General features: G+C 37.9%; 1 protein-coding gene and 1 long non-coding RNA gene across 2 annotated transcripts; one reads left to right on the top strand and one right to left on the bottom strand.

The window, feature by feature from the left end:
• Positions 1–2,393: 2,393 nt before the first annotated feature.
• On the bottom strand, positions 2,394–48,756 carry LOC137766806 (uncharacterized). Its single transcript, XR_011074371.1, has 3 exons — positions 48,603–48,756; positions 44,779–44,833; positions 2,394–2,622 (listed from the first exon to the last, which is right to left on the bottom strand). It is a non-coding gene; the product is annotated as an uncharacterized lncRNA (long non-coding RNA).
• Positions 33,794–34,463, top strand: ARL14 (ARF like GTPase 14). Its single transcript, XM_068547386.1, has one exon. The coding sequence runs from the start codon at positions 33,794–33,796 to the stop codon at positions 34,370–34,372; it is 579 nt and encodes a 192-aa protein (XP_068403487.1). The 3' UTR covers positions 34,373–34,463.
• Positions 48,757–72,089: the final 23,333 nt, after the last annotated feature.

Genomic DNA, 72,089 nt, shown 5'->3' on the forward strand with positions numbered 1-72,089 from the left:
GAAGGCAAGAGAATTTTTTTTTTTTTTTTTTTTGGCTGCACCATGTGGCTTGCAGGATCTTACTTCTCCAACCAGGGATTGAACCTGGGCCCTTGGCAGTGAGAGCGTGCAGTCCTAACCACCGGACCACCAGGGAATTCCTGCCAAGAGAATTCTGCTGTGATATTAAACAATCATAAAACCACAGAACTGGAAAAGACTATGAGAGAGTATCTGACCTAGCTTTCTGCCTATAGAAAGTTAGTCTTTTTTTTTTTTTTAATTTTATTGAAGTATAGTTGATTTACAATATTCTGTTAATTTCTACTGCACAGCAAAGAGATTCAGTTATACATATATATATATTCTTTTTCATATTCTTTTCCATTATGGTTTATCACAGGATATTGAATATAATTCCCTGTGCTATACAGCAGGACCTTGTTGTTTATCCATCCTATGTATAATAGTTTGCATCTGCTAATCCCAAACTCCCAGTCCATCCCTTCTCCCCCACCCCCCCACCCTTGGCAACCACAAATCTGTTCTCTATGTCTGTGAGTTTCTGTTTTGTGGATAAGCTCATTTGTGTCATATTTTAGATTCCACATATAAGTGATATATAGTATTTGTCCTCTTTCTGACTTACTTCACATAGTGTGATAATCTCTAGGTCCATCCATGTTGCTGTAAATGGCATTATTTCATTCTTTTTCATGGTTGAGTAGTATTCCATTGTATATATGTACCACATCTTCTTTATCCATTCACCCGTCAATGGACATTTAGGTTGCTTCCATGTCTTGGCTATTGTAAATAGTACTGCTATGAACATTGGGGTGCATGTATCTTTTCGAATTATAGTTTTCTCTGGAATATGCCCAGGAGTGGGATTGTAGGATCATATGGCAACTCTATTTTTAGTTTTTTGAGGAGCCACCCTACTGTTTTCCATAGTGGCTGCACCAATTTACATTCCCACCAACAGTGTAAGAGTGTTCCCTTTCCTCCATGCCCTCTATTATTTGTAGACTATTATTAAAAGTCTATTATTTGTAGACTTTGTAATGATGGCCATTCTGACCGGTGTGAGGTGGCACCTCATGGTAGTTTTGATTTGCATTTCTCTAATAATTAGCAATGTTGAGCATATTTTCATGTGCCTGTTGGCCATCTGTATGTCTTCTTTGGAGAAATGTCTATTTAGGTCTTCTGCCCATTTTTCAAATGGGTTGTTGTTTTTTTGTTATTGAGTTAGTTGTATGAGCTGTTTTTATATTTTAGAAATTAAGCCCTTGTCGGTCGCATCATCTGCAAATATTTTCTCCCAGTCTGTAGGTTGTCTTTTCATTTTGTTTATGGTTTCCTTTGCTGTACAAAAGCTTGTAAGTTTGATTAGGTCCCATTTGTTTATTTTTCCTTTTATTAGAAAGTCAGTCTTTCTTAATCATGTGCCTGACAAAAGACCATGCATTCTCCCTCAATACTCCATTCCAGTATCTTTTTATTCTGGTAGTCTGGAAGTTCTTTATGTCCAATAGAAATCTCTCTTAACTTTAATCCTATTTTCTCTTATTTGATCTTCTGTACTATAGACAAAACAAAACAAAGCCAACTCTTTCAAAACCCCTTTAGTCTTTAAGAAGTAGTAAAGGATCATTTATTAGGGCCTTTGAACACTGGGAACATTCAAACAACAGAACTGTGATGATGACTTCTTCTGCCAGTGTTGGCCCAGTGGCCAGGATCACTCAGTGCAGACAGGGTGGTGCTGATTATAATAGACAGATAGAAAACAACCTTGTCAGTGGCTATTTCACGTGAAAGGATAGCATACCTTCTATGAAATAAAGGTCATTTACTACTGAGCAGAAAAAACTACTGTTGTACAGGCTGAAGCAAACACTTGAAAAGGAAAAGGGCTGCAAAAGCAAGCAGACACTGATGAATCTGTTCCAATGAGTGTTGCGTTCGTGTCTCTTTAATTTTGCCAGAAGCAATTTCAACAAATCCTGTTAGCAATTTTCTCACACTTCTCTCCTCAGAACATCAAAAATTTCACAATAAGTAAATATGATTTTCTTTTTTATTATTGCATACTGCTTTTGGGGGGGTTATTTTAATAAAATTAACATGCATCACAAATTCTATTTTTTTTATAATATGAGAATTGAAATGCATAACCTATTTGTTGTTTTTAAGACCATTAAATATTTAGGGGGTTTTACAGTGTGTGACATTTTTGTTGCTGTTGCTTTCAGGTAAACCCAGATATCTTTACTTGATGAAAAATGACAACAAATCCTTAATCCATGTTTTATTTGATTTACTTTCATTAGATAAAATGTTCTATAATCATACAAGGCTTTTAAAATTATGTATTTATTTATTTTGATCATTAAACACATCCCATTTTTGATACCACTGTGTATTAATCAGGTTTGGTTAGGCTAGGCTAAGCCATAGTAGCAAATTAACTCTCAAATCTCCATGGCTTCACCTAACAGAGATTTATTTCTTGCTCACATCAGCTGTGCTCTCTGGGCCAGTGGGAGGCTGTCTTCCACACAGTCTCTCAGGTACCTGGGCTGATGGGAGATCTGATATCTTGTAGCTGCATCATCAGAACATGAGGCCGCATGGCTGTTGGCAGAAGAGAGAGCCACAGGGTCTCACACCAGCTCTTAGATGCTTTGCCTGGAAATGACACTCATGACATTTACCTGCTAAAAAGGTATTTTATTTGATCACAATGTTCTTTTGAAGTTCAGAATGATCTTGTCTTTAATTATGTCAACCCTCCTTCTTCTTTTCTTAGGTGAATTTTACTTTTGTTAGCCTCCTCTATCTGTTAGCATTCTTAGGTATAGACAAAGAATCAAGTCTAGGTCATTTAAATGAGAAGGGATTTATGAAGGGAGATTAGAAAGCCCAGGGAATCATGGGAAAGGCTGGAGGAACAGGTTCTAGGCCAAGCTACCACCAGTCCCCAAACCCACCAGTCTTTGTTGCAATGGGGAAGATACTGTTCCCACTGCTGACCCCAGAACCATGACATTGAAGCCAACTGTGCCAGCAGAATGGATGTCTGGGCCCTGTCTGTGCTACAGGTAGTTTCTGACCGGTACAACTGAGAGGCAGAAACTAAGTTATAGGACCTCATCTAAGACTCAGAGGCTAGGGAGATTATGAAATGTTAAATTTTAGAATTTACTTCAGGAGGATAGAATTCACATGGGGAACTATAAGATGTGGGGTTTGAGCAGATTTGAGGCTGCCATGAAAAACAGATGCTTACTATATTTTCTTTTATAGAACTCATTTTCTTTGCACTTGTCAACTCGTTTTCTGTTACAGAAGTAATATAACTAGAGATAAGAAAGAAGCACTCAGACTGCCATTACCCTAACATAGCCACTATTATTATTTTGATATGTTTCCTTTTTGCTCTTTTTCTATGCAGAATTCTTTTCTATAAAATTATCTGACAATGAATACTGATTACTTAGTGAAATATTAGAACACAAACATTTCCCCCCATGTTGCCACATTATCTTCAAGATCATGAATTTTAGGGGCTGTGCAATATTGCAACAGTTGGAATGGCTTAACTATGTAAATTTACCAGGTAAATATAATATTGTGCAAGTCAATAGGTATAACTTCTCTGGTTACAACTGTATGCTTATTCTTTCATTTATGCTGTGATTATGTCAACATCTTGATGGTTACCTTATTTTCCAATTTTCATCAAGATGTGTGACCTCACAGAGACACAGTCCAAGACTCAATGCAGATAAGGAAAGAAATGTGATGAAATTTTCAGGCAATTGTTTCATTTAAGTACAAAAACACAACCTTCATTCTTTAGAAAAAGGGACTTTTAGTATGTATCATCCATGCCGGTAGCCAGTCTTTATATAATGCCAGGTAATTTTTTAAAATTCCAGGAACTGTTTCATTATTCATTTGCTTATGTCATCATAAATTTAATGTAGTTTCCAACCATTACATACAGCAAAATCCAATTTTGTTGACCTATCCCTCCCTTTTGAAAAAGAAAATGTCACACACACACTAATAGCCATAAGAAAAATCCATTAATTTTTGTATTGAGCACTCACTATTCCAAAGAACTCTACTAAGCCCTGTGTGAACACAAAGATGTATAACGCATACTGCCTGCCAAGGAGACACTTAAAATCTCTGATCAGGAACTTTAAAAAAAAAGCAGCAGTGTATTGTATTGCCTTTTAAGTTTTATTTAAAGGCATTAAGAAAAAAGGAAAACAATTTTTTTTCTATTTCTTTAATTTTGTATCTATATGAGATGATGGATGTTTACTAAACTTACTGTGATAATCATTTCATTTTTAAAAATATTTATTTATTTATTTGGTTGTGCCAGGTCTTAGTTGCGGCAGGTGAGCTCCTTAGTTGCGGTTCGCCAGCTCCTTATTGCAGCACATCAGCTCCTCAGTTATGGCATATGGGCTCTTTAGTTGTAGCATGCAACTCTTAGTTGCGGCATGCATGTGGAATCTAGTTCCCTGACCAGTTTTCGAACCCGGGCCCCCTGCATTGGGAGCTCAGAGTCTTAACCACTGCGCCACCAGGGAAGCCCCTAATCATTTCATGATGTATGTAAGTCAAATCATTATGTTGTACATCTTTAACTCACACAGTATGTATGCCAATTATAGCTCAATAAAACCGGAAAAAAAAAAAAAAACAGCAAGTGTTTATTTTGCCAACAGTTCTAGGTTTGGGAATATAAAGAATAATAAAATACTTGATGAAAAGAAGATTATAGAAAGTAGAGTAATTTAGGAAGTAAAAAGACAAAAGAAAGAAAAAAAATCATTAAATATTATTTTATAATTAGGCACAGTGTGCTCCCTTTGATGTATAAAATTTAAACCAAACTGAGCTTTGTTTTAGACAAAGAAAGGTAGGGAAAAATAAGTTTCCAGGCTATGGGAGCTTAGAAAAGACATAAATGAGAGAATCAGTGTTACTCTTTAGGAAACGATATATATTTAGTGCTAATAGAGCAAAATAGGTATGTATCTATGTGTGTATATATATGTATGCATATGTGTATATATGATAGATGATATAATCAAGTTTTTAATCAAAATATGTATAATACAGTATCATTTATCTTAAGAAGACGTGGGAATTCCCTGGCGGTCCAGTGCTTAGGACTCCATGTTTTCACTGCCAAGGGCACGGGTTCAGTCCCTGGTCAGGGAACTAAGATCCCACAAGCCACGTGGTATGGCCAAAAAAAAAAAAAAAAAAAGAAGACGTAAAGTATTTGTTTGAGGCTTTACAATAGTTTTTAAGAGCTACCTCTGGGGAACAGAACAGGGAGTGGAATAAGGTGTAGTTTTATTTTACCTACTCCTATTGATCTCGGGTGGCCTCGGCCTGCAGGGGCTTGAAGCACGGTTTCGGTTCCCGCCAGTGATTGAGGTCGGGTCACGGTGGTGAGAGCACCGAATCCTAGCCACTAGACCAGTGACAAGGCCCTGGCCCTACGGCTTTGCAGAAAAAGAATTCCCACAAAGGCAGAAAGTAGTGAAACAAGTAAAGTATTTATTAGGGAAAAAAGAAGTACAGTACGTGTGGATAGACACACAGGCGGGTTCAGACAGGGAGTCACACCCTCGTGGCAGTTTGAATCACTTTTATGGGGCATTTCTTCCAGGTTTCTTTTGGCCAATCATTTTGATTTGCCTGGTTCAAAGTCCGTATTGGGTATAGCTCAGGATTTTCCCATGTGTGCGCACACATCTTAGCCAAGATGGAGTCTACCAAAGAGGTCTATGGGTAGTGAGCATCAGTTGACATCAGTTAGCATCCCTCCCCTTTTGACCTCCAAGGAGACTTTCTGTGCATGTGTAGTCGGGAAGGTCTCCTGACTTCGAGAATGAGGAATATGTGGTTTCTTATCTTCTATCTGGGCAGGGCCCAGCCTCCTCTCTCAATTGTCCTGTTATTCCCGGCCCAGAGTATTGGTCCACAAGGAACAAACTCAAACCATTTGCCCTGGGGGCCCATCTATCTCCTGCCTCAGTATAACTTTAAATTGTAAAAAAAAAAAAAAAGATTTAATAATTATAAATATGCATACTTTAATTGCAAAATATTGAGTAGATACGACAAATAGTTTAAGAAACAGTGAATGGCATGTTTATGGTTATATTTATTGTGGTAGACATGTAGACTGCATTCATTTGTCAAAAGTCATCAATTTACATACTTAAAATTTGTGAATGATATGTAAATCATACTTCAATAAGCATAAAAAATAACGGCTCTAAAAGAATTGGATTGATAGTCAAGAGACGTGAGTTTTATTCATAATTCTAGCACTCTGTTATTTTTGACAAGTTATTCAAACTCTCTGGGCCTCAGTTTTCTCATCTGTAAAGAGTTAGACTGGGTGAGAGCTCAGATGTCTCATCCTTAACATCCTGAAAATACAGGAAATATCCCACAGGCTGTCAGTGGTTTTCTATCAAAAAAGAATAATAAACATACATATTTATTATATGTGTGTATATTTATATACACACATATACAGATACACATCCAAATGATACTTGCTTTGAGAAACTTATAAAATGGGTATCCTGTATAAAATTCATGAAGTACTAGTAGAACCTTAAAATTAATCATGAAATGAATAATTATCCCTTAAGAGTTTTCTATAGCACTTGTAGTTGTGGAAGTCTTGATATGCTTCCATTCTGTAAACATGCTAATGAACTGAGATTTTCTCAAATGGGATCATTTAGGCTCACGTTTAAGTATAGGATTCAGTTAAAAGAGAATAGTTATTGTTTACAAGTGCCTAGTGGACAGCCAGGCTCTGAATAAGGTACTTTTCAAATGTAATCTCATCTAAACCTTACAGCAGCCCTAAGAAGGAGATATTACTATTCATTTTACAGACAAGAAAACTGGGACTCAGGAGGTTAAGTAATTTGTCCAAAGCCAGCAAGCGGCAGAGCCAGTTTTCCAACTCAGGTCTGTCTGAATCCAAAGTCCATGCTCCTTCCATCCCAACCTATTCTGTAGACCTTTCTCACTGACTTAATTATTATTGATATTCCTCTTATGATAATAATCCTAACTTATCTGAACTAATTTCTCATATCCCAATGTGGTCAAAACCAGCAAAATCACTTAGAGAATGAAGGTGATTTTCCAAAAAAGTTTAAAATACAGTCTTACTTAAAATCGTCTTATTTTTTTTAAATATTATATTTTATATAAAAATATATAAATATATATGCATATGCACTGGCATTAGTAGGAAGCATCATTATTTAGGGTATAAATAATTTCCTTTATATTCTGTCTTCCCCATGTATTTTTCTAAAAAAAGTTGAAAAAGAGCTTCCTCCCCTGAACACAAGCTGCTGAAGAACATTTGAGTCAAAGTTTCTTTCTGAGTCTCAGTCATTCTCAGAGGAACCCCAAAGTAGTTTCTTTTCTTCCTTAAGTTTCTTTTGAAGGATACTTCATTTGTAATCAGTATTACTTAGCATGCAACTAGTATATCAGGATTGCAACGCCTTTTACAATTATTGTCTAATACATTCTTCCAGCAGCTTCTGGGGAGACCAACATTTTACAGAAAAGCAAAACGAGACGTAGATATGTTAATTTACTTGGCCAGAGTGACGCAGTGACTTTGCGCAGATACAGCCAAGGGAGAGTCCTGGGTCACTAGGACAGAAACTCTGCTGTTTGAATAATAACATTTCATAGTTACACTCATCCTATAATTGCAGAAAGCCCACTTCGCTCTACAAATGAATCAGTAATAGAGATGCCTTAAAAAAAAATCTAGAGTTCCCAATTTACTTCCCAGAACGGATTCACCTTCGTTCCAGTTACCTTTCAAGTGTTTGCCCTTGAATTAATGGATAAAAGACTTTAGCTCTTCATTCTTATCTTTAATTTTTGCACTGACTTCAAAATAAGAGACACAATGTTATTTTATGTCCGACAGACTTCCTTGCCACCGTTTTGGCTTGCTCTTATAAATTTCTGTATTAACATAAAGCTTGATGCTAAATAGGTGTGAGAGAGAAGTTGCAGCTCTCCCCATAAACAGAAGTCCTCCTGTATTTGACTTCTAGCCATATCCACCTGAACACTGGTCCCTGTTATTAAATCAATACTTTTTGATTCATTTTACTGTTCATTCTTGGCAAGAGGAGCTTCCGTCTTTTAACCTTTCTCATGACTAAGCTGAATGTTTCTTTGGTTTGGATGAAAAATTATACAGTTAAGAGAAGGTAGTTAATCTTTGTTATATGGCTAATGAATAAGACCGTGGTATTTTATATTTGATTTCATGATGCTTTGAATTTGTAGTTAATAAGTAGACTCTCCAGCATCATATTATAAATGAAATGCCAACTTTATTTAAAATTTAATGTTAGGTCATATAATAATGACAATTATTTTGATAGCTACAAAGGAAATGAAACACCAGCAGAATTTATTTAAGAAGGTATGTCATCATGTACATTTAGAATCAGAAAAATAAAACTCCAGTAATGGAAGCACTAGTATGTTTTATTAGGTAAAATCTGAACAATAATCTTTAGATGGATTTATTAATAATTTTACAGATATTTATTAATTTCTCTGAAGTATTATTTAGAAATTTCGGAAGACAATTTCATTACTTGACAAATATTGGCAGCCCCTTTTGTAATTGATTTTTTTCTGAACCACCCTTTAAGAATGTTTTCTTAAAATTAATTATGATTATATTTTGTTTAACTAGCTTTATTTAATCTTTTGAATTAAATTACCTCTTTAAAAATATTTATGTAAGTTCAGGTTTCTTGAGAAATCCAGAATGAGCGGAAATAAATTTATGTAGCTGAGAAACTTAACATATATATCTAAAATGTACATAAACATAAATTCAAACGTTTCTGTTGGACGAATCCAGTGTGATGTACTCTAGTCTTTAGAGAATTAATTGAGAAAAAATTGAATTAGTAAAATGATGTTTCTGCCATCAGATTAATTAACTGACTCATCTCTTGGCAGAGGAAGTGAGGCTGTCCACATGAAGTAGTCACTGGACTGGAGACCCAGAATGACTGGGTGCAAATCCTGGCTCTCTTGACGATGAGTCACTGATGTCTGTGTATTGGCTCCTCACCCATAAAATGTTATAATGATATTTTTAGACTTAGGTGAATGGTGAAGGATATTTCATCAAGTGCTTATAAAATGCTTTGAAGGTTAAAAGTTCTGAATGTTATTAGATAACAATATACAGAGTAGATATTAAAAAACTGCTCACTCATTACTGTCATGTTTGAATGGATTTCCTAGGATTGAGAAACTTAGCTAAATATAGAGCCCAGTTGCTGGTGTTTGGAGGGAAATGCTATGTTAGACTCACTTAGCAATGACAGTATGTCAGTCTCTGACGTAGTGTGGATATAGAATTACGTACTCTAGTTGACTTTACTTATTCTAGTTTCTTTGAAACTGTTCGTCTAGAGATTTCATAATTTTAGCTTAAAATTATTTATTTTAATATTGTCTTTGGTCCCATCCAATCCTTAAGGGCATATTTGCTTGAACCCAATCATTCCACTACATATTGGTCTAGCTATGACTCTCTTATTACCAATGCTCTGATTATCGTGTCACTGATTGCTGGAAGCTCCAGGTTTTGAGCTGACCTGGATTTTACTGTCTTCTCAATAGGTGACAGTCCTGGGAATGACTTTTCCTCTCTAAGCTACTTGTTACAGAAATACCTTCATTAATAGCCCTTTTGAGAATTTCCAAAGTAAAACAAGCAAATGAACAAACATAAAATCTCAAAATCCTGAACATTAGAACGCTCATAAAACTACGTGATCATTAAAGTCTCTTCTAGGTCCAAAATGCTGTAATTCTAAAACTGAGAAAAAAAAGATGTCCTCCCACCCAGTGGGTGATATACAAGGTTGACCTGCTGCTGCTTTGCGGCTTCTTCACTGTTCATGAGGATGTGTGTGTAGAGGAGAGACCTCGGACACAGAGGAGCAAACAGCAAGGATGCCCACAAAGGCAGACCACAGGAGGCACTGGGGCAGGAAACAGTTTTACTTCCTGGTGGGAGAAAGCCACAAGGCCTAGGCTGGGGGGAGGCAGTGAGGCACCTTGGGTGACAAATTTAACGAGACACCCGCTTTCTCAGGCAGCCTGAGAGTAAGGCTGAATTTGGTACCCCAGGAGTCCCGCCCTGGGAAAAGGGCTTAACAAGGTCTGTTCCAGGGAAAAAACAAGCAGCCACAAACCTGGGAATCTTGAAGCTGGCAGTGTGAGTTGGAGAAGCCAATCAAATCTATTGAAGAGCTAAACTGAGAAGTCCTTTGTTTTCTGTTGTGTACCGTCTCTGGCCTCAGGCACTAAATTCCGACAGTTTCACAACCCTAATTTCCTGCTCTCCCAGGAGCACCCACAAAGAGGAAGGGACAGTTAATTCTGGGGAATGATATGGGGACAGTAGGGAAGAAATAAGGTGTGAAAAAAAAAAACAAAACAAGAAAGGTCAGAATAAATTATGTACACAAAGTGTCCTGGGCTCCTCCTGGGTCCACGTTCCCTCTGCTGGGCTAGGTGTGGGGCCTTGAAGGAGGCCTCCCTGCCAGATGGCTTTAAAGCCCTGGCTGCACTTTGAGGGACCCTTTCACCCTCTTGGTAGTTACTGCTCCCTTTGCGCAGTCTGGAGTACCCAGAGCTATGTTTTCATTTCACAAAACTGAACTTAAAAAGCTATCACTGGGGCTTCCCTGGTGGTGCAGAGGTTAAGAATCCGCCTGCCAATGCAGGGGACACGGGTTCGAGCCCTGGTCAGGGAAGATCCCACATGCCGCGGAGCAACCAAGCCCGTGCGCCACAACTACTGAGGCTGCGCTCTAGAGCCTGTGAGCCACAACTACTGAGCCCATGTGCCACAACTACTGAAGCCCGTGCGCCTAGAGCCCGTGCTCTGCGACAAGAGAAGCCACCGCAATGAGAAGCCCGTGCACTGCAGTGAAGAGTAGCCCCTGCTCGCTGCAACTACAGAAAGCCTGCGTGCAAAGACTCAACGCAGCCAAAAATAAATTAATTAAAAAAAAAAAAACTATCACTGAACTTGTTATTTCAAGCTTCTTTTCTGCCTGATAGTGGAAATATAGTTCAGTAGATTGCAGATAAGCTTACATCTGAGTTTTTTTCATCACTTCTGGTAAATTCCATGAATTCAGAACTCCCCTCCCCCACCCCATCTCCCCAGAGTGGCATCTAAGTTCTAGGGGACACAAGGTGAAGCGTCAGGTTCACCAGTGCCCCTTTAGGTTGACATTCACTGCTCATGTCCACGTTCCCATGGTCCCCAGTCATCAGTCCTGCTATAGCAGCTCCTTAATCTTGACTCCGGTGATCCTCCCTGAGCCACGTCTTCACCTCTCTTAGGGACAGGGAAACTTGGATGTCCTCCAGTGTCACTCTGGAGACTTGGGGGGCTGTCTTAGACACATCTGGTTGCTACTTCTACCTGTTCCTGTTTACCTGGGTCCCATCTGAGAAGTGAACACAGGTCCTTCTGCTCTCAGATCCCCAAACCTCTTTGAGGATTCTATCAGTCATCGTGACTCCTCCCCACCCCCCTGCTCCTGGGACCTCAGCCATATCTTGAGCCACTCTCCCTTGCTCTCTTATTTGACCCTTCTCTCTCTTCAGCTTGGAGATTATCTAACACTACAGTATCTACTAGTCATATGTGGTTACTCTTACAATGTAGCCAGTCCAAAATGAGATGTACCCAAAGTGAAAATGCACACGAATTTCAAAGACTTAGTTTGAAGGAAATATTGTAAAATATCTCATTAATATTTTTAGTATAGCTTACATACATGTTGAAATTATAATGTTTTGGATATGTTGAATTAAATATAAGATAGTGTTACAATTAATTTCACTTTTTCTTTTTACTTTAAAAAATGTAGCTACTAGAAAATTTAAATTGCATTATATTTCTTTTGGACAGAGCACATCTAACAAATTTAAGGAAGTGTTATGGACGGAATTGTGTCTCACCCCACCATGCAAATTCATATAGCCTTAATCCCCAAGGTAACTGTATTTGTAGATAAGACCTTTAAGACCTATAAATGTTTAATGAGGTCATAAGGGTGGGGCTCTAATCCAAAAGGATTGGTGTCCATATAAGAAAGGAAGAAACATCAGGAAGGCACAGACAGAAGAAAGACCAGGTAAGGACATAGTGAGCAGGCATCAGTTTACAAGCCAGGAATAGAGGCCTCACCAGAAACTAACCCTGTCGTCACATCGATCTGGGACTTCCAGCCTCCAGAACTGTGGGAAAATCAGTTTCTGTCTATGGTATTCTGTTATATGGTACCTAGTCTATGGTATTCTGTTATGGCAGACCTAGCAGACTAATACAGGAAGGACAACTCATTCTGATATCATGTCTTCTTTAAAAATCAAATGTTTATGGCATTAGTTTTATCTTTTGATCCTTAAAAACCCTTTCTCTTAATCTACTGTCTGTGCCAGGAATTTTTAAAATCTAGTTTGAAACTCAAGAGCTGAGTGAAAATGGACTCTTTAGTTCTCTGTTCTCTGTTGTGCCTTCCTTCCCCAAGGCCATAGAAGGAGCTACCCTCTGCTGCCTGAAGTTGAGGAAGAGGTCACAGAACAAATGGGAAGTATGGAAAATGAAAAATATATGGTTGATACCATAATATCAATCTGCTATAGCAGTTATTCAGTACTTTTCCCCCTTTCCCCATTTTATCAAATTTTGTAAGGATCTGATTTCGTTTATTTGGTCATTCATTAATTTGTTCCGTATTTGTTGCCTACAAATTGATTATGTATATTTCAGTGTGAATAGCTTTCAGATAGCATTTGCATTAAAAATTTCAGATCTTTAATTTAATAACAAAAGATATTATATATTGTTAAATAAATTGAAAGTATCACAGAAAGGGCACAGTAATGGTGGAGAGAAATGGCTAAAGGTACTAAAACCCTGTTGTCCATGTCATTATAGCTCAGAAAGTTTTGTTAGTTATGGAGGAGACCTTGTTGTCCACCCTCAGCACAGATCCTACTTTGCTAGAATTCCTATAATTCCTGATGTAACGCACATGGCACACACAGGGTCAGTCTTGGCTTCCAACCATGGCAGTATACATAGTGGTCACTGGGGGACAGTGGAAGGCCAGAAAGCCAACTCTTGTACTTGGATGGACACAGGTGGCTTCTCCCATCCTTTGTATTTTTCTGATTCACCAGGCATAACTGGGTCTTACTGCTCATCTCACTGCATTATGAATATGTGTTTACTTCTCTGTGAACCTCTGGAGAGCAGGGCATTATAACTTTCATTTCTGAATATTCCTTTGCTCAATACCTTGTATATAATATAGTAGATGCACAACAAAAGTTTTTGGAATGAAACAAAATGAATGCACGACTCCAACAAGTTCTGCCCTCAAATCCTCACTTCAGACTTTCTCTTACCTCTTATCTCTGCTGGCCTGGACACAGATCAAGCATCCCCCTCCAGCTCCTTTAATCTTAAACAACCTCTCCTCTTCTTCATAAAAACAAATTATTTTAAAAACTGTTGAATTACCTAAGTACTACATGAAAATATTATCAATATAACATGATAAAATAACACAAAGCGACTGTAAAAGCCCATTACCACTCCATGGTAGTCTCCTCCATTGCATAGCAGTGTGGGAATAGCTTCCACCCCCTTTCCCATGTATTTCTGTATATATATTATATATCTACTAAAATAGATATATATATGTGTATACTAATATATATTAATATACATATTTAAACTAAATAACTTTATGCTGTTGTGTACTGCTCGGCAACTTGCTTTTTTTTTTCCCACTGAATTGCTTGATACCCTTTTATGTCACTATGCATACATCTTCCGTGTTCTTTTAGCTGCTGCAAGCATTCTGTAGCACAGAGGAACCAAAATACATTTAAAATATATTTAACTTCTCTATTGATGATCATATAGTCCATTTGCAATTTTTCACTGTTATAAACAATGAAACAATGAACATCCATTTATTTACACGCTTCTTTGGATACATGTGCAAGTGTTTTTTAATGATAGATCCTTAGAGATTGACTTGCTAGGTTAAAGGGTACACGTAGGTTCTGGGGAATATCCTGAGGAAGAGGCTATCTTGGCCATTTGCCATACAATGTTTCCTTGCTTGTAAACCAAATAGACTTGCTAAAATGTACTAGAGCAGAATGACATAGCAAGACTCAGACTGTTCCTGTCCAAGGAGATAATTTATGTAAGTTGTATGACCATAGATAGAAACCATATGATGTCCTTTAACATCCCTTTGACATCCTGTGGCTATCTTCTTCCACAGCATAGCAATATGGAAAATATCCTTCCGAGCCCTTTCCCATGCATTTGCATTGTGTCTTGAAGATTTTTGCATCCCTGCTACTTTGTGATACCTCTGTCAATGAACAGGGGAAGCTGCCTTCAGTACTTCCAATGAGAAAGGAAATGTTGTTATAAGTCATTACTGTCTATCATCTTGCTCAAGAAGGGGAAGGTGGGTCATATCAAGAGAATCAGTTATCGGGTCATAGCCAAGGTAATAGATCTCAAGACTTGTATCTGTTCCATGGACACGGTTCAACAGTTAATGTGGAAAACCTTACTATCTGAGTGGTGAGAAACCAGAGTGAGTACTATCTGAACACTTAATATTATCTTGAGAAGGAAATAAAGTGATTTCTCTGAAAAACTTTTCTGATATCTGTCTCTTGGAGTTCAGAACTTTTTCACTCACTGACTTATATAAAGAAAATATTAATTACTGAGGATTTATCAGGAGTGGGTATATCCTCTAACCATTAGTTCAAAATCCCCCAAAATAATATATTTAAAATTTTAATAGATATATTGCCAAACTACCCTCCAAAAGGCAGGTATCAATTTGTACTCCCCCAATAGTGATTCAGTCTAACATACTATCAATTGTCATCTGATGGGTGAAAAATGGTATCTTACTATTTTAAGATACTATTTTAAGGTCTCTGGTGACCAGTGACATCCAGCATAATTTTACATAATATTTGACCATTTGTATATACTCTTATGAATTGTCTGTTCATGTCCTTTGCTCATTTTCTAATTCATCTGTGTGTCTTTTTTATTGACTTGTATGAATTCATTATGTATTATGTATATGAAACTTTCATTATACATTGTTAATATTTTCTATAGCTCTTTTGGTCTTTTGATTTTGTTTAAGGTGTTTGCATACAAAAATGTTAAATGCTTATTCAGTTAAATATATTAATCAATATTAATTCTTTATAGGCTTTATAATTTTGGGAATTTTAGCTTAAGAAGGCCGTATATCACCAATGTTATTAACATGTTCTTCAACATTTTCTTCTAATATTTTAATATATCTTAAATATGTCTTTAACTAAAATTCTAAAATATGAGTACATTCTCACTAAAAATTTAAAGAATTTCTAGAAATATGATGAACTAGGTCTTAAGTAAAATCCTTCCCAGTATAGCACATGTAAAAATGCCATATAAAATATCAAAACAAACAAACACTTTTTTTTTTTTTTTTTTAATTTATGGCTGTGTTGGGTCTTCGTTTCTGTGCGAGGGCTTTCTCTAGTTGTGGCAAGCAGGGGCCACTCTTCATCGCGGTGCGCGGGCCTCTCACTATCGTGGCCTCTCCTGTTGCGGAGCACAGGCTCCAGACGCGCAGGCTCAGTAATTGTGGCTCACGGGCCCAGCCGCTCCGTGGCATGTGGGATCCTCCCAGACCAGGGCTCGAACCCGTGTCCCCTGCACTGGCAGGCAGACTCTCAACCACTGCGCCACCAGGGAAGCCCAACAAACACTTTTTATGTATGTTTGTCTGAGGCTGAGCTGGTGAGAAATTAAGGGAATTTTTCAGAGGTTGGGGAAAAAGAAAGCAAAATCTGTAGGGTTAGGCAAAGCCCTGAGTGTTTATGTGATCCTTAGTGGTCAATGGCCCAAGTTTTAATGGGCTCAATGTAACAGGGCTGAAGAGAAAACTGGGGTCCAAAGCAAGGTGGGAGCTAGAATAGGGTACCTTCAAGGATGACTCTTTAAGTGGCTGAATTAGAAAAATCCCACCCAACAGAGTGTTAGTGGTGATATTTGCCAATCTCACTTGGACTCTCGGCAGAGCTGAACAAAGAAGAAAAAGGCCTGAGAATTCTTAATCATAAACCTACTTTCACATGTGTTTAGAACCGGAATTCATACTATCTGTACATTCCAAAAAAGCCCCAAGCCAAAAATGTAGTTGGGAGTATCCCTAATATGTAGAGGAAGCAAATCCAAACCCTCCTCAAAAGAATACTTGTTAAATTCAAATCTACATATACATTTTCAAGGAATATGACTTTAGATGCATGAGGAAATAGCAGAACTAACACACTGCAGAGTCAGGCATTAAAATCTTCAAATAATGGAATGGTCTGGTATGGAATAAAATATAAGTATTTTAATGTATTTAAAGAAAAAATTTTAAAGATTATTAGAAGAATGCCAAACTATAAGCTATCAGAATTGGCCAGATTTGAAAAAGAACCAAATAGAATTTCTACATATTAAAAATGTAATAATTAAAATTAGAAATTTAATGGATAGCTTAAAGAGTAGATTAGGCACATTTGAAGAGACAATACATGACAGATTGGAGGAAATTACGACAAATGCAGAAGAAGACAAAGAATGAAACTACAAAAGAAATATTAAGAGACATAGAGGACACAGAGAGAGAAGTTCCAACACACTGCAGTTCCATGAGGAGATAACAAAGATGAAGGGAGAAATTATACTATTCAAAGAGATAATGGCTGAGAAATCCTGAAATTTGAGGAGAGAATTTCTTGTTTTCCTCTAGTGATGAGAAATACCAATACACAGATTCAGAAAACAGAAAGAATTGCAAACAATAAATAAAACAAAATCCACACTTAGCCATATTATAGTGAAAATTTAAAATACCAAAAGCAAGGAGACTATATTAGAAGCATCTAGAGAAAAAGACAGTGTTATCTATAAAGGAACTGTATTAAACTGATAGATTTTCCCACTGCAACAAAGGAAGCCAGAAGACAGTGAAATGGTACATTTAATGTGCTGAGAGAAGATAAATGTCAAAATATACTATTATATACAGCAAATTATCTTTCAAACTGAGGTTAAAATAAAGTTAATTTCTGATGGAAAAAATTGAGAGCTTTTATTACAGCAAACCCTTATTCTAAGATCTTCTAGAGAACGTACTTCAGGATGAGGGATAATAAGCACAGGAGAAAGTCTGAGTGTAAGAAGAAATGGTGAGCAAAGAATATGATAAGCATGTAGATAAACCTAAGCAAACATTTATTGAATAAACCAATGATAGTGTTTACTTTGATGGTTAAAAAAGTTAAGCTAGACACACCTAGACAACAATAGAATGTATAATGAAAGAGTGGTAAAGGGAGTTAAAACATTCTAAGGTTCTTTTTTTTCCTAAATGTGGATAACCACATTGATTATTCTTCAGACATTAAGTTAAATATAAATGTTGAAATTTCTAAGGTAACTATATTCATTCATATGAATTGCTTTATAGCAAATTCCCACAAATTTAGCAGCTTAGGATAATATATATTTCTGTTTCTCAGCTTCTGTGGGTCAGGATATCAGGCACGGCATAGTGGAATCCTTTGCTCAGGGTCTCACAAGGCTGCAGTCAAAGTGTTGGCCAGGCTGGGATTCTCATCTGGAGCTCAGAGTCCTTTCCCAGCTCATTCAGGTTACTGACAGAATTCAGTTTCTTGTGATTGTAGGCCAGAGGCCTCAGCTACCAGTGGCTGCGCACTAGGCAAGTCACAATATGACTGCTTGTGTTCTTCCAGGCCAGCAAGATAAATCTGCTGCTTCAAATTTCCCTTTTCTGGAAGGGCCCAGTCCCTCTTAAGGGTTCTCCTGATTAGGTCAAGCTCACCCAGGGTAAATTCCCTTTAGATCAAATCAAAATCAGCTAAAGTGGAACCTTAGCTATACTTTCAAAATTCCTTCACCTTTGCCATATGACTTAATCAAGACAGTAATATCCATTATATTCACAGTCCCATCCACACTCATGGAAAGGGAATTATAAATGACAGGATGGGAGTTTGGGGGGCTATCTCAGAATTCTGCCTACCTCAGTAACCATTAAAAAGTACAATTAGATTCCATACTTTCCAAACCAATAAAGGTGAAAAAAGAATAAGGGAAAGAAAAAGTGTAGTCAACTAAAACAAAGAAAAGAGTGAAAACATTGAAAAGTGGGGCAAACAGAAAATATAAAAATAAAATGATAAATAAATCACAATCAGTATCAAGAAACTACATTCTTCTAATGTAGTCAAAAAGTGTCAATTGAATTTTTTAAAGTTCAACTCTTTGCTATTAAGAAGAGACACATCTCACCATAAGAACACAGAAAGGTTGAAAGGAAGGCAAGTAAACACTAACCAAAAGGAAACTGAGATGGCTATATTAGAAACAGACAAATTCAACTTCAAGAAAAAAATATTACTAGAGATCAAATAGGTCACTACCTATTGAAAAAAAATCCAGTCCAATCACGAGATACAAAAATTTTACACCTGTCAGCACTAAAGATAGCTTCAACATATGGGATGCAAAAATCATCAAAAGTTCAAGAAGAAATGATCATGTCACTGTTGAAGATTTTAACATTCTTCCTTCTTTGATCAATAGTTCAAGCAGACAAGATCTGAATAAACAATTATAAAACTTGGCCTAATAGATACAGAATATTGTACTCAATTATTAAAGAATACACATTCTTTCCAAATGTATGTGGAACTTTGACAAAAAATGACCATGTACTAGGACATAAAGTATCTCAATAATTGTCCAAGAACCAGTATTTTTGACCACAATAAAATTAAGTTAGAAATAAATAACAAAATAATAACTTAAAACTTCTATATATTTGCAAATTTAGGAAAATACTTCTAAATAACTGATGGATCAAAGAAAAAAATTATAATGGTAATTAGAAAATGAGTAAAAAAATGTGTGGCATGCAATTAAAGTGATACTTTGGGGGAATTTACAGACTTAAATGCTTATATGGAAAAGAAAAAATGCTAATAACTGAGACTGAGAATAAATGAGAATTCACCTTCAGATATTATAAAAAAACAAACAACAACAAAAACAACAGGAGACAAAGCAGAAAAAGCGGAATGTGGGAAATAATAAAGATAGAAGCAGAAATTGATAAAGTAGAAAATAAAGTTAATGATGTATTACTTAGAAATATATATATTACTTTTTATACATTCATAATATGTTACTTAAGTCTTACTACTTAGTAAACAATATATTACTTAATAACATATTATTACTTACAGTAATAAGTATTATTTTTATATATTACTTATATAAGACTGTATATTTTTTTTCCACAGAAAAAAACTTAAACCAAAAACAAGGAGTGAGTGACACTAGCCTCAGGTTAATGGTTATTTCTCTGGGGGAGGTGGGGGAAGCAATCATTTAGGGGTCCCCAGAGGTCTTCACTGGTATAGGTGATGTTCTATTTTCTCAGCTGGGTGGGAGAGACACTGATAACCATTTACACTTTTACTTCTCTTCTTTAAGATGTGCATATACAGTATATAATTTCTTTCATATTGTGATGTTTCACATTTTTTAAAGTTAAAAAAATTTTAATAATAGATAAAGCAAAAATCTCCTTCTAACTAAGCCTCCCCCTAGAGGAGGATAAACTCTTATCGGTTTCAGGCGTATTTTTCTAGATTTTTTTCTATGCATTAACATACATATATCTGAGAAATATATAGTTTGCTATTTTGTGGGGTGGGGTTGATATTATATCACGTAAGTGATGTTATACCGACTGTACTATTTTAGAATTTGTTTCTTTCCCTTAATAATACCTCTTAGCAAACTTTCCCTGTAAGTACATGGGGATACCTATCTCATTATTTTGTGTGTGTGCTTTCACAGTATATCAACCAGAATAAGCTAGGTTGTGCAAAAGTAACAAACTTAGAATCTTGGTAGCTTATAACAAGAACCGTTTATTTTCATGCTTATGCTACCCATCCATTGTGAGTTGACTTACATTGTGTGTGTGTCTGTGTGTATATAAACTTGTTTCTGTACCTCCTTCTCTGTAGTTTTTTAAAAATTGCTTATTATTCATGATTATTTGTGGGGGGGGTTTGCCCATTTTCTCTTCCATGCCAAATTTCAATCAGCTTGCAAGTTTTATTAAAGAACTTACATTTTAACTATGGTTTTTCTTCTTAAAGCCCTGTTTTCCTTCTTCTCAGTAAATGCATCATTCTCCTCCTAGTTTAGTCAAAAAACCTAGGAGTTATCTTGGGTGCTGTCTCTCACCCCTACCTAAGCCATTAGTAAGTCCTGTGGCTACTGCCTCCAAAATATATCTTGAATCTGCTCACACACACAAATATATTTACTGGTAATGGTAATATGTCCTTATTCTTTTTTTTTTTTTCCACTGTAACAGCTCCTTTACTTTACAGTGAAAATTGATTTGTATATTCTTTGCCTCTGAGTCCTCGTGGGATTTTTTTTTTTTTAATTCAGACAGAAAGTCACAAAAATTATACTCATCCTCATCAGTTCACTCAGTCCCATGTTATTAATTTTTTTTTCATCTTGATCTTTTGTTAGCACTTTTATGAGTTCATCAGTTTTTCATTAGAGTTCTGAAAATGCTTATTCATTCAGTTCAGCAGTACAGTCAGTTACCAGAAACCTGTACTTGTCAGAGTCTTTTCCATGAATTTCTTGAAGATGAAACCCTTTTATAGGAACATATTTGCAAAAGCATCAGAGTACACCCAGAACTGTCTGTAAATGACAAAAGACTTAAAAATGACCACAGTTAAAGATTTGATGAAAGTTCATAATAATGCAGTTGACAAGAAAATTAGTTATTTCTGAGATATACATTTTAAAGTAATAACTAGGATTATGACTTATAACATTATACCAGAACATATAAGATTTTAAGAAATTTCATGTAATGGTAATATGTCCTTATTCTTAAAAAAAAAAAATCCCTATATATCCTACTCTCCTTTGTAGGTAGAAGTGGCCAGCAAAAGGCTGGGTGTCTGATGACATTAGAGGCACCATCTCTAGACTGCTTTGTTCCCTCTAGATTCTTCATGTGTGAGCAAAATAAAACCACTAATTTGTTAACTCACTAGGGTTTTTTTGGTGTCTATTGCTTGAAACCAAACACAAGTATTAATAAATAAGGGTCTTTTAAATCAATAGTATTAAAAAGATTTACTGTACATTTGGAAACCAGATATACTGTTCATAAAGAAATTCCAGACATGAAAAATCTAAATCTAAAAAGCAGAATAATAAAAATATCAGACCATTGATAGGGTGAGGTAATTATTCATACTATTTGCCAGATAGATCTGGTTTGCTCCCTTTCTGGGTGCACAGTGGGACAGCACTTCCTGCCTCCTTGTGGTCACATGGGGCCATGAAACTCATTCTGGCCAATGAGTTGTGAGTAGAAGTTGTAGGTGCACCTCTGGCCCAGAACATTTAATTGACTATGTAAGATCCTTCACAGCTCTTTCTCCTATACCACAGTGATCAGCAATGTTCATGGTAGGGGCTGCTCCATTAGCCTGGGTCCCAGAATGAGGAAAGAAACTCTGCATCTTGTTTATTTGATTATACATTTATCTCCCCCCTCCCACCTTGCATTGGAATGTAAACTTGAGGGCAGAGACTCTGTCTGTGTCACTCATCACTGTACCTCCACTGCTTAAAATAGTAACTGACTCAATTAAATGTTCTACAGATATTTGTTACTGATTTTGACTGGGGCTGAATTTAACTTACAGAGAGTGAACTGGCATTTTTACAATGTTATATCTCCTTCTTTATTTGGCATTTTTTTAAAAGACCAGCAGCAAAGATTTAATATTTTCTTCATACAGACCTTGTACATATATTACTGAGTTTATTCCTAGATATTTTACAGTTTTTATTGCTTCTGAGAATGGGATTTTTCTCAGTTATTGCTGGCTAAGAGGAATGCTACTTATTTTTGTATGTTGATCTTGCGTCTTGGCCAGTTTGTCATCCAGTTCTCTGAGTTTTCTAGGTACACAGTCATGTCGTCTACAAATTTCCTTGCCTTTCCCTCTGACTTGGGATTCTTGGATGACTGTCTTATATTTTTGGGCTCCCTGGATGTTATTTAAATTAATATTTTATAACATTTCTATACTACAAATGTACTTATTTGGTATTCAGCTGAGAGGATAAGTCCCTCCTCTTTCCTTAGTGAAACTGATGTCTGTTATTTGTAGGCTATGTCAGACATTGGGTTATTGTGAGCCTGTAATGGTAGGATTCTAGAGACCACTTATATGTGGGTGGGAGGGAAAATCATCAGTAAACATTTGGGGAAAAGCAAGAAGCTAATAACCCAATCTGGGGACAAGCTTGGTCAGGTCATCAAACTGGCTGATGTTGGCCAGCTAGCTCCAAAACGTGATCCAAGGAATGGAGGCACTCCTCCAACCTGAAATAGGAACTCTGGAGGGTAGCTGACATAGAGACGGTATCAAGATTCTGTTCAGGGCCCTCTTTGCCCAAATCCCCAGGGAAGCAGCACTCCATGGGAGGAATATTTTGATGGAAAAGAAAGCTGTGGCTTCCATGAAGGGAAGTCCCCCACGATCTGAACTCTCCAAATCTTGGAGGATGATGGGTTACCTTTTGCCTCTAACCAGCATGACTCATTGGGCCTTAGACTCAGCACCACACAGCAGCCCTGGGAGGGCTCCCTTGACCTAAGACAGAATCACAGATTCTTCCACTAGGCTTCTTAGTAGCCTCTGTGCCCACTCCCTCCCACTACCTGGAACAGTGCTTAGCACATGGCAATTCAGAAATATTTGTCTAATTCCTCACATAAAGATATGTATTTTTTGAATGAATACATTTGATTTCTGTCAACCTGCGAAGTTAAAAAAAATCAAAAATGTCCATATTATTCAAGAGAAAGCCAAATATCCTATAATCTCTCTGTGAACTTTAGGTCTTACTTACTTCTGGGCATTTACATTTCATGCTGAGATTTCTGTAAGTATTTTTATGCAAACTTATGTGTATATTTTTGACTTGACAAGTATTTAGTAAAGGTTGGTGGAGCAAGATGTCCCAACACATAGTTAGATAGAAAATTGATGGAGAATACAGAAGTTTTCAATGGGTAAAAAGGGCTTAACCCTGAAAGTTAGATTTCAAGGGTTAGGGATGCTAATTTTGGAAAGAGTATGGCAAATGTGAGTCAGGATACCTATTTTAGAAAGAGACCGGAGTGCAAGAAACTTAGTTACCAGACCTGGGTTTAACAATCTGGACTGGGACTTATTTTGAAAGGCAAAAAATAAAAATAAAATGAGATAAAATTAAATTTAAAAAGACATTTGTCTAGTTGAAATTATGACTAGGTTACTGTTTAGGGTGACTCTGTGCTGGGTCTTACAAAGGAAGATTGGAGCTACTTAAGTACCTGATGTCTCAGATCAGGATTGAGACTACAATTAGCTTCTAAAAGAGGATCAAGTGGCCTCAACCATGGTAGGGGGAGGGATTAAAGGCTTGGGAACCATGTTTTGTCTGATACCAGCAATTAAGAATGGCAAATATGGAAATATGCCCCTGCTATCCTCATAACAGACTGTAATTGTCAGGGTTTTCTAGAGAAATAGAACAGTTATAGATATAAATATATAGAAAGAGATTTATTATGAGGGGCTGACTCCTGCAATCATGGAGACTGAGAAGTCCCATGATCTGCTGTCTGCAGGCAATTCCATTCCAAACCCAAAGGGCTGAGAACCAAGGAAGTCAATGGTGTAAGTCCCCATCTGATGTCCGAGGTCAGGAGAAGATGGGCATCCCTGCTGAAGCAGAGGGGAAAGGAACCCTTCTTCTGCCTTTTTGTTCTACCAGGCCCTCTACCAGACCCTCAATGATTGGACAATGCCCACCTGCATTGGCGAGGACAAACTTCTTTACTCAGTTTACTGATTGAAATGCTAATCTCTTCCAGGAAAACTCTCACAAACACACCCTGAAGTAATGTTTTGCCAGCTATCTGGGTGGGCATCCCTTAGCCCACTCAAGTTGACACATAAAATTAACCATCACACAGACATTGGTAATGGAGCATAGCACTCTTTCCCAAGGGGCCAAGATACAACTTTATATTCCCTCTCAAAAAAGTTGCTAACAATAATTCTCACTTGGCCAAGCAAATATAAACCTATTTGCTATCTCCATGACCAATAATAAAATAATAACAACTACTATGCATTTGCTGAGAAAAGAAAGAAAGGAAGAAATAGGAAAGAAATAAATTGAAAGAGGAAAGGAAAAGCAGAGAAGCAAGGAGGTAGGAGGGTAGGAGGGTGGAAAGAGAGATGACCTTTACCCTAACCACCCCTCCCCATGGCTGCTCATTCTCCTGGGAGGCAGCACGAAGTCATAACAACTATATCAGGTAGATGTTATTATCCCATCCTGTCCTCTTACAACTTTGATTTCTTTTTTTTAAAATTGCAATGAAATATAATGTGCACTGCCAAATTGTTCATGAAATAACTTTAATAATTTACATTTACCTCAAATAGCTTATGAGTGTGACATTAATATAATTTGATAAGCAAAACACTTTTGGAATTATGATATATTTTGATTTAGGAGAGAAAATGTCTTTTTCAAAATACTAGAAGAGGAAAGTTTGACAAAATTGGGTTTGGTTGGGGTAAGCAGAAGAAAGCAGTGATTTACAGTAGGTGTCATAAAGATCCCCCAGGGTAGGTATCTGTGAGTATTTACTTGTTTATCAATAAGAGCCATGGGTTCTACAAGGTTAAGACCCATTTCTCTATACTTGCTTCCTGAGAAATCTCATCCATTAATCTGGCCTCAAATACACTTGGTTCAAATCTTTTCCCTTGGTTTCAGTGTGTTGGAATGACTTCCCATTGCTTATGCATCATATGGTAGAGTAAAAACCAAATTCTTAGCTCAGTATTCAAGAATCCTCCAATGAGGTGCTCTTCCCACATGACAAGACTCAATCTCCATCCCACACCCACATGTCATCTTTACTCAGCTGCACCAAACTTTGGCTATTCTCAGAACACACTGCACACTTTCTCTCCTCTGGTTTTGATCTCATTGTCCATCTGGGTATGTCTTTCCCTTTCCCCCTCTTTCATTATGCAAATGAAGTCTCAGTCAAACACCATTCATCCTGTAAAGGACCCCTGGTTAGAATGAACAGTCCTCCTTCTGCATTCCTGTGGCATTTCCAAGTGGACCTCTAGTGTGGTACTTGTTTTGTGACACCTCACATTCCATTTATCATTGCTATTTTTTGCCCATCTCAAAAGAAGCAGTCAAAATGTTTGAGCACCAAAGTAGGCAACCAAAATCACCAAAGGAGGCAACGAAAAGCATCTATAGAAAGATATTAACCAAGATGCATCTTCATATTTATAAGTATCTTAAGCTAAAATTCTACATCATTCATATAAGAGATTGCTGGTTATCTACTTACAGTTTGTTATCCCCAGACCCCTCATTCTATCCTCTGTTCAGTAATGCTGTGACTAGGGGCCCAAAATACAATATTTCCCAGACTTTTTTTGCCAACTGGCTTCCAGTTAGATTCTGCTAATAGGACACACCATTAGGAACTCACATGGCAGGGAGATGGGAGAAGCCAGTGTTTGTTCTCTCTACACCACTCTCCTTCCTTTGTAGAGAAGCATTCCTGGGGCTGTGTCCATTCCAAGTAAGGTTGCCAGATTTAGCAAATAAAAATAAAAGACACCCACCTAATTTGAATTTAAGATAAGCAGTGCGGAATTCCCTGGTGGTCCAGTGGTTAAGACTCTGCACTTTCACTGCCGAGTGCCCTGGTCAGGGAACTAAAATCCCACAAGTTGTGAGGCGCAACCAAAAATAATAATAAGAAGAAGAAGAAGAAAAAGAAGAAGAAAAGCAATGAATGCTTTTTTATTATAGGTGTATCCTGTACAATATTTGGAACATACTCATACTAAAAAGTTATTCATTGTTCACTTGAAATTCACAATTATCTAGGTGTCCTGTATTTTACCTGTCAACTCTAATGACAAGGTTTCAGCTTTTTAATTATCTTCCTTTACCTTAGTTTCTGGCTTGATACTGTCTATTTCTGAGTCTTTGAGGACTGATTCTGCTGCATGAAGTAGGTTTCCCATTTTGGTTTCCCTCATTGACAGCCTATGATTCAGCTTTCTCCAGTGTACAACTTTGATTTCTTAGTTTATTCTCTAGAAAAACTGGAAAGGAGAATGTCAGCGAGTGACAGTGGAAGTATCTGAGAAGTAGCTATGCGGACCTGGCACTCTGATCCTTCATCCTGAAACTGGCTCAAGTGTCCTCGCATGAAGCCGGGCAAGTCTCATGGGACCTATATTAGGGTGACCATATAGCCTAGTTATTCCAGGACTGTCCTGTTTACACGTATTTTCTGGTATACTCATTATTGGCACCCCCTCCACTTTCAAAACGGTCCAGGATGATAAATGATGTGGGCACCCCAGGCATGAGCCATGCTTGCTGGACACTGACCTGCAGCCTCCCCTCCTCTTACTCTGCTGTCCTCACACTTCTCAACTCCACTTATGGAACTGCTTCCAGTTCCCTGGATACAATGTGCTATTTCACCCTTCTTTTTGATGACTTCTGTGCTTCCTTAAGGTTCTGTTACCTTATTTATAACAATATGCATGCCATGTATCTGTCTCCCTCGTTAGACTACTAGTTCCTTGAAAATGGAGACTGTTTTGATTGCATCCATATCACCAGTGTCTTGCATTAAATCCAGATATAGTATGTGCTCAATACAAGCTTGATGAATAAAGCGTATCAAAATTATATATGTACATAAACGAAGACAGAAAGAAAATAGACAAAAGTAAATTCCTAGTCACATTAGATTTTTAAATGTTTCAGATGATTTTAAATTTTTTAATATTGTTTTTATAATAAAATACTTTTTTAAATAGCAAGATTGTAATGTAGAGTATTTTTTAAATATATATTTTTTAAATGGTTCAACCCTCAGTTACTTCTTAAAGGGTGAATCTCAGTTATTCTGTTCACAGCAAATAGTGCTTGCCATTTCATGTGTACCCAATAAATATTGAATGAATAATCACAAATTTATTGTGAGTTAGAAGAGAAATGAGAGGCTGTAAAGAATGGAGACCTTAAAATAATTTTAAAAAGAATTTGCATACCTATGCAAACCTATGATTTGGATCACTGTCATGAAAAGGAGCCAGTTCGGTTCATGGTGGTCAGGTTGCATGGCCCAGTTCTTTGGGGTCCCCTTGCCACTGGCTGGGCAGACAGAGGATACTGAGAGCTTCACATGTAGCTGGGGCCAAAGATATCTGCGTCATCTGTCCTTATATAAATGCCTGTTTTCACCAAGGCAAATGAGTGAATGCCCCTTCCAAGTTCCAGACATAGCCCTCAGACGGTCCCTCTGTTCATTTTAATTGTATTGTATTGTATCCTTGTTCATTTTAATCTTATTTGGGAGAAGGGGGATAACAACGTTGGGGTGCTGGAGAAGGGGTTCAGCACACAGTGCTTTATTCTGCCAAGGGAATACAGTACTCTGATGGTAATCACCTAATTGTTCCTTGTCTGGAAAAGGTTAAGAGTTGCAGGGGTTTTTTTTCTTAACATCTTTATTGGAGTATAATTGCTTTACAATGGTGTGTTAGTTTCTGCTTTATAACGAAGTGAATCAGTTATACATATACATATATCCCCATATTCCCTCCCTCTTGTGTCTCCCTCCCACCCTCCCTACCCCACCCCTCTAGGTGATCACAAAGCACCGAGCTGATCTCCCTGTGCTATGCGGCTGCTTCCCACTAGCTATCTATTTTACATTTGGTAGTGTATATATGTCCATGCCACTCTCTCACTTCGTCCCAGCTTACCCTTCCCCCTCCCTGTGTCCTCAAGTCCATTCTCATCTGCGTCTTTATTCCTGTCCTGCCCCTAGGTTCTCCAGAACGAAGAGTTGCAGGTAATTTTTTTCTCCCAGTTTTATTGATATATAACTGACATACAGTACTGTACAAGTTTAAGGTGTGCAGCATAATGGTTTGACTTACATATGTCATGAAATGATTATCATGATAAGTAAGAATTGCAGGTATTTTTAAATGTTAGCTAATATACAAAACTTGTGAGAGGAGAGGAAGAAAATTCACATCAGTCATGTGCCAGGTTCTGTGCTATGTGTTTTCACATTTATTATATGTAATATAATAAGCTATCACAACATCCCTGTTTTTGTCACCATTCAGCACTTAGTAAGTGCCAGAGGCTAGATTTGAACTCAGATCCAGTGGTCTACCCATATGCTCCACATTTGGTGATGTGCATGAAAGTGCTGGTTCTGTCCTGGGAAAAAAACGGCACTTGGAAAAGCTTCGTGGATTGGAATACCATTTTTCACAGCACCAAAGAATCTCCATTAGGTTAATGAGCACCTGTTGTTCTCATTACATGTTCGAGAACAGAGTATATTTCTGACAACTGAGGGTAGAGATGCTTGAGGTCTAGAATTTTTACTTGCAACAAAAATGGAAAATTAAAAATTAAGCCTGGGGGCTTCCCTGGTGGCGCAGTGGTTGAGAATCTGCCTGCCAATGCAGGGGACACGGGTTCGAGCCCTAGTCTGGGAAGATCCCACATGCCGCGGAGCAACTAGGCCCGTGAGCCACAACTACTGAGCCTGTGCGTCTGGAGCCTGTGCTCCGCAACAAAAGAGGCCACGACAGTGAGAGGCCCGCGCACCGCGATGAAGAGTGGCCCCCCGCTCGCCACAACTAGAGAAAGCCCTCACACAGAAACGAAGACCCAACACACCCAAAAATAAATAAATTAATTAAAAAAAAAAATTAAGCCTGGTTTTACTGGTATATACATGGATGTTTTCAATTTGTGACTCAGTGAGCTGTATACATTTATGATTTTTGCATTTTTCTCTATGTATGTTATACTTCCATTTTCCAAAAGTTCATTTTTAAAAAGACCAAACAAAAAGTTATTATAGGAAAAACAGGGATGTTCCAAGTCTGCATAAACTAAGCAAGTCACACAACGACCTCCCCATTCTTTCTTCTTTAGTTATAAAAAATAAAGTTAATTGAATAAGTTGCCACTTTCTTCCAAGAGATGAGTTTCTATATCTTTACTTGGTCAGTACATGGTTGAGTTTCTAAGTAAGGGCTTTTTGCCTCCCATCTCCAAGGTAAGAAGTTTTAAAAAAATGTTTCTTTCATTCCTGCATTTTAAAACAAATTTCCTATGATACCACAGAGCTTGCCAGTAACTCTCTCACAATCCTGCCTTTATTTGCATAATCTCGGAATGATTCACAGAAAACAAACACCTTGCCTTCCCTCAGGTTTGGCCAGGACAAATGAATCCACAAATGTTGTAAGACACTAGAAAAGGATGTTGAAACATTTGTAGAATTTTTCAGGAAAATTAACATTGAGAAAGAAATTACTCCCTTTTACAGAAGAGTCATATTTTCATTTGGATATAATATTCATCCAGAATTTAACCCCTCATCTGGTTGACTATCCTGAAAACAAGGTATAACTGGTCAAATGGGAAACAGAGTGAAGGCATATATATGTATGATTATCCTCATTATAGGCAAAACAAATTAAAGTATTACCCCAGTATAGACAGTGGATCTCATAAATACTGTATCAAGTTTAAAATGAAATAAGTGTCAAACCTTTTCTTTTAAAATTCAATTTATTGAAAGTCCAGAGATGGATGGAGAAGAGCCCACATGGTAGTGCACAGTCCCTAAATTCATCTTGGGAAATATGGTCTTACCACATGTGTAAGCTGAATTATTCTCTACATTACTGCAGACTGCAGCCTAGTTTGATTAGCTTATTTCAATTATATTCTTTTTTTCTACGTGTTATTTTGAACATTTTCAAACCTACAGGAGAGTTTAAAAATAGTACAGTGAACACCCAAAACCCCTCACATAAACTACCAATTGCTGACTTTTGCCATATTTCTGGTGTGTGTGTGTGTGTGTGTGCACTGAACCAATTGAAATTAACTTGCTGGTATCACCCCTAAGTACTTTAACATATATCTCTTTAGAGCAAGGACATCCTCTTACGTAACTACAATATCATCACTGCACTCAAGAAATTTAGCACTGGACTTCCCTGGTGGCGCAGTGGTTAAGAATCCGCCTTCCAATGCAGGGGACATGGGTTCGATCCCTGGTCTGGGAAGCTCCCACATGCCGTGGAGCAACTAAGCCTGTGTGCCTCAACTACTGAGCCCGAGCGCCACAACTACTGAAGCCCGCGTGTTCTAGGGCCGGCATGCCGCAACTACTGAGCCCATATGCTGCAACTACTGAAGCCCGTGCGCCTAGAGCCTGTGCTCCACAACAAGAGAAGCCACTGCAATGAGAAGCCCGCGCACCGCAAAGAAGAGTAGCCCCCGCTCGCCGCAACTAGAGAAAGCCTGCACGCAGCAACGAAGACCCAATGCAGCCAAAATAAATTTTTAAAAATTTAAAAAAAGAAGAAATTTAGCATTGATAAATAACATCATCTAATATACAGTTCATATACATAATAATATATGAATAATCATCATCATCAAATGTCCCCAATTATAGTAATAACCAATTTTTTTGAACAAAGGATCTAATCACGTATCTTAAATGTATCTTAATTTAGATCATTCTTCTTCTGTTCTTTTTTTTTCTTCTGCCTTTCATGGCATGGACATATTTTAGAGTTCAGGTCTGTTGTCTTGTAGCATGTCCTACAATCAAGATTTGTCTAATGGTTTTCTCACGATAGTTAAACGTGTTTATAGGAAAAAAACCCCATTACATGTGCATACTTGTATCCTGTTGTTTTTCCATATACATCCTATGTTTTCCCATTTCTGAGACTCTGCTTACACAGACCATCTCTTTAATAAATACCCTTCCCCTACCCTATCTCTAGAAGGCCTGGTTTGAGGTTGAAACTTCTCTAGGGTGATCTCCCTGATGCCCTCCATCCTGAAGTAATCTTTGAATTTCTAGAATATGTTAGCTTTTTTTTCTTATAGCATTTACATTTTTTAAAACTTTGTATTATTATTTTTGTTCACATATCTTTAAACTTCTCCCCAATGAAAGCCACCTAAGGGAAGGTCTAATTTATCTTTGTGTCCTCCCTGGAATCTAGCACATGGTAGTTCACACAGTAGGCAATCAATATATACATTTGCTGAATAAATGGATGGATGAATAAATGAATGAGAACGCTATCTCTGGTTTCTGAGATATAGGAAGTTGGTTAAGAATTTAATAGTTTTTTAAAGGTTTACATAATTTCTTCATAAGTGTACTTTCTACACCCAGAATAGTCTACTTAATTTAAAAAATAAAATTTTAGTTTTAATAAAAATAAAACATGTATATTTTATGCCTTAGCATATATAGCTCTTTTAAAACTCAACTTGCTGGGACTTCCCTGGTGGTCCAGTGGCTGGGACTCTGTGCTCCCAATGCAGGGGGCCGGGGTTCAATCCCTGGTCAGGGAACTAGATCCCACATGCTGCAACTAAGAGTTCGCAAACCGCAACTAAAGATCCTGCATGTCCCAACGAGGATCCCGTGTGCCACGGCTAAGACCCGGAGCAGCCAAATAAATAAATAAATAAATAAATAAATAAATAAAAATATATATATATATATATATTTTTTTTAAGTTTAAAAAAAATTAAAATCAACTTGCTAAGCATTGAGGGAAGCCTTTCAGTCTGGAGAGTTTATTCTTTAGCTTTGAATATAGTCTTATATTGTTTCTTTGATAATTTCCTCTTTGCATATTTTCTGTTCTTTCTGGAATAAAGTCCTATAAGTCAGACTTTGAAACTTCTGGATTTTCTTCTAACCTATTATTGATCTTTTTACATTTTGGAAACCATGTTTTTAATTTTTAAGAGTTCTGTTTTTGTTTTTTGAGTGGCTTTTTAAATAGCATCCATTTCTTGTTTTACGGATGCAATATCTTTGCAAATCTCTATGGAATATTAATTAGAACTTACTGAACATTTTCTTCTGTTCCCTGCATTACCTCTGTTAAAGCTTTCTTAAAACCTTCTTATTTTTATCTTGGTCTTTCATTATATTAGAGGCATGTTATGTATTAAATACGAAAACCTCTGTGCACTGAAAGCTGACTGGGAACTCCATTTACATGAGTGAGGTTTGCCAACTGCCAGGCTGGCTATAGGTTAATTAAATGTTGAGTTAGGCATTATGAGGTGGAAACTCCCAACTGTCAAAACATGAAGGTCTCTTCTCTGACATCATACAATTTCTTTAGAAAAGATTTTTTCTTTTTGGCCCAGGGTGTAACATCTCACTCTGAATTGTCACCCAGCAGAGGTGTGTGTGTGTGTGTGTGTGTGTGTGTGTGTGTGTGTGTGTTTTCTGTTCCTTATTCAGACTTTCAGTTAACCCTCTGTTTTTAGTTGCTCATTTTGCCCCTTCCCTCTGTATCCTGTGTATCAGTACTCCAAGCCTCAGCTTTATCCTGCTGCATTAGTTACCATTCATCTTCTATCTATATTCCACGTTCCAGAATTTTGTTGAAATCTCTCACCCTCTGATGGACTCTCCTGCTCTAGATATGAGTTTATATGTTCTTTTTATTCCTTTACCATCATTTTGGTGGAGTCTTGATAAGGAGAGGAGATAAATATATGTATTCATTTGCCACCTTTAATTAGACTGCTTAATTTTAAAAGTGTTTGTGTTACAAACTTCCCCCTCCTGTAAATTTGGTCTTGTGAATGGTGTAAATTTTCTATCTAGAAGATTAAAGAAGTGATTCTCTATATGATTATGGGAGAGGTTCAGATAACTTTGGATGGTTTAAAGTTTCCTATTGAGTAATCTGGAAAGTACTAAAGATACTGCTCAGGGCAGTGTGAGGTAAACTCTCTCTTCATGGCTTCAGAAGTCTGGTTACTTATTTACAACTGGGATAAGATAAATAGTCAAATAACTAGAGAATTTCTACAAACCATTCATAAAGTTAAGTTTTTATCCCACTACCAAACCATGTTCCCGTGCATATCCAAACCTTTGATTACCCTAGACTTCCAACATCTGGAAGAGAACAAGCTGCAGTATCACACAGGCAGGCCCCTCCTAAGTCCTACTCACTCACAAAGAATTTCCCCTTTGAGCTTCTATGACACTGGCTGGTTACTCACATCGCAGATTCCTCAGGATTGGTTGGGACTGCAAATGAAACACTGTTTGCCCATAATCAAGTTGATAAGCTACAACATAAATGCACGCAAGTTCCTATTCTTAGATTATAACATGAAGCATTTGCTCTCTTCTTTCCTCTTAACATTTTCATGCAAGACCTGGAGAGGAAACACTGGCTCCAGCCAAAAGAAAAGGTCTTCAAAGAAAAAAAAAAAAAAAAGCCTAAAATGGGCCTATTGAATTCTAAAAACCCCAAAGCCAAGCAAGCCCGAATTCTTCTTCTGGGACTTGATGCTGCTGGGAAGTCTACTCTCCTTTACAAATTAAAGCTTGCTAAGGATATTGTGACCAACCCAACAGTAGGTTTCAACGTGGAGATGATTGAGCTGGAAAAGGGTGTTCCACTTACGGTCTGGGATGTTGGAGGACAGGAAAAAATGAGAACTGTGTGGGGCCTCTACTGTGAGAACACCGATGGGCTGGTATATGTTGTGGACAGTACAGATACACAGCGACTGGAAGACTCCAGGCGAGAGTTTGAGCAGATTTTGAAGAATGAGCACATTAAAAATGTGCCTGTTATCCTGTTAGCCAACAAACAAGACGTGCCTGGTGCTCTGAGTGCCGAGGACATCACCAGAATGTTCAAAGTGAAGCAACTCTGCAGTGACCGGAACTGGTACGTGCAGCCCTGCTGTGCTGTCACCGGGGATGGGCTGATGGAGGAGTTCCGGAAGTTAACTGGATTTGTGGAAAGCCACATGAAATCAAGAGGAGACATATTAGCATTCTTCAAGCAGAACTGAGGGCCGAGTGGGGAAAGAGATGCTGATGAAGTTGAAAGGGTAATTTTTTCTCCAGGCCAAGTGAGAAAAGCAAGTTGCCGAGTTGGCAAACTTTTCCTGAAATGTTATTTCACCTAAATTCCATTAAACAACTCAGAATAATATCTAGAAAATATTATTTGGGGTCAGGCACTTTAGCAAACTATGTAGTAATGATAATTGAGAATGAAAATTTTACAATTTTGTGCATGTTGGATGATTCAGAATAATCATATTTGAGACCGAATAAATTCTTGCCTTATTATTTTTATATGACTACTAGAACAAAGTTTAAGTAATAGAGTCAGAATTCTTCTGCTAATAGAGTCAGAATTCTTTCAGACTGTTTCCAGCTGTTACAGGTATTGAATTTCCACCATGCTCCTCTGTAATAGCTGGGTGGTGTAAAAAAACGAACTTTAAATTATGAAGAGGAAAATGTTTGATGTTAATATTTTGTAAATCCCTATCACCTAAATTAAGGGTTTTTGTTTTTGTTTTTGTTTTTTTCTGCATTCCTGCTAGCTTTTTGAAATCTATTGCTAGGAACTTCTTACAATGAGTCAAATAATGAACTCTATGCTGTTAATTGCCCAGAGGCTGTGTTCTCCTATAGGGAGCAGAAGTTTGTATCTTAAAGCTCTGGGATCAGGGTAGCACCCTAGATATTAGGGCAAGGTCTGGGCTTATCGCTCAGCTGGACGCTGCAATCCCAAGACCGGCTTCAGTAAAATTCAATATAACAGTTATTACTTGGGAACATATGTACAGCTCACTGTACTGATCAAACAGGAACCAGAGCCAGACTTTGCTCTCAGACACCTGGCAATTCACAGGGGAAACAACACAAAGCCAGTAGCTAGAACAGGGGAATAAGTACTAAGTGCTATAACAGGAGAAACTCTTTCTGACCTGGAGAAATAAGAAGTGCTTCGTGCAGGAGGTGGTGTTTAAGAGAGTCCCCAACTCCTGGGGACCCCACTGAAGATGCAGGTTAGTCAGTGGAAGTTCCCATCACCAGGAGACTCTCCAGAGACACTGTGGGGGGAGGCGAGGAGGGGAGAAGGAACTGGAGATTGAATTGCAATTCCCCTGAGAGGCTCAGAATGCCCAGGGGGGCCCTGGTACTAACAGAAGACACTCTTTCCTCCTAGCCCACCTCCAACAAGGCTCATCTGGGCTAGAAGCAGGCCCCAAAACCCCACTACACACCCTGGGACTCCAAATCTTAAGGTCACAGAGAAAAATAAAGGTATAGTAAAGCATGGTTGCCAGCCCCTGGATTCCTCCACAGTTTTCTTCTCTCACCTTAGCCATGATTTGTTGTTCAGCAATAAATCCTTCTGTGCTACATGCTAGGGATTCAAATAATAAAGTAGGCATATAGTTAATTATAGTTTCCATTGGTTGAATACCGTGTGTGCCAGGAATTGTGTTAAATGCTTTCATACATCTTTTCATTTAATGTTCACAACTGCCCTGAGATAAATAGGCATAATTATCTCAATTTTACAGATGAGAGTACTGAGACTAAACAAAGTTAAACAACAGTAACAACCGCAGAAAACTATTTGGTATTTTAAGTGAGGAGTGGCAGAGCCAAGATTCAAACTCAGGTGTCTGACTTCAAGTCCTGTGCTGTTAATTGCCATGATATTGTTTTATAAATAAGGTATGGCCTCTGTCTTCAATGAGCTCAATTAAGAATAAATTCAAGCTAAATATTACTCAGCCATAAAAAAGAATAAAATAATGCCATTTGCAGCAACATGGATGGACCTGGAGGTGATCATACTAAGTGAAGTAAGTCAGACATAGTCAAATATCATATGATATCACTTATATGTGGAATCTAAAAGAAAAAAAATGACACAAATGAACTTATATACAAAACAGAAATAGACCCACAGACATAGAAAACACACTTACGGTTACCAAAAGGGAAAGGGGGTGGGGGAGGGATAAATTAGGAGTTTGGGATTAACATACATACACTATTATATAGAAAACAGATAACCAACAGGGACCTACTGTATAGCACAGGGAACTATACTCAGTATTTTGTAATAACCTAAAAGGGAAAAGAATCTGAAAAAAAAAAGATATGGGTGGTGATGGTGGGATGAATTGGGAGATTGGGATTGACATATATACACTAACATGTATAAAATAGATAATTAATAAGAACCTGCTGTATTAAAAAACCATCAAAATAAAACAAAAAATATATATATAACTGAATCACTTTGCTGTACACCTGAAACTAACACAACATTGTAAAACAGCTATACTTCAATAAAAATAAATTTTAAAAAATTAAAAAAAAATAAATCCAAGCTAAATTAAAAATAGAACTACCATATGGTCCTGCAATCCCACTTCTGGGTGTAGCTCCAAAGGAAATGAAATCACTACCTTGAAGAGATATCTGCACTCCCATGTTCATTACAACGTTATTCACAATAGCCAAGACATGGAAACAATGTAAGTGTCCACTGATGAATGAATGGATAGAGAAAATGTGGTATATATATATACAGTGGAATATTATTCAGCCACGAAAAGAAAGAAATCCTGACATTTGTGATAACATGGATGAACCTGGAGTTTGGCATTATGCTAAGTGAAACAAGTCAGACAGAGAAAGACAAGTACTGTATGATCTTACTTATATGTGGAATCTAAAAAAGCTAAACTCATAGAAACAGAAAGTAGATTGGTGGTTGCCAAGGCGGGGTGGTGGTGGTGGTGTGATGGGGGAGGTTGGTAAAAGGGTACAAACTTTCAATTATAAGATGAATAAGTTCTGAGAATCTAATGTACATCATGGTGACTATAGTTAATAATAATGTATTATATACTTGAAATTTGCCAAGAGAGTAAACCTTAAACGTTCTACCACCACCAAAAAAAAAAAAAAAAAAGTAACTATGTGAGGTGATGGAGAATGTGTTAATTAACTTGATTGTGGGAACACTTTCACAGTGTATATGATATCAAATCATCACGCTGTGTACTTTAATATATTATTATATACATATTAGAAAATATATTACAATTTTATTTGTTAATTATACTTCAATAAAGCTGGGGGGAAAAGAATAAATTTAGGCCAACATATACTGCTTTTATAGTAAGAAATTTCTTTGAAAAACAAGCTAGGCAGAATGAATTAAGTGCAGTAACAGATATAATAAGAAACATGCTGAAAGACTGTGGCAAAAAGAGTTTCTGATTTCAGGAAGATCTCAGGGGAGTGGCAATGTTAAATGCTTCATAGTAGAGTTTTTCCTAAATTTCATGAGATTATTAAAACTGCAAATATGCATCTTTTTTAAAAAATGCATCGTCCCTTAACATTTTCCCTATTTGATTTTTAAAAAACCTTCCTAGGACCTTGAAGGCATTATGTTAAGTGAAGTAAATCAGACAGAGAAAGATAAATACTGTATGATCTCATATGTGAAACTTAGAAAAGCAAAAAACAAAAGCTAAACGCATAAAAAAGAGATCAGACTTGTGGTTACCAAAGGCAGAGAATGAGGCGAGGGGGCATTGCGGAAAGGTAGTCAAGAGGTACAAATGTTAAGAGGGTCCTAAAAGTTTGCATCACAAGAATTTGTTTCTTTTTCCTTTTCTTCTTCCTTTTCTGTCTATTGTATCTATATGAGATGATAGATGTTAGCTGAGCCATTGTGGTAATCATTCACACAATATATGTAAATCAAACTATCATGCTGTGTGCCTTAAATTTACACAGTGATGTATGCCAATTATTTCTCAGTAAAACTGGCGGGGGAGTAAAAAAACAACCTTCTTAATAATCTTAAAATTAGGGGTCACTAGCTTATGTCTGTAGAAAATGTCAGAATAGAAAATGTATCCTGGTGTTCCTGACTATTTTGGTAGTCTGAATTAAGTCAAGCCCTTTGTGGCCCAGTCTTAGCATAATGTAAAATTCAGAGAAAACAGTCGCAAAAAATAATGAAAAGCAATTAAAATCTTCACTTCAGAAAACTGGGTGTGTGTGGTGGGTGTGGTGAGCAGATATATCCTTAATGTAGAGCAAAACTTACAAAGTAGCTTTTTCCTATCTGTCATTTCAACATCTCTCCCCCATAAGCAGCTGTTCCTCAAAATCTCTACTAATATTCTCCAACAAACTTAAACACTCTCATGCTTTATCCCATTTCTTCCCTGGGATCCAATCTATCTTTCCTCAGTCATTTGCTTTCTTTTCAATGTAAATTTTACCAATCTTTCCTTTCTTAGGCATTTCCTTTCTGCTCTCCCAACATGCTCCTCTACACCCTCTGACACACACACACACACACAGACACACACACACATACACAGAGTACACTCTTCATTCTGCTCTACCTAATTAAGGCCAGATTTAAAGGAAGGGAAAAAGGTTAGATGGACAACACCAAAATATTCCTTAGCAGGTGAGAGGAAAGAGGCTGTGAATATGCATGCCTTGATATTTATTATTGTCATACATTTTATTCTCTGTTATCTATGTGTAGCACGGCAAAACATTTATCAATGTAGCATGCTGCCATGGATCTGTAGCAACCAAAATCACACTTCTGAAATGTTCCTTGGTTAAAGATGTAGAGACTGAAAGGTAAATACCAGTTAAATATTTCTATCTGATTTTCTAAGTATTCCCAGGTGAAAAAAAATGCCTGCAGGGCCTAAGAATAAAGAATGGCAAATAAACAAAGCGGCAGGCAGCAGTGACTGATACATGTTAAAATTAATTTGTCATTTTAAAAAGCTGAACATTGTTATGTTCTGATGATGAACAAATTGGGTTCTGCCAAACCAAGGAAGACTGGGAATTTCAGATGGAGTGTCCTGAAGTGCTTGTCCCTCGTAGGTGGCACCAAGGGACAATCTGCAGAGGCATCAGTGTGTTGAGTATGTGGAGGAACAACCCAGGAAACATCACCTGTCAGGCTTCTGTAAGCCCTGCTTACAGGCTGGCCTGCTCTTATTTGCAGGAGCTCTCTCTCCAGAGAGAGAGACAGACAGACAGACAGAGACTAAGCAGCAGAAAGACAGAAGCCAGAGAGACCTCTCCTTTGGCAGGACTAATAGTATTTTAACGTATTATGGGATATAGTGTCCACCAGATTTTTAGCATAGTGTTAACTAGCAGTAGATTAGATTAGCACATTTTACCTCGAAAATACCACACAAATATAAAAGTTTGGATGATAACCATATGGGTAGTATTTTCACAAACATCATCTCATTCTGTTCTCATGAAATCTTATGGGGAAGCATAACAAATATTATCAACACTATTTTAAAGAAATGAGGAACTGATTAAGCACTTACTGAACCTAGTCCTCCAATTTCCAAGATCTTTTTTAAAAACCTCATGTATTATCATACAATGAATTTAACAATTTAAAAAGTTTTTACCGTTAAATTTCTCTGACCTATTGCATCTGGTCCTCACTTTCAATTTAGTATATTTCCATTGTCTCTTCCTATTTTGCCACGACCTAGAGATTTTTGAAGCGTCCAGTCCAGATAGTTTAAAGACTGTCCCACAATCTGGATTTGTCTGATTGTTTCTTCCTGATTAAATTCGAGTTAAACATTTTCGGCAAGTCTATTCCTTAGGTGTTGTTACAGTTCCCACTAAACCCATTAGGAGGCACATAGGGTCACACTGTCCCAATATTGATGACACTCCATTTGATCACTTCCTTTACGATCGTGCCCACTAGATTTCCCCGTGGTAAAAATATAACTTTCCCCTCTGTTCTAAGTAAGTAATTTGATATGGTGAGTAAGATATTTTGAGATCATATGAACATTCTGGTCCCCCAAAGCCTTTCTCTTAATGGTTTTTTATCATACATTGATGATCCTTTCCTGAGTTATTACACTGGGAACTGCAAAATGGTGATTTGCTAAACCTGTTTTTCCTTGTACATTTATGAGCCGGCATTCACTTGTAAAAAAGAGCTTACTGTTTTTTTTTAATCCCTCTTCTCCACAAGCAAGCAATCAATCTCCCCCTCCCCTTTCGCTCTCATTATAGACTCATAGATACTTTTTAAACAGTAGATTGCATTTTGCATTTTAATCCACACAGATACTTTTTTCTTTATAAATTTATTTATTTAATTTATTTACTTTTGGCTGCATTGGGTCTTCATTACTGTGCGCAGGCTTTTCTCTAGTTGGGGCGAGCGGGTGCTACTCTTAGTTGTGGCGCGCGGGCTTCTCATTGTGGTGGCTTCTCTTGTTGTGGAGCAACAAGGCTCTAGGCACGCAGGCTCAGTAGTTGTGGCACGCGGGCTCAGTAGTTGTAGCTCGTGGGCTCTAGAGCGCAGGCTCAGCAGTTGTGGCGCACAGGCTTAGTTGCTCCGCGGCATGTGGGATCTTCCTGGACCAGGGCTCGAACCCGTGTCCCCTACACTGGGTGGGGGATTCTTAACCACTGTGCCACCAGGGAAGCCCTAGACTCATAGATACTTTTTGAATTCAAACTTTTATAATCCAGTGCTACTTAAACCGAGGTCCACAGATCAGCAGCAGCAACATCACCTGCAAGCTGCTTAGAAATGTAAATTCTCAAACCCAACCCCAGACCTATTTGTCAGAATATTTGGGGTGGGTGGGGTGGAGGTGTATGAAGTTAAGTTCCTGGAATTTGTGTTGTCACTGACACTGTTATGATCCATTTCTGTCCCAATTCTTTCTAATGCTCAAATTGTCCCAAATTTGCCCAGGAGAAGCTCTTTTAAGCCAGCTTCTGTATTCTGTTGACATGTCCTTATTTGTCTTTGAGTAATTCCTTGTTTGGGAGGACACTGAGTCATCCTGTACTTTCCCTACACAGCTGCCTCAGACCTGGAATTCACCATTTCTCCCAGGAGTCCTGGTGCCTTTCACTGGGGAATGGTATTTAGAAACTGAATAACGGTGTTAGCTGTGCTCACTGTTACTGGGGTGTCACTGCTTATAGGCCCATTCAATAGAAAAAGCAAGGGAATATATATATATATACACACATACAACATACTACATATATCTTTAAAAGCAAGGAAATACCTATATATTTTTATATATATATTTAAAAATAATATTGATACCTCCAGATTGAATCAACACCATAGGATTTTTCCTTATCTTCCCCATTTTTATTTGTATCCCTCTTCTCCTACAAAGAACTCTGGTTCTAAAAAGCATCAGTATAGTTACTCATTTGCCTTATGCTACAACACAACAAAATACTTCCAGAATCACTATACCAAACTGCCATCTCTGAGAAACCCACTCAGGAAAGTTCAAGACTTCTTTTTAGTTCTTTCTGTTTTTATTCAGCACTGTGTTCAAAAGTTACTTTAATTAATTTTTTCTGTGCCTATGTTATAAATATGATATTGATTTTGGTTGATTTTTGCTATTTGTACTCAATTTTAAGGTTTGACTCTTCTTTATCTTTTGAGTTAATACTAATTTTAATTTTCAAATTCATAGAATATTTACATGCCTCAGAAGGGAAAACTGTATGAAAAGGTATATTCAGAGAAGTCTGGCTCACATCCTAGCCTTTCCCACCTGTGCCTAACCTGTAACTATTTTCATTAGTTTCCGATTTATCCTTCTTTTGTTTTCTCATTGCAAAACTAATCAAATACATATAATTACATTCTCATTTTCTCCTATTTCTTATACAAAATGCCACATTTTATATACAGAGAAGAAATAATTTTAAAATAGAGATTTTCTACCAACTCGTTATTACATTAAAGAAGAGGAGGGACTTCCCTGGTAGTCCAGCGGTTAAGACTCCACACTTCCAATGCAGAGAATGCAGGTTTGATCCCTGGTCAGGGAACTAAGATCCCATCTGCCACACAGTGCAGCCAAAAAATAAATAAATAAATAATAAATTTTTGAAAAAAAGAAGAGGAAAGCCTCCTTAGTACAACAAACTGATTCTCATAATTCCCTCCTCAAGTTATACATAAGTGGCATTGTACTTCTAAATCAGGTTGGATTTTCTTTCACTTTAAAGCATTTTTTAAGGCATCTGTCCACTCTAGTTCAATGTACCTACTATTAATGGGAAACATGAGAGACTGGTGACAGCGAGATGCAATCCTCTGTTTACCATGGGATAACCTCCATTATATACATAGTTACATTTCTGTTATTGTTTTAAAGTAAAATATACATTTTACATTTATGCTAAAATTTATTCCTGTGTAAAAAAATACACTACCCTGAATTTGTAAAAATAAAGCATATATATATATATATATATATATATATATATATATATATATATACACACACACACATAAATATATATGTATATATATTTACATAGAAAATATAAAAACACACCAAAATGTTTGGGTGGTTACATTATAGATGGCTATAATTCCTTATAGTTCTTAGTACTTTCCGAATTTTATATAGTGAGCGTGTGTTACTTTTATATCCAGGGGATAAAACATTATTTTCAAAAGAGCTGTTTAATCTTCAGAGTCTATATAAAACATGAGTGGACAATGCATGGCCCTAGAACTGTCATTTCAAATGCATTGATCTAAAGTAATAAGAAATCCTTTTAATGACCAGAAATATTGCAATGTACAGACACATGGGGGCATTGTAACCAAGTTTTTATAATTTAAGAAAAAAACCCAGAAACCAAAAACCAAAACAGCTAACATTAGTGCGCACTCACTGTCGGCCAGGTTCTGTTCTAAGCATTTATATGTATTATCTCATTTCATCCTTATATTAACTCTACGGGATAGTACCATTATTATCCTCACTTAAGAGATCTGAGACTCAAAGCCACACAGCCACCTAACATTGTGAACGCATTTACAGTGGTCTTTTGTATATAATCAAGCTCCTACTGCCAGTTGTTTGGAGAGAATTCTATAGTGTACCTCTGTGTAATTCTCTTCTAAGGCCCACTTCACATTCTCAAATGATCTCTCCATTGCTGCACTCAGAGTCTAAGAACAGCTAGAGAGCAGACAATGAATATTTAAACATTTTTAGTTTTTCATCAGAAATAAAAAGTTTGGAAAATAGGAAAATACAACTCTCTGTTAGCATTTTGCTACATTTTCTTCCAGTCTTTATTTTTCTTCAGTGTGTATATATTCAATAGATCTTTTTTGATAATTTGGTAATTTGTTTTGTCATCTATCATCACATCCATATATTATATAGCTTTACCATATTATTATATATCTTTCAGAACCACCATTTCAGTGTTATATCATTTTCAATGAAGTAGGTAAACCATAGCTTATTTAATCATTTCTCTACTATTGGTTTTTTAGGTTGCAGCCAATTTTTCATGTAAATAATTCAGCAACAAACATCTTCATGCGTATATTTCCCCTCCCTCATATTTATTCCCCTATTCTGCAACTATTGCCTGAATACTTAATAAATACCAGGCACTGTATTAGGTTCTGGGTTTAGGATTTTTTTCCCCTAGGATAGTATTTCAAGGTTGCAAAGTCTTATGCCTCAATACATACTGTCAAATTGCTTTCTAAAAGGTCAAAATCAGGTTATTCTAAATGGATTCTTTAAAAATAAGGAATAAAAGAGATGTAAAAACTTTTAGCTATTAGATGACTGATGACTACAGCCTTATGTGTTGAAGAATCAACATGAGTAGTTTGAGTAGTTAAATTTATAAATTTCAAATCACTTATGACAGGAAAAAATTAATGCCAAAATTTGTAGTAGTTTTTGCTAACTATGACTCAAAATCCAGACATAATAAAAGAGAATATTGATAAATTCGACTACATAAAAATGAATGTTGTAGCAAACATCATAAACAAAGTCAAAATACAATTATCACACTGTGTGTTAATATTTGCAATATATATCATACAAAAATATCTTATGTCCCTAAAAGAATACTCATCAAGAGAAAAAGAACCAAAACTCTGTAGAAAAATGTACAAAAGACACACACACTGTTAACAATAAATAATATTCAAATCATCCTTAAACAAATGAAAAAAAATCTCCAGCTTCACTATTAGAGAAATGCAAATTAACAGTACATTTAGATACCACTTGTCACCTATCATGTTTGCAAAAATCTAAAAGTTTGATATCATATTCTGTAATTCTGTTGGTTGAAACTGTGGAAAAATGAATAATCTCTTCCAGTGCTGTTGGAAAAAGAAATATGACTTCTGTAGAGAATCTTGCATTATCCAACAAAGCTACATTTGCACTTACCTTCTTTTGAAACTTTTTATTAAACTTCTCCTTATGTTACATCTTTCAAATTAGACATTTCCTTTTAAATATGGCAGACAGTTGATCAAAACAGTTAATCTCATCCAGTTGGGTGCACTTACCTTTTACTCTAGCAATCTCACTTGTAGAAATCTTTCCCTGAAGACAATCACAGATCTGAAACAACATATGTAGAAGGTTATTGATTGTGGCACTATTTGTAATAACAAAATACTGGAAATAACCTGAACGTTCTTCCATTGGAGACTGGTTAAAAAAGAAAAAGGTATACTCCCAGAGTGAAATACTACTCAGCCAAACAAAAGAATGAAAAAGGGGGCATGCCAAAGGGAAACTAAAAGGGCTAAGAGGCAATGACACTCCAGTAGCAACTAGTGCACCTAGAGCCCAGATCTTGGTTTCTAAACATGATACCTCACTGAAAGGAACCAGAGCTCCTCGGAGAAATGGCAGTTCAGATCTGGGGCATGTAAAGTACAAGTGAGCCTGAAATATCTTATGCCAGGAAGTAAGAAAGAACTCAAAGGCTGATGGAGATAGGTCAAAAGTAGTGGCTTAAAGGGACTCCCACTGGCCAAATCTAAGACAATCTGGGCATCAAAAAAGAATACAGATGACAACACATCGAATAAATAAAAATAAAAACTCTAAGTCCAAGGTGGTATATAAAAAAAATTTAAGAAGTTGAAAAGAAAAGAAAAGGTGTGGGGTCAGGGGGAGGCTCTCTTACAGAGAAAAATATCAAGGACATGATTGAATTGGAAAGCCACTATTTTACAACTGCAAAGTAATAACTAACCTTGAGTACAACACTCAATTTATTTGTATAATAAGATCACAAGATGATTTCCCAAAATATCTTCTGGCTTTATCTATGATCTAGGATTAAGAGACTCTGAAATGGAAAACCTTGATCAGATAAAGGCTTAGGAAAAGCTATGGGATCCCTACGTTAGCATGTTTTTTTCCTTTCTCCCCAAAGCTGAAAATCACCGTTTACAAGTACAATCCTCAGCTTCCTGACCTTGAATTCTTTTCATCTTTTGTCATGTGGCTACAAGGTGTATTGGAACTACCCATTAAAAGAGGCTTCATCAGTAACAAAATCGAAAGACAAATGTCAAATTGTGAGTTTGATATATACTTGCATATACATTTGATGTACATATATGCAATATACATCATAAAGTCTCATGTCCCTAATATAAATATTATGTTGTTTATATATTGTTATTTATGTATTGTTAAAACTGTAAAGGAAAAAGATTCTGTTTAGCCTGCTGAGCCAGATAAAGCGTCCCATCTCCAGTCAAAAGCATAAATCTTCCGAGGAAAGTAAAACCTCCCAACATCTACTTGATTTTTAAGAGACCAGGTTGGAGGGTAGAAGTCTACAATGATGTTGCTGCAATTCGGGGTAGGGCCTCTGCAGGTCACACATCCATTTCTTTCTGCCATATCTGGTCAGACCAGTGTACACCTGTTGACCTGTTTATGGTACTCCCTTTCACTCTTAAAAGTGTCTAAGTTTGGCACGTATTTGGTTACCCTACTTCAAGGAGACTCCTGATGCTCCTCAGGGAAGAGTTCATTTGGCTGATGTTGAAGGGTAAATGTCAAGTTAGAGAGAGAAGCAAGGAAAGGCTCCGCAATGTGATAGGCAGAATAATGGCCCCCCCACAGACACCCTTGTGCTAGTCCCCGGAACTGTGAATGTGCTACTTTACATGTCAAGAAGGAAAACATGATTAAAGTAAGTATGCTGAGATGGGGAGATCATCCAGGATTATCCAGGTGAGCCTAAACTAATTACAAGGATCCTTACAATCAGAGGAACTTTCCCCGCTGAGTTCACAGTTAGAGGATGTGACTATGGAAGAATGCTCATAGATGCAACATTGCTGGCTTTGAAGATGAAATAAGGGGACCACAACGCAAGGAATGTGGGCAGCCTCTAGTGCCTAGAAAAAGCAAGGAAACAGATTCTCCTTTAGAGCCTCTGCAAAGGAATACAGACCTGCCTACAGAACTGTAAGGTAATAAATTTATGTTTTTTCAGCCATTAATTATGTGGTAATTTGTTACAGCAGAAATAGGAAACTAATACATGGAATTGACAGCATTTCTAGTGAACCTTGAGGGATCCAACAAGCCATTCATTCACTTAACAAATGTGTAGTCCTTATATCTGCCTGACCCAACGCTGAATAAGATGGACTTCTCAAGGGGTTTACAGCTCTGGAGGAAGACAATCACTGAAACATGTAATTAAGATTGTTATGAGGGTTCTAAAAGGGTTAGTAGGGGGTGGCATGAGGTATTTAGTGAGCACAGGGGAGTAAACCAGGATATGCAAACATGGGCGGAGAGCATCCCAGTTTGAAGGTATGGCATGGGTGAAGATTCAGGCAGGGGTTTGAAAGCATATGGATTAAGGCAGTAAATAGCCAGTAGTATAGTTTGGCTGGACCATAAAATAGATGGAAAAGTGTAATGGAAGTGCAATTTGGGGCCTAGTGGTAAAGGGCCTAGAATGCCAGGCTAAGAGTTTGGACTTTATCCTTCAAGCAATGGGAAGATATTTTTAAATAAAAGTTTTAAAGCAGGGAAGGGGGTCAGATTTATATTTTATAGAGATATCTCTGGTATAAGCTCCACTAGAACAGAGACCAAATTTGGTTTTGCTCACTGCCACAGGCACTTGTATCAATCAGAACAGGCTAAGTTATGCTGTGGTAACCAACAGCACCAGAAGTTTCAGTGCCTTAAAAGAAGTTTATCTCTTTCCCATGCTACATGTTCATTACGGTCAACGTGGGCCTCCGCTCATCTTAACCATTCAGGGATGCAGGCTGATGAAGCTACCACCATTTCAAACGTTGCCTGCTTCTGGGCAAGAGGGAAAAGAGTTCTGGAGCGCCTCGAAACAGCAATTAAATGCTGTGTCTGATAGCTAGTGGGAAGCAGCTGCATAGCACAGGGAGATCAGCTCGGTGCTTTGTGACCACCTAGAGGGGTGGGATAGGGAGGGTGGGAGGGAGGGAGACGCAAGAGGGAAGAGATATGGGAACATATGTATATGTATAACTGATTCACTTTGTTATAAAGCAGAAACTAACACACCATTGTAAAGCAATTATACTCCAATAAAGATGTTATAAAAAAAAAAAAATGCTGTGTCTGAGAGTGACAGGGGTCACATCCACTCACACCTCATGGATCAGGACCAGGAAGTATAATCCCACTATGAGCTGAGGAGGGGTAAAATTGGCAGTGTTTGGTGATGATTAATTTTTATTCATGATTAATATTTACTAATTGAACAAATGAACCAATTCGAGAGAGTAAGAGATCATCTGATGAAGTCTTACCTAGTAGAAATAGAGAGCAGCGAAGGAACAGGAGACGGGAGTCAGTGAGTAATCAGATGTGCAGGGTGTGAAAGAGCAGTATGACTAGAGATTTTCAGTCTGGATCAGCGTAGGAAGGGTAATGCCAATTAAAAAAGAGAGAGAGAGAGATGAGAAGGTGCGCATTTGGATTTGTGCCTACGTGTGTAATTGGTAGAGTGCAGCTGAGACGCCTACATTTTGACCTCACCCTCTGCTGGGTAAGATCAGCAATCGGGGCTTTAGGCCCTTCGCTCAGGATACTCTGTCCTTTGTATCGAGGCGGTGGGGCGCCAGCTAGAAAGCAAAATCGGTCCCTGCTCTGGAGTGGATGGATAGACCCACCATAGGTAAAGAGCATGTAAGGAGCTTTGCACGCAACCTCTCAAAACATTCCATGAGTAAGCGACGATTATGTTCCTTTTACAGTGAAGAGAATTATTAGACTATCTATAATCCAAATCTGCTGTGTTATCCTGTACAAGTTACTTCACCTCTCCGTGCCTTTAGCCCTTCAATTTTAAAATACTACTTACACCGAGAGTGGTGAGGGCTCGAGGCTGGCGGAAGGACCAGAGAGTAGGAAGAAGGCCAAAGCAACCAAAAACACCGCGCGCACACAACGAACACAGCGCCCGGCCGCCCCCCTCACACCCGGAGGGAACCACGACCCAAACGCGTGGCGGGGACTAAGCCCGGCCCTTGGCCCGCGCAGTGAGATGGCGTCACGGCACTTTTCCGCCCCCCAGCTGGAGCCGCCCGGGAGCCGAGGAAAAGCTAGACCCCGCCCCTGGCCGGCGCGACGCACTGACGTCACACTATTCTCCGCCTCCGCTGCCGCTGGTGGTTCCCCGCGGGGGTTCTTGCCTACGAAGACTTCCAAAGGCAGTTTGCAAGAGGAGCAGGCGGTGGTGTTCGTTTGGAGTCAGTGTGACAGCAGTTTGTAGTAATCGATGGCTTTGGCCTCCTGGAAGGGACATATCTGGACCAAGGGGCATCTTGTCTGACGATTGCACTGAGTCGGCACGCAGTAGTGATTGGGTAGTTCCTCAGAGCAACGTAGGTGCTGCCTCTCTGGAGAGAAGAACGAGACCTTTAATCCAAACTTCTTTAAGTAGTTATATACAAGTGTTTCCTCTTCTCATTTCCCATTCACTCTTCAACTCATTTCATCTGTTAAAGATTAGTTATTTTTTAAAAGGTGAAAGCCCACAAATATATTTGCATGCAAATATACAAATATAAAATGAAAACGTGTCAAAAGAGTTTAACTCCTTACTGAGGAACATGCAAGAGGTTGCAAAGAATCCTAAGGAACATAAATAGTCTATATTCTGAAGTGAATGTACAGCTCTCCCTCCTCTACTTCTCCATCCAATGGATCAGCAAGTTCTTTTGACTCAATTTACAAAATTGCATTCACCTCTCCATTTTCACAAACACCATTTTACTCTGAGCCGAAATCATCTGTGGATCGCACTGCTGCCTTCCAGTGGGCCTCACCCCCTCTGCAATCCATTTTCCACACTTCTAAAGGGATCGTTTAAAAAACCAAACCAAAAAAAAAAAAATGACAAAAAGTATAATCTAGATTATATTGCTCCCCTTCTTACAATCTACCAATGGCTCCTCCTTTGCTTGGAGATTTAAATCCACACTCCCTATGCTTGCTTGCAAAGAACTGCATGATCTACACGTGCCTCTTCACCTACCTCATCTACCACTTTCCGTCTCCCTGCTGTGCTGCAGGGCCCTCTGGTTGGAACGCTCTTTCCCCTAAATTTTGCATTGTTGCCTTTTTAAAAATCTTCAGATCTCAGTTTGAGAATTGCCTGCACAGAGAAGCCTTCCCAGACCCTCCGTTCTAAAGTGGCCACTCAGTCATCTGTTTAAGCACTTTGATACATGACACCCTCATTTGTTTATTGTCCATCTCCCCACCCCCAATTAAAATGAAAGTATGTAAATTCAGTGAGAAGAGCCCTTACCTATACTGTTTACTGCTGTATTCTCAGCTAGTAGAACACTTAATGGGTTGAGCATGTTATTCATCCCCTAGTTGGGGCTTTATCATTCAAGTAGTTAATTGTAACAAATCTCATTATTTAAAACAAGTGTTTCATCAGATCGTTATAAAATATATCTGGTTATGTTAGGTGAAAAATACTTTGGATTAAAGAAAAATGGCATAAAAAAATACTTTCTGTGCTTGATGTCCAAAGGATTATTATCAAAGGTGTTTTTTTCAAGGATGCTAGCGGTTTTTTTTTAAAATGCCTAGATCAGTTGCAATCTAGTAAAGGAACTTCAGTTTAATAATTCAACCTAAGATACTTGGAATGAAACTTTAAAAAAACTCACTTATTTAGCAGACATTTTTTTGCACTTATCTTTGGGCAGGCTCTATGTAGGATGCTGGAGGATTCCAAATAAAACCTGATAGAGGTGACATTTGAGTTTTGACTTTCAATATGAGTGGACTGAGAATATGAGTAGGTGAAAAGGAGAGAAACTGGCACTTTAGGCGGAGGTGTACGTTTGTAACCGAGCAGGACCCTAAAGGGCCTTCCTGGGACAGACCCCTTCCCCATATCCTCTGCTTTGGCTCCTCTCTGAAGTACCTAGATAATAGTATCTGCTGCACATTTCCTGAGTTGTTTTACAGATATGAAAACCCCCACCAAATGGGAGAAATTAACTACTTGATGATAATGAGCATGTGGCCCCCAGGCCTACCGGCGCCTAAGGATTATAACATTAACCCCTGTGACACCGCCCTGTTACCTCACTACCAATCAATCAGAGAATTGTGCACGAGCTGATCACATACACTGGGATGCCCCGCCCTCACCTGGCCTTTAAAAATGCTTTGCTGAAACCCATGGGGAGTTCGGACTTTTTGAGCACTAGCTGTCCTGGACTCCTTGTACAGCACCCTACAATAAATGCTGCGCTTTCCTTCATCACAACCGAGGGTCAGTAGATTGGGAGGTGGATCCACGTTTGGTTGGGTAACAAATTCTGTTTGGAAACAATACAAATGAGATTAGCTGGAAGGATAGGCAGGAGTCATATCATCAAGGGACTTAAAGTTTGGATCTTATTCCATGGGGGAAGCCAACAGAGATTTTTAAATGGAGTTGTGAAGTGGTCCTCTGTTGTTAGCATTGTTATAGATAAAATTGTGACTAACTGGACAACATTAGCTATGTAAATAGACCAAAATAAACCTTACATACTTAATCAAAATCTACATATGCCAGCTACTGGTAGGTGATTATGAACTAAAGGAGTTTCCAGTAGACCTTAGAATTATACATTAGAGCCAAATGAGATATTAAAGAAGATTATTTTTATCTATTATTTTTAAAAATTGCTTATTTTTCAGCAATTGTTTATAGGGTACCAGTCATGATCAGGCATATGGTGGGGGAGGGGAAGGGAAGGGGGAATCTTGAAGCTATTTTCAGTATGTCAAAACACCTAACAGCAAACTGTGCATTTCCCCTCAACAAGGCTGAATAGGGTGATTAAAATTCCATGTTTGTTTTCTTTGGCTTGGAATTTAAAAGAACTCATTATGAGAACACTGATCATCTCAGGCTGATCAGAAGCTCTGATGAGATGACAGAGGTATCCGGTTTTTTAAAAGAAAAAATGAACTGAAATTTATTGCAGTTTGCTAAGTAAAATTATTTAGAATGCGGAAAAGCTGTTGAATGGAAGGAAAATGTGCAAAACGGTAAAGTATGAAATTCAGATCCCACCTTTACAGTCTCTTTTACATAAAAGCCAAATCTGCTTTTCCCCAGTTTTCCATTTCAGTGATGGCCTTGCCGTGTACTCAGCTACAAAACCCAGAAGCCTGGGCATCATTCTCCCCTCCTGTCTCAATTTATTTCTCCTATTTAATCACACATCAACCTATTGACTCTACCTCTGAAACTTTTCTAGAATTTTACCCCTTCTTTATTCACACTATTATGGCCTTGTTTGATGTTATGGGAAACACTCTTCCTTCACCACATTATGGCTTTTTCCTTTGTTTTGCTGAGTAGTAGAAATAACAAACTTGAGGAAACCAGTGTGACCCTGTCCAAAAAGATAAATTATGATAATACAATAGGGAAGAAAACGTGTCATATTTGTCAAATTCCTGTGAGGTGTTCTTCTGCATCCAAGAGTTATGCTTGCTTAGCTATTTAGTTTTTATTAGAAAAGAGGGAGAATATGTCCTTCAGTGTCTTGATTGAGCTAGAAAGTTGTGATTAGTTATCATAATGAAGACTGTCTCAAGTGGTATAAGCAAGGTGTGATGGATTGTCACCACAGGCTCAGCACTCCTGCCTCCGGAAAGTTAGGTGGTCAGGGCACTCCCCTCGGGGCAGTTGGGCCTGGTGATGTTCATGCAGAAATGCAAGTCATAACTATTTCTTAGCAGTGTGTTGGATGGGGTTCAGGATGTGCTACCTCCAAATATGACCTCGGCATAATGAATATTTTAAGCTGAAGAAGTTTGAGAAAACAGTAGAAACAGGAAGGTCACTTTGGACCCTTCCCCCAACTTCTTCCTGGAAACAGGTCATCAGACCCTCCTGTGAGAGGTGTTCTCCCTCTACTGGGAAAGGAGCATCCTTCTCTGTAGACAAAAGGACAGAGAGAATCCAAACGAACAGGCCCTGCTAAGTTAAGTTTGCCCCAGTTCACCACACTTACCTCAGACTCTTTGACCTATTATATTTCTTTAGGACTGTCTACTCTTCACCAATTTAGCATAAAAATACTCCAGATAAACCCTTTCTTTGGGTCATCATTTCCTTATGAAGACTCCTGTGTCACGTAAAAATTTTATTAAATAAATTTTTATGCTTTTCTCTTGTTAATCTGTCTTTGTCAGTTTAATTTCCAGACCAGCCAGGGACCCTAAGAAGGTTGAGGGAAACTTTTTCTTCCCTTATAATAGGTAATAAAAGTAAAGTTTAAAATAAATTTTTGCAGCTTATTTTATGTCCTAGTACTACCATCTTTTTTACAACTAGAAAAATCAAAGTAAGACCTAGCTTAGTGATGTAGAAGTAGTAGTTGTCTACCCAACAGCCATTTTTCCTCTTTTCCTTTTGATATTTCACACATACTTACACTAAAAAAATTAATCCTGTATTTTATTTGGCCACCCTAACACTGATATATCCAACAGTCATATTCCTCAGTAACATATACTTATATAAACACAGTCAGACTAGCAAAAAAATGTTTTTACAGTGATAATTATTTTTTTGTCAAACATGAATTTTATAGGTAATGAATTGCAAGCATCAATACAAAACTAGGACTCCTGTCCTCATAATTTTGAATAAGTAATAAAAAGCCATACAAGATTATTTTTTAACAAAAACAAACTATATACTATGGACAGAGAATTAAGTATCCTGACTTACCATTCAGTAAAATTTGTGCAAGAGTTTGAAATGGCAAAAAAAGATTACTGAGTGTTCTATCTCACGCATCCCTCTGGATTATCTCCTCCTTTGAGTTTCTTTGAGCTACTTATAACTCTGTAAATGGTAGATACTGTAAACAATGCAAATGACTCTTGTCCATAAATGTGCAATTGAATTCTGTCCGGTGGAGGGACACTGATTGATTTCTCTCCCCACCCTCGTGGGAAAAGCCAGTTTTGCATCTATTTGTCAATTCATGTCGGTATTCCTTATCTGTCTAGCTGTCACTTTGAATTCTCCTTTGAACCAGTTATAATATCTTACTGGTTCCTTCATTAATTAATGAATTACATACTTAAGTAAAACCTTTGACACATATGTCATTTTATATTTGTATGAGAATCACGATTTTTACATTTAAACAATATAGATCCTTTAGTGATACAATTTAAAAGATAAATCAGTTCACTGATATTTGGTCATTTGGGGCTAGGATATATTCTCAATCATTTTAGGATGATTTTTGTTTTGTTTTAGCAATTCCAAAGCAATTTATATATATATATATATCTATATATATCTATATATATAGATATATATATAGATATATATATATATAATTTCTTGTTAAAGGGAAATAACTGTAATGACCAACAAGATAAAATTTGAGGCATTGTTTGTCATAGAGAAACTTAGCCAAGTAACTGGAAGAAAGGGTGTGGGAAGAGCAAGAGCAATAGAATGATAAAGAAAATTTCTTCAGTAAAATAAATAAATAAATAACCCTCAGGCAAGTCTTTGGAGATGGATGGATGCACAGTGCCTCTAGCACTATGGAACTCATGAACAGATTTAATCGTAAGCAATTCTTACCCAGTAATGAAGACCAATCCTTAAGGAAGGAGGAAAGAAGGAAAGAAATGGGGAAGAAAAGCCTTCATCATCTTCCCCTAGATACCAACACACCATTTCTATTCTGTTTTACCCCTTCCCGATATTTCCTCTTCAAAAAATATGCCCCTCCTATGAGTCCCGTCCCTTTGATGCTATAGGCGAGGAAGAAGTTTTCCTCCACCCTCTTAGGGTCCCTGGCTGGGTCTCGAAATTAACCTGACAAAGACAGATTAAGGGGAGAAAAGCATGCACGTTTTATTGAATTTTTGCATGTACATGGGAGCCTTCACAAGAAAATGAAGGGCCAGAATAAGTGACCAGAGCAGGAAACTCATACCTTTCAGACAGAGAAACAATAAATTTGTGAAGAATTGCCAAGACAAAGGGGTTTGGGCTAGAGGTTGTAAGTGGTGTAGAAGTAACGAGAAGATAAGGGTGAGTTTAATAAGGTTTGTCTGGACAGATTTCTTGGCTCCAAATTCCCATCTCTGGTAATAAGAATGTCTTCCCTCCTGCTAGTACAGGGAGGGTACCTTTCACATGGGAGTTCTATGACCTATTTCAGGGAAGTAGGGGAAACAGGGGGAAGTCAGAGTGAACTTCCTACCAATCTTAAAAGTTTTTTCAGCTGAAGTCATTTAATATGCCAAGGTGCCATATTTTGGGGTAGTGTGTCCTGAACCCCACCAATGCCTTAATAGTGTGTAGGGACTGTATAGAGAGGTAATATGAGGAGTATTTCAAGAAGAGCACAGATGGGAATCAGCAATTTGGATGGTGGGTGGTTCTGGGCTGGAGCCTGTAGGAGGTGAGGAGCTGGAAGGAGAGAAAAACTGCAGGGGCATGTGATGGGGTAGATGCATGGGTCTCTCTGAGTACTGAGCACACCTCTAGCAGGTTCCCCAGAGGTGGCTCTTTAAGGCTGCGTAACAACACTTTCTCACCCCCTTTCCGGGCTCCAGCCCTCAGCCGCTCCATTAGGAGCCACCTAAGGGCAGTCCCAGGATAGAAGTCAAAGGTATGCAAAGGTACTGAGCACCAGTTTGGCAGACAGAGTGTTGGGGGGTGGTGGTCATGGAGGTGGTGTGGGTATAGATCTATGATCTGACGCCAACAGCAGCAGGCTCCTAACACCAAACTTGTGAATTTGGTGAGAACAGGGCCATTCCCCAACTCATAGGCTGTCCTCACAGCTCTCAGAGCCCTGAAAGACCCTGGCTACCGTACCCCCAACTGTAGGCCAGTAGGGTAAGGGGTCCCAGGAGGAAAAGAACTAGACATAACTTTCTTGACATAAGAGAAGCCATTTTAGCCCTGAGACATTTTGGGATCTAAGCCTGGCCACAATGCTTGCTCTTGCAGGAGACTGGGTCTCAGTAGTTAATGAAGGAAAGAAAGTTCAGGAAACAAAAGAATGTAAGAATAAACAGCTATTATTAGGCCAGGGAAATAACTTAACCATAATGAAGATAATATATCAGTTGCAAAGATTCCCAGTTCTGTTTTGAAGGTAAAGATTAGCCTGAAGCACGCTCTTGAGCTGTTTTGCAGGATCCAAACCCCCTCAAACACTCAACCACCAGACTATCTGGAACCAAAGGAATGATGATGTCGACTTTACTGACTTCAGTCAACTAGAGCCTGGACTCTATCAACCTTTGCCCCAGTGCTACCCTGAATTCTCCTCTGCTGAAGCCCCTTCATGAATATGCATATACTGCACAAGCCCCCCCCCTTTATGAATATGCATACACCTCCCAACCCCCTTTATGAATATACACATACCCTTAGCTTAAAACTTCCCCAATTTTGCTGGGAGACACTGCTTTGGGAAAGATCCCAGTGTTCTCCTTACTTGCTGCAAAGTAATAAATCCTCCCTTCTCCCACTCTTTGCCTTGGTTGTATCTTTTGGCTCAACACGCACAAAGAGGTAAACCCAGTTTGCTGGGTAACACAACACCTAATGAGAGTTGTGGGTGCCAGAAATGCCTCTCACTCTAAATGATTTTTTTTAATTTTGTATTAATTGTTGGGCGCAGCATTGCCCTTCCACCACTCATGGCTGCTATTTCTTTTCCAGACAAAAATAACTGTAGTAACTTTTTCTTATTAATACTTTATTATATACTGTAACGTATCTATATCTATAATCTCTAATTTTCCAAATAACTCTGCAGGACGGCTATTATTAAAAGCTGGGCTTCAACAGTATAAGCAGCTAATTAGGAGCTTAGCCAAAATTTGAGGGTGGCTGGGTCCTACAGAGCATAAGGAACCACAGTAGTGTGTGCTGCAAAGCCCTGGGTCTCCCAGTGTCCCCTGCCCCCGTGTACCCTCTGAATGTGTCCTGTTCCAGCCTCCAGCAGAGGCTGCTACAGGAAGAGGTACTGCCTTCACCCTCACATCTAAACATCCTTCCTGAGTCCTGGCCTGGGAGAAGGCAAAGTCCCAGACTTGTGCCAGGGAAATATTAAGCCACAGCCCTGATGAATGTAGCCATAGCTGATCTGGTTTTAACCTGAGTCAGTCAGTCTCACATAGCCCAATCAAGGGGATCCTGAATACCAGAAGGCTTCTATGGCAGCTCAAAAGTAGACTTATCTCTACTGACTGTCCTGAAAATCAGGCTCAGATCTGATTATAAGGGCGGCAGAGCTCCAAGAAGACTAGATGCACAGCTTCATCAGTCTCCTATGTCAAAGTCAGGGCCCTGATAAGAAAGAAAGGGACCCTGAGACCTGGGATAGGGTGGATGAGTCTGAGACCCTTAAACCTCAGATTTCCCTGAGCCTTACCACCTGTCAGAAACAGCTCTGTCCCTCTCTTACCTGGAGGTGGGCAATGACACTATGTGAAGCCCGTACCTTATAAGATGATGTTGGTTCTCCTCAAGACCTTCCCCTACAACCCCTTATTACCTCCAGGCTTATATAGCTACTTTTATTTTTATTTATTTATTTATTTATTTTGGCTGTGCTGGGTCTTCGGTTCGTCCGAGGGCTTTCTCCAGTTGCGGCAAGTGGGGGCCACTCTTCATCGCGGTGCGGGGACCGCTCTTCATCGCGGTGCGTGGGCCTCTCACTATCGCGGCCCCTCCCGTTGCGGGGCACAGGCTCCAGACACACAGGCTCAGTAGCTGTGGCTCACGGGCCCAGCCGCTCCGCGGCATGTGGGATCTTCCCAGACCAGGGCCCGAACCGGTGTGCCCTGCGTTAGCAGGCAGACTCTCAACCACTGCGCCACCAGGGAAGCCCCCTCCAGGCTTATAAACAGAGTCAGGGACTTCCCTGGTGGCACAGTGGTTAAGAATCCGCTTGCCAATGCAGGGGACACGGGTTCGAACCCTGGTCCGGGAAGATCCCACATGCCGTAGAGCAACTAAGCCCGTGCACCACAACTACTGAAGCCCGCGCGCAGCAATGAAGACCCAACGCAGCCAAAAAATAAATAAATTTAAAATAAATAAATAAATAGAGTCAGTGCTAAGCCCAACCTTAGAAGTGAAAGAGGAGCCCTATTCTAGGAACACATAAATTACCTACCAAAGGAGTTGCAGAACTTTGCTAATACAATCAGAAAAGAATGAGGGAAAAGATATGTGAGTGGATCTGGCAGGTGTTATTACCATGGGAATAGGGAGAAAGGGAATTCATTGACATGGAGATACTGATGACTCAGGACTTAATATCTGACAGAGACACTGGAATTGGTTTAAGTGTTGTTTCTGATGGCTCATTGAACCCTAGACATAATGAAAGCTTACAGTAAATGAAGTGGAGTTTCCAGAACTTCCTTGACATAGGAAATGTTAGAATACATTTATCATGGAAGGCCTAAGGACTCTTAACCTGTGTTATCCAGGACAGCCAGACATTCTCTTTACTAAGATAGTAAGAAATGCATTGGTGAGAAGCCACTGACATTTACTCGAAAAGTTTGGTAATCACAGTTTTCTTCAAGTTGTGTAGTCACTGTCATGAAATGGAACTCGATATCAGTGGAGATGTCGGGATTCTATTAATAGAATGGTAGAGGCTAGAAAATAGCACTTAAGTATCAGAGGCAAAATGGTGTAGCTACTGCAGCAAGGCCAGAGTGATGCAGGGGGCCTTAGCCTACAATATCTACGGCAATGGCTGAAAGATGACGGTGTTCCTACGTGTGAGATGGATGAGTGTCCAAGTGAGGTGTTGCTTAATTTTGTGACATTAGCTTTATCATTTTTGTTAAAATGATACATATTAATTGTAAAAAAATACCATTTGAGAGACCGTTCATCCAGATCTCTCTGCTTTTGTTTTTAATTCTTCATGCATAGGATCTGGCTGTATGTGCTGTTCTGTAACCAACTTTTTTGGATCAATATTCTGTAGGCATCTTTCCTTATCAATGAACATAAACATGCATGAGAATTTTGATGATGTAAAGGCAGCATGACATGGTTTTAAGCACCTAGACATTGGACCAGACTGCCTGAGTTCAAGTGCTAGTTCCACAAATTTCTAGCTTTGTGAGAGTAAACTGAACTCTCTATACCTCGGTTTCCTCATCTCTAAAGCGGTATAATAACACTATCTACTTCTTAAGATTATTGTGAAGATTAAATGAGTTAATATATACTTAGATCAATGCTTGACAAGAGTTACCTATTATTAGCTATTGCTTTACAGTCTCCTAATAATAGACATTTACACTGTTGTTTTTTTTTAGCTTGTGTAATACTGCAGTAAACATCTTTTCCCCTATATTTTCTTATATCTGTGTGATTATTTTCTTAAGAAAGTTCTTAGAAATTGAATTTCTAGAGCAATTGTCATGACCCCTTTCCCGAATGATACTTTTTATATTTTCCAGAATTTACCTATTTCTAGCATGAGACTTGTGTCCTCCCTGAACTATACTTATAAATACAGATGTCTCCTATTATCTCTTTTTAATTATTAAATAGGAATTTAAACTTGGGGGAGAGGAAATTAGAAAACATGGGCTCAGATTATCATTTGGTGCTTTCGACTTAAATTGCTTCTAATTCCATCATCTGTATGTTTTAGCATGAACACAGCAGCACTGGATCTCCACCAAGGGTCTCATTTTCAGAACAAGTGAGTTAGATCAGTGACCTTGTACGAGTGGCCATGATCCTTTGGAAAGAGGTTTTTGTAACATGACCCAATAGTTTAATGGATGATATCTGAGTCTTAAGAAATATATTTCATTGATCATCCCACCTTGGCACCCAGATGTGGCATTTAGATGCTTCCATTTTTCCCATTCATAGCTTAACCAATCCTCCTGGCAATAGTTGCTGGCCGGCTACCAATCCCATGGCTCCTTGTCTCTGAGTCTCTGAACTGTTGATTTCCCTCTAGAGCAAAGGATCTTAATCCTTCCACTCTATTCCATCTCTGTTTTCTGCCCCTCTAAGGAAATCTCTACCTTTACTTTCTGCCCTTTTAAAATTTAACTTATTCTTTTCTTGAATCTTTTTTCCTAACCTAAGCTCCGAGTGCCTTTCTCTAAACCATGTTTCTATGTAATAGCCCTGTTTTAGGGAGAAGCTCATCATTCCTTTTCTTTGCATGTGTTCTAGCAGATGGGAGTATGGGGAGGTGATGAAGTCAAGCATTCAGATTTGTTCAAACTGGTCTCAATTCATGTTTTCATGAACTCATTCTTCATTTATGCATCCATTCATGTTTTCACGTGGGTATCATTCATTTGCTTAGTCATTATGCACTTATTCCTGCATGAAATATTAATATATTCTACATGTCTGTAATCAGTTCTCACACACTCATCCCAGCACTCATTCATTCATTCATTCATGCCTTTATTCATTCAATTTTGAAGTCAGTCATTCATTTACATAGAATTTATATACTCAAAAATTTATTTATTAATTTCTTTTGTATCAGCCAGGGAAGCAGGAAACCAATGGCACATTCAAATCAGGATGATTTAAAGGGATTATTTACAAAGGCATGGGCAGAGTGTAGGAAAACCACAAGGATTAGTGCAGCCCTCTGGAGCTAACAACAGCTGGGCCCAGTTACCACCTCTGGGTCTGGAAGGCCAAGTGGGGGAGAGAAACTGAGACTTTTCATTGTGGGATCCCCTCCTGGATGGGAGAGAATCTGGGCATAAATACCATGATCTAATTCTTCTTCCTTTGGCAGATCTCTTGCCAATGTCTCCTCTCTACCAATATTCTCTGAACGGAACTCTAAGTGAGTATGTGAGAGAGGGGATGGAGGCAGTCCGCACTGGTCAGCCTTCTGGGGACGGAGCAGGATGGAGGTGGGTGGAGGACGTATCTGGAGAAGCAAAGGAAAGGTATTCCACATACTCTCTGAGGTTCTGAAGCTGGTCAGCATTGCATCTTCCCTCTTCTTTTTTTTTAAAAAAAAATTTATTTTTTATTTGTTTATTTAAATTTAAAAAATTCTTTTCCCATTTAGGTTATTACAGAATACTGAGCAGAGTTCCCTGTGCTATACAGTAGGTCCTTGTTGGTTATCTATTTTAAATATAGCAGTGTGTACATGTCAATCCCAAACTCCCAATCTCTCTTCTCCTTTCTTATTACTGGGAAAGAACCAGTAGGAACGGGCAAAAAATTCCTGCGTAGGAAATTACTCTCATAACAGAAAGCTACATAGGATAGAGTCAGCCTGGCTATGCATGCTGGCTATCTTGGATTATGCTTCTTTGGGAAAGTCTTTTGGGTTCCTCCACTTCCCCCACCCAAGAAGGGTGCTCTTTCCTGGGACAATATTTTAACAGTAAATTGTCCCTGGATGACTGCATTCTGCATTCTACATACCTTGATTATCTTATCAGCCAGGGCCTGGCAAAGAGTAAATGTCAAACGCAAGGGTGAACCAGCGCATGAGTGCTTGAATCAGAGGGTGCTGAAGCATTGAGGGAGGTAACGATATCTTGAATTTCTTTCTCTGTCCCACAAGGTGGCAGCAATTACCATGGTCCCATTTTCTTACGCGTGGGACTCAGGCACACAACTTCATCGACTGACCTGTGAATAGAATAAATCTATTTTTAAAACCACTATATCAAGGAGAGAATAATACACTGATGGTAAGGAAGAGAAAAAGTACAATTACATATCTACTTTCACTAATATTATTAGATATGGCACTGTAAATTTTGCTTTAAAAAGCATTTGGAAAACATGTGTTTACTAAATTTCTGAAACAAATAAAATTTGCCCTCTATGCAAATGTTAGATAAACAAATGAATTATCCCTGCCCCATATGGTGCCTAGCTATGTAATTTGTTCACCCAAAGTCACTCCGCTGGGCTTTTCCAGTACACCTGGCCCTGTGTCTTGCCCTCAAAAGTTAGAAAGTCACACAGGTTCTAGGTTCTCAGTGGCTTGCTTCTTTCCCATCTTCTTTCCAGCCACCTCTATCTGTGCAGAAACTATACATTGTGCTTCTTATACTGTCCTGTGGATGCTGGAATTCATCACTGTTTCTGGTCATATTAACTGTTGAAGAAGGGCACCATTTTTAGAAAATTGTTACTAAGTGTTCTTTAAAATTGTTACTAAGTGTTCAAGCTCAGGGATGAAGGTGTCTCAGTGAGGTTAAGGGTAACTTACCTAGTTTTTTCAAAAGTACTTACATTTCCTGAGTGTCTTAGAAACCAAGAGCACTGTCCCTGCATTTTTTCTTCTCTTTTTTTTTTTAACTTACAGAAACCTTCCTTGGATTTCACTACTTTTGCACTGTGGCAAAGATTGCCAAGACTTGTCTAAAATTTACCAACAGTTCTGGATTTAGCATAAATTTTGCCCTGTAGCTTTAAATAAACTATGTCCAAGAGATTAAGAAAAAGAACGCTAAATAAAAGCAGATTTTTTTATAATCAAGGGGTCCCTACAGAAGACTAATAAGAAGCCATAGGGCTGGGTGGCTGGACCATGAGTGAATTCCTGAGGTGGGGAAGCGGGAGCTCAGAGTAGGAGGAAGGAGTAATGTTTACAGATTTCAGCTGCTCAACAGAGAAGACTTAAGAACTTAAAAAATTCTCAGTTAAGGTGTCTGCCTTAATAAAAGACAAGAATAAGATGAGCAGGTAGGAGGAAATAAAGAAAAGAATGAGGCACATACACAATTGCATTGTTGTACACCAGTCCCTGGCATTGGAGAGAGTGCTTAAGAGGTTGCTTCTCCTGAATCTTCCAGGCTTTTCTAAGTTGCTAAGGGAGAGCTCACACTCATTCAACACCTGCTGTGTCCCAAGAACCATATTAATCTTTTCCATATTATACCATTTAGGCTTTATAATAGTTCTACGTGAAAGTACAATTCTCAAAAAGTTAAAAACATGATTTTCACACAAAAATATAATGAATGTATGTCAAAAATATATTCAACTAATTAATAAATGAAGGAACTAGTAAGATGGCAAAGTTGGTTTCCAAGAGCATTTGAGGAAGAGGGGATTATGTAGCATACCAGGAAAGGAATTTTTAAAAGATTGTTAATGTCTACAGACAATAAAATGGTAACCTTTGCTATTATTATTTTTTTACTGGACAGCAATCTACAAATTAATATGTAACTTCATAATTTGGGGCCTCTAATCAAATAGCAAATTGGAAAGTCAAACAAAGATACATTCTAGGGAATCAGTTATTGGGCAGCCTGATTAAATAATGACCAAGTATGACATTGAAAGGACATGAAGTCTTCCTCTTTATTTCCTATAATTTCTTGTTTAGCCTCCAGCCTTTACCTCTCTAGACTGAAAACTCCATGGAGTCAGGAGCTGGTGTGTCTTGTCTTTTTCACCATTGTAAAAATCATGCAAGCACATAATGTGCAATGACAGGCTTTAAGTATGCAGTGAGTAAATGTTTGGCTGAATTGAATTGAGTTTTAGAAAGGTTAGTAACTTGCATAAAACCAAATAGTAGGTGAGTGGCAGATTACCTGAGACTATAGTAACAAATCGTTACTATAGTAACAAATGATCACAAGCTGGGTACCTTAAAACAACAGAAACTTATTCTTTCCCAGTTCTGGCGGCTAGAAGACTGAAATCAAGGGGTTGGCAGGGCCATGATTCCTCTGAAGGCTCTAGGAAACAATCCTTCCTTACCTCTTCCTAGTTTCTGGTGGTTGCCAACATCTATGGTGTTTCTTGGCTTTTAGCTGCAATTTCTGCCTGTCTTTACTTGGCTGTCTTCTCTCTATGTGTGTCTGTATCTCTGTGTCTCTTCTTATAAGGACACCAGAGATTGGATCAGGGCCCACCATAATCCAGTAGGATCTCATTTTAATTTATATCTTAATTGAATCTACAAAGACTATTCCCAAATAAGATCGCATTCACAGTTCCATGGGTTAGGACTTGAACATATCTTTATGGGGGACACAATCCAACCCATTACAGAAGGCCTTGGAGTCAGGAGGTCTTAGGTTTGAAGTCCTTTAGACCATTAAGTCAGGCGGACATCTCTCAGAATTTTCTGTAGGCTTTCTGCTTTTCCAGTTGCTGGGGGAAAATCCTGTTCTTAACCAGGTGGCCTTTCAGGAGCCCCAGGCATTTATCATGACTATTTTGCATCAAGTCACCTTGATCTTTTATCTCTAGTCCTAATAATAAATCCCTTTCATGTTCTCTGAAATAAAGTCCTTGTCTTTAATTCATATTCTCATAAGTGGGTCCTTATCTTGACCCAGCCATGTCTGAGGTTTTGGTAACTGCCCAAGAGACCAGATCTTCAGGGACCTGGTCCATGCCCTGCTTTTGCCTGGTACTGCACCAGCTGAGTTACTATAGAACAGGGAGGGAGCAGACGCTCCACTCTGATTGGCAAAGAGAAAAGAGGCTGGAGGTGGCCTGTTCCTTTTTGTGATTGGTCTGGTATTCTAGAGGGGTGATCAACAGGTATCTAATCTGAGGGGTGTTGGGACTTCCCTGTCTGTCCAGTGGTTGAAACTCTGCACTTCCACTGCAGGGAGTGTGGGTTCGATGCCTGGTCGGGGAGCTAAGATCCCACTTGCTGCGGGGCACGGCCAAAAAAAAAAAAAAAATTAATCTGAGTGAATGTCAATGGCATCCCATCGAGGTGCCTGTGTGAGAGAGGCCTTATGGGGAACAAAAGCAGTTCTTGGCATTTGTTGGCTGTAGAGAGCAGTAGTCTTTAAGTTTTTAGCTTAAAAAAACCTTCAAAATTAATTTTGAAAAACTATGAATCTCCTTACACATTTCTAAGTTAGCATCTAAAATTTTTCATCGCTAGTTTAAATAATTGCAAAAGATGTAATTTTGGACACTTTGTAGTATGTTAACATTTTAAAATAAAACTGTTCAATCACAGTGGAATCCAAATATTATAATGATTTGATATCCACTACCACGTCTTTACATATTCATGAACAAGTCCTTTTAAAATGGTTGGAAATTTGCACATTTCTTTTTTCTTCCTTGAACTCACATTTCCATTTTAATTCTCTCACAGAATTTAACCCTCAACTAATACATTTTTAAGCATGAAAGTCTTATTGTTTGTCCTACTTTTCTGCAAAAAAAAAAATATATACATATATATAATTTTATATTGTCTCCTTGACAACAACTATAAGACTGAGTGTTAACAAATTTTTCTTTTGGCTTGAGTTATTATAACCATTATCAGTACATAATCAAAACAATATAAAGATAATAAATTTTGATAAATAATCAATAAATATAAAGTTTTGTTGGAAATCCAATTCTCAATGAAATAACTGGGTTTTTTCCTCCAATTAGTTCATGAATCTATGAATGATTATTACTTATTGCTGGAATGAGACAGAGTTTGTATTAATTCTATTACTCTTTTCCATTTTTTCAGAAAAATGTGCTAAGAAATATTTTTCTTATAAATAAGTAGCAAAAATGGAAGAAGTTATAACAATGCCACTCAATCCTTTGAGCTCCTTCTGAACTATGTGCCAAATAATAATAATAATAACTAATTATTTTACCTCATCTATTAACTGACAATTTAATTAGATCATCTTTCAAATTGGCAAAAGAAATGAATTGGAAACTACACAACTTGCAAAATGATTGTTGCCCAGCCATCAGAGGCATTCGGTTCCTCAACATTTCTGGGAATTATATTGAAAAGGATTTACCAAAACTTAACAAATGATTATTAATTATATTTATTACTCTTTTACTTTGAGATAACTGGAAAAATTGAAATATTGCTTATTTTCTATACCTTTGCCTATACAATATGTTTCATCTTATCACATCATTTAAACATACTTTCATCTAAATACTGGAGCTGAAAAATTTCTTTATTTGGATAGCAGAAGGGTTTTATTGGCAAACCAGTCATCTTTATTAGTCTCATCAGCCCCAATCAGATTACTGTCAATCAGAAAAATTCTGATCTCATTTTTCAGTTTAATTTATATGTTATACATTTGCAAAAATAGTATAAAAACCACTGGGAAAAGGTTATAGAACACATTTTATAAAATAGATTTCTAAGAGCAGTCAAGATTTAAATGATGTAGATCTAACAGTTAATTCATCAATGTTATAACAAGTTATAAAAGGTAGTAAATCAAAATGCTATTTCTCATTGCGTAGTTTATAATGGTGCAGTGTAATTTGTAGCTTAAAATATTACTTATTTATGGATAGAGAGTATGATAAAAAGTATGCTCAGATGCTGGTGTTCAGCTTCTAGGATTTACTAAATAAGAATCATATATAAAATTAGAACTAACTCCACTAATTTTGTTAGACATCATGATCAAGCTTTCCTATATATTTAAAGAAAAAGAAATATAAATAGTACTATTAAAAATAATCAGTCCATCAGCTTTTATTTTTTCAAAAAGAAAATACTAAACATTTTAAGATAAAATGCAATTGAAGTAAATATTTCATTGATTTGATAAAAATAGATTATAACTCCATATTGAAAATTTTCCAATTCTTTAAAAACTTTGTAAAGTTTTTTTTTTTAACATCTTTATTGGAGTATAATTGCTTTACAATGGTGTGTTAGTTTCTGCTTTATAACAAAGTGAATCAGCTATACATATACGTATATCCCCATATCTCCTCCCTATCCCACCCCTCTAGGTGGTCACAAAGCACTGAGCTGATCTCCCTGTGCTATGCAGCTGCTCCCCACTAGCTATCTATTTTACATTTGGTAGTGTATATATGTCCATGCCACTCTCTCACTTTGTCCCAGCTTACCCTTCCCCCTCCCCATGTCCTCAAGTCCATTCTCTAGTAGGTCTGTGTCTTTATTCCCATCCTGCCCCTAGGTTCTTCACGACCATTTTTTTTTAGATTTCATATATATGTGTTAGCATATGGTATTTGTTTTTATCTTTCTGACTTACTTCACTCTGTATGACAGACTCTAGGTCCATCCACCTCACTACAAATAACTCAATTTCATTTCTTTTTATGGCTGAGTAATATTCCATTGTATATACGTGCCACATATTCTTTATCCATTCATCTGTCGATGGACCCTTAGGTTGCTTCCATGTCCTGGCTATTGTAAATAGAGCTGCAATGAACATTGTGGTACATGACTCTTTTTGAATTATGGTTTTCTCAGGGTATATGCCCAGTAGTGGGATGGCTGGGTCATTTGGTAGTTCTACTTTTAGTTTTTTAAGGAACCTCCATAATGTTCTCCATAGTGGCTGTATCAATTTACATTCCCACCAACAGTGCAAGAGGGTTCCCTTTTCTCCACACCCTCTCCAGCATTTATTGTTTCTAGATTTTTTGATGATGGCCATTCTGACTGGTGTGAGGTGATACCTCATTGTAGAAAAACTTTGTAAAGTTTTATGTGTAATTTTTATCCACTGAGTCTTTAAAATCTTGGTAGTTCAAGAAAACATTTTAGTCACATGAAGAGTCAGTTACTAACTGTGGTAGACAGTGTCTAAGGTGACTCCCCTATGATCCTTGTCATCTGGAATTCATGTGTAATCCCTTCCATTTGGTTCTAACCAACAGAATATGGCAAAGGTGATGGGAAGTAATTCCTTGACTATGTAAAGTCATATATGACTCTGTGTTGCTAGGAAACACTCTGAGCCTCTCCTTGCTGGTTTGATGAAGGAATTGGTCATATTGAGGAAGATCATGTGGTGAGGAACTGTGGGTGGCTTCTAGCAGTTGACTGTGGCCTCAACAAGCTGAGGACTGCTGCCAGCAGACAGCCAGAAAGAGGCTGAGGCCCTCAGTCCTACAACTGCAGGAAATGAATTCTGCCAAGAACCTGAGTGAAACTGGAAGTGGATCCTTCTCCAGTAAAATCTCCAGATGAGAATGCAGCCCAACTAACACCTTGATTGCAACCCTGTGAGACCCCAAGCAGAAGACTCAGATGAACTCTTACCAGACCCCTGACCCACAGAAACTGTGAAATAATAAATGTGTATTGTTTTAGGCTGCTAAATTTGTGGTAATTTGTTGTGTAGCAATAGATAACTAATACATTAATCTATTCAGCTTTGGATGTTTTAAGGTGCTTTTCTTTGTAAATAATTACAAATCCTAGAAGACAATATTAGGATATCTGAAAAGAATGCTTTGTGTTTAAACATGGGGGCAGGGGAACCTTTCTCTTAAGCATTCACTACATCTCATTGTTTCTTTTTTTATAATTTTTTGTATTTATTTATTTTTATTTATTTATTTGGCTGTGTCGGGTCTTAGCTGTGGCACGTGGGATCATCATTGCGGCATGTGGGATCCTTTTGTTGCAGTGCACAGGCTCTTTGTTGCGGTGTGTGGGCTTCTCTAGTTGCGGCACACTTCTCTAGTTGTGACGCGTGGGCTTCTCTCTAGTTGTGGTGCATGGGCTCCAGAGCTCACGGGCTCAGTAGTTGCGGTGCGCGGGCTCTCTACTTGTGGCGCGCAGGCTCTAGAGCGCATGGGCTCAGTAGTTGCGGCATGTGGGCTTAGTTGCCCCGTGGCATGTGGGATCTTAGTTCCCCGACCAGGGATCAAACCTGTGTCCCTTGCATTGGAAGGCGGATTCTTAACCACTGAACCACCAGGGAAGTCCCTCATTGTTTCTTTCTTTGCTTTATTTTCATGGACTGTTCCATAATAATGCTTATTTATTTATTTATTTGCAAGTAGACAGAAAATAGAAAAGGCAAAGTCCTTACATGAGAATTTTTCATATTCCCACTACCTTATTACTACATAGCAGAAGCTAAGGCCAAAACTCTGTTTGTAACACAATGCTTTACTCTTAGCAAAAATATATATAAAGCTGGGAAAGACAAGAAACTCTAAGGGTTTATTATGTCCTGATTAAAGGAGCCTACTCCTTTGTTTAGTCTCCTGGAGGTTTTTACTCTAAGAAATGCTCCACTGTAAGACGGGATGGGTGAGAGGTGTGCCTGTATTTAAAAAGTGCCTGAAGGGCTGATGTGAACAGAGGCACATTCTCTGGCACATCAGTTTTGGGAAAGAGTACCTCTGGAGGTTAAGGATCAGGAAATCAATATTCTTTACATTTTCCCTGCTTGCATATCCCTTGGAAAGTTTTAGGACCAAGCAATTAATCAAAGGCATCCCTAACAATTCAAAAATGCAGCCTCCTGATGCTGAGGCTTAGAGCCAGGTTTCAGTTCTCATGGGTAGGATAAAACTGAAGGGAAAAAAAACCACTCTCCACCCTCTTGAAGCTTACTTTCTAGTGGAGTGAGACATACATTAAACAAAATAAATTATATAGTATGTTAGGAGGTTAAGTGTTACAGAAGAAAAGAAAATAAAGGAGTGGGATAGAGATGATGTGAAGATTGCAATGTAAAGAGTTAGAGAATTCCTCACTGAGCTGGTTAAATTTAAACAAAAACTTGAAGGAAGAGAAGGCAGGTTCTATATTGATATCTGGGGGAGAGTTCCATGAAAGGCAAAGTGAATCGAATTGGTATTAGATTTCATATTGGGGGAGGAAAAGGGAACTTAAAAAGTATGCAAGAATTTATATCTCCCTTAAGAAAAGTTTACTTGAGGAAGTTGTTTCAGTCAAATTAGTGTGAGTCAGAGAAGATAATTCAAGGGGGAAAAAAAGGAAAGAAAGAACTGTGGTATACAAGAAATCGTGAGCAATAAAACCAGTAAGAATTGTAATTAAATTGAAGTAATTGAATTGTGGTTGTAGAGTTATGTTGTAGTTAAAGAGGATTTTTGAAACAGAAGAAGAATAATGTAAAAGCTTAAAAATAAGAGTCTGTAATTTTAGATTTTTAAAAAGAAAATCTGAGAAATGGCACGTTGTAGAAGTGGGGAGAAGCGTAGTAGAAAAGGGGCAAGTAAAAGCATTATAAAATTTTTGTGTTCTTGGGAGAAAGACACAGAAATTTTAAACTGGACTTTTTTTCAACATTTAAAGGTTAATACAATCGGGATAAAAATGGAATATAAAGCTTCGTCTTTATAGTGAAGGGCAAAAATGAGTGGTACGGATAAGATTATGGCTTTATCTTGAAGCTGTATTTCTCAATATCAGTAAGCAGTAGGAAGAAAAAAAGAACTCTAAAAGGAAGAGAGGGCAAATGGAAGAGAATGTGAGTACATATTTAAAACAAGGAGCCAACAGTAACGATGAACTAGGTAATAAACTTTGGTATAACCTTGATATAAACTTCTTCCTGAGAACAGCTAGAAAATCTCAATAGAATGTATATATATTCTCTCTCTCTCTCTCTTTCTTCCTCTCTGTTCTTTTGCAGAGGATAGATTAGATGCATAGAGAGAAATGTAAGCCCATTTGGGCCTGCTTTTTCCTGGTGACATCTATCAATTCTAGAAGGGGCAGTCAAAGGACAAGACACTCAGCAGAACTTCTGAGAGAGTCCTGAGGTTAGAAGGACAAAATTATAGTTCAAATCCCATCAAGCAAGGAAGACTTGGTAAACACCCCAGTCTTTGGACTGTGACCTGGAAGGGCTACACCCTATGAGTAAACCTGAAATAGAGTGATTCTCTAGGGACTGAAGCCCAGCTTTAAATCATCTCAATAAGAATTAAAGGGATCTGGAATTGCTAGTGTCTCCAGCTACCAACCAGAAATAAACGTAAATTCTCCCTACAACTTTTCATATACACTATCTGGTGTTAGTAACAAGGACCTTTAGGATACAAGGCAACATGTTCAAAACCAAGAGAAAAAACACACAGTACAAATGGATTCATGGAGGATCTAGATAATGGAGTTATCACTTGTGGACTTTAGCTACATTAGTATGTTCAAGAAAATAATAGAAGAATGAAAATTTAAGCAGAGAACCATAAAGTGCACACATGCATACAAAGCAAATGGAAATTCTAGAATTAAAATATATGATAATTGAAATTAGGAACTCATTTTTTAAAAGTCAGGTCATATAATGCATAGATACTGGAATTGAAGTACATTGATCAGGTATTATCTACTGGTCCAAGGAGACATTGTTGATGGGGAGGTAACAGAATATGTATCACTAGATGGGGTAGGGGGTCAGGGTCCTGGGTCAACCAGGAGCCCAGGAGCAAAAGTGAGAATGTTCAAGGGAAAGGAAGAATGCTTCAATATTACAAAATCAATTATTACACATCAACAAATTAAAGAAAACATATTAAATAATTATCACTATATGTGAAAAAAATACATTTGATAAAATTAAATATTAAATTCTGACTCCTAAAATCAACTCTGGGAAATTCCCTGGCGGTTCAGTGGTTAGGACTCGGTACTTTCACTGCGGTGGCCTGAGTTCATTCCTCCATCTCTGAGAACTAAGATCACGTAAGCAGCATGACATGGCCAAAAAAAAAGAAGACAATAAAAGAAGCTTAAAATCAACTCTGTAAACTAGGAGAAAACAACTACATTAATAACATCAAAATTATGTTCCAGAAGTTAACAACACACACTGTACTTGAGTGAAATACTAGACTATATTTATTTCTATTAAGTTTAGAAATTAGACAAAGGTATCTATCACTTTTGTTATTGTTAACATTCTCCTGAATGTTCTAGTCAATGTTATAAGAAAAATAAACAAAAAGCATGCTATCGGAAAGGAAAAGCAAAATTATTTTTTGCAGGGGATATAATCTGGTTATTTACCTAGGAATCAGGACAGTCAACTTAAAAACATATTAGACCTGAATTGCTAAAAGAACTTACAGTTAAAAAAAAAAAAATTAGACCAATAGAAAGATCAGATATCTAGATATGATATAAATATTTTTTAAAAACCCAGGATGTATAGCATGACCAGATGGACTAAACAAGCATTATAGGTAGGCGAACAGTGATATACATATCTAGCACTAAAGGCTGCTGTAACATTAACACAAAACTTGATAAAGTTTAGGATAATACCACAAACACACACACACACACACACACACACACACACATGCACGCACAAACTAATATTAGTTATGCAAAAACATTTCATTAGCTATAATTCCTAAGAAACCATGGGAAAAAACCTCTATTCCCAATAACAACCTATAAAATGTGTAGGAATAAACTTACCAAGGAATATCTAAGACACAAATATATTGAGTTTAAAAGAAGACAAGGGAATTCCCTGGTGGTCCAGTGGTTAGGACTTTACCCTTTCACTGCTGAAGGCTGCATAGCATGGCCAAAAAATAAAA

Source organism: Eschrichtius robustus, chromosome 6 (genome assembly GCF_028021215.1).
Source record: "Eschrichtius robustus isolate mEscRob2 chromosome 6, mEscRob2.pri, whole genome shotgun sequence".
Lineage (NCBI taxonomy): Eukaryota > Metazoa > Chordata > Mammalia > Artiodactyla > Eschrichtiidae > Eschrichtius > Eschrichtius robustus.

What these genes read in the sequence shown, in the direction of transcription:
- ARL14 (XM_068547386.1), top strand. Translation starts at nt 33,794, where the DNA reads ATGGGCCTATTGAATTCTAAAAACCCCAAAGCCAAGCAAGCCCGAATT.